This window comes from Thermobia domestica, chromosome 1 (assembly GCF_964235325.1).
Source record: "Thermobia domestica chromosome 1, izTheDome1.hap1.1, whole genome shotgun sequence".
Taxonomy (NCBI): Eukaryota; Metazoa; Arthropoda; class Insecta; order Zygentoma; family Lepismatidae; genus Thermobia; species Thermobia domestica.
Genome location: NC_137454.1, coordinates 190,162,915 through 190,235,003, shown reverse-complemented (window position 1 = coordinate 190,235,003; position 72,089 = coordinate 190,162,915). Strand labels below are relative to the sequence as shown.

General features: G+C 35.4%; 1 protein-coding gene across 1 annotated transcript; it reads left to right on the top strand.

Annotated features, from left to right (window-relative positions):
- The first annotated feature begins 40,131 nt into the window (after positions 1–40,131).
- Positions 40,132–69,682, top strand: LOC145666900 (uncharacterized). Its single transcript, XM_081734491.1, has 2 exons — positions 40,132–41,651; positions 69,221–69,682. The coding sequence occupies exons 1-2, from the start codon at positions 40,265–40,267 to the stop codon at positions 69,574–69,576; spliced, it is 1,743 nt and encodes a 580-aa protein (XP_081590617.1). The 5' UTR covers positions 40,132–40,264; the 3' UTR covers positions 69,577–69,682.
- Positions 69,683–72,089: the final 2,407 nt, after the last annotated feature.

The following is a 72,089-nucleotide window of genomic DNA, read 5'->3' as shown; positions in this document are numbered from 1 at the left end:
TACTTGAAAACGTGGTTCAAAATTGGACTGATCGAATCTGGTACTTCAAAACTAGTCGTGGTGGACATAAGCCGGAAATTATTTTCAAATGTTAAATGTCAGAAAGTTATCTTTCAAATAAAAACAAAATTGGTTTCAATCTTAATTTTTTATGTGTTTTATTTCAATTCAAAGTTCTATCAATCTAAAAGAAACTTTAAATTTGAAGTGCTAATGTGACTGTACGCGAGTTTGTTTAAGGTATAACTTCATCTATCTCAAGAATCTGTGCATTTCCATTGCATTTTTTTAAAAATAAAATATGTGTATTGTGTGTATTGATTTACGATTTTTCGTGTTGTTTTGCATGCCCTGGAGTAGAAACAATTCAATCTAATACCAGCGTTCCTATAAATAGAAATAAAATAAATAACTAGTTATTTTATTCATGTATTTAAGTCTATACAGGATCAGGTAGAAAAACTGGATTGTTTTCAAGTTGAAATTATGATCATACTGGGTGTTTTACATATGATATTTCATTTCCCAATTGAACTAAACTTAAAATGCTTTGCTTACAACAATTAGTTATAAAACATACTACCACCTTTTTGAAAATTACATTTTTGAAATGATTTCCTCAATATTCTCTGAAGTTCGAGAGGCTGCAATTTTCCTGAAGGTCTCTTCTTCACGGTGCAAGCTTTTCCCCAAACGTAAGTGCTGCAGTTTGGAACATTGTGATTCCGATGAATATTGAATTACCTGCAAAATGAATGCTGATTAGAAATCATTGACTAGTTGCCTTATTTTATTATTTTTAAGGTAGCCCCTTTGAATGATCGATGTTCGGCTGACCAACGCTTTATGACGACTGAAATGATTTGAGCTGGCTACAATGTTACAACCTCGACACTCACGTCTGTGCAAAATTGATCTACGTAGAAGAAAGGGAAAAAAGGAAAAAGCTTTCCGTTACCCCATTAGTGAATAAGATTCTCAAACATGAGAAAAAGTTTGAAGAAAAAATGATAAATGAACCGACTTAAAAAACACTCAAAAGCAGAAAATACTAAAAGCGCTCAAAGTAGAAAATAACAATAATAAAGCACTGAAAAGTAAAAAATAATTTATTACTATTATCTATAGAAATATCTGAAATTATGTCAAACTGAACAAATTAATATCTAATATAAGATTATTTTGATGGGAATTTTATGAGGCATTAATATTTTTAGCACTTTATTATTATAACTTTCTGCTTTTTAGCACTTTTCTTATTTTCTAGTTTTGAGTGCCTTTTAGTAAGTAGGTTCTTATATTTTATTTTTCTACTTTTCAGTGCGTTTTTGAAACTGGTTATTTTTCTATTAAACAATTTTTTATCTTCTTCTTTTTGTGCGTTTTTGAATTAAATTATTTTTCTTTTAAGTTTGTAATATTTTTCCACTTTGTTGTTACCCACTGGTTTAGTTAGATACCTAAACTAAAGGTAGAGCACTAACTTCCTATACAATGAGTCTCTCTACAAAACATACGTAAATAAATGCGTAGTAATTGGTTGTCAAAACTATTAAAATATTTTTTTATTATAGGAATAGGTCATTTCAGTATGAAAATCACATCAAAATATTAGGTAGACTAAACGTAGCGGGCCTTAATGTTCTAGATATTACAGTATATGATTCGCAAATGGTCCAGCTAAAGTCATTTGACAGCAGGTAGTTGAAGCTAGTAGATGTGTAGTTGTGTATAATCGGACGTAAGGTATTGCGCCATGAAGATGTGAGTTGCACTATATTTTACAATTTCATTTTAATAAAGGCGCAAGTTTTGTGCAGACCCGTGAAGAAATTTGTACTGTTTATGGGCAAGACACATTATCACAGACAAAGCCAAAAGATGGCTCATTCGCTTTCTTCCTGGAAATTTCGATGTCCAATATGCTCTCGCAGAGCACGGCCAATCACATGAAAAGTAGAGGATATTCTGGTAAGAGTTGAGCAAATCCGACATGTAAAGCAGTCATGATAACTCAAAGGACCTAAAGATCCATCACAAACAGTGTTAAATGATTTGGAAAAATGTGGCTAAAAACATACTTAAGTCCTTGGTTATATGTAAGCCACCTTGCTTTTTTCATTATCTGGTTGCCGCGTATATATTGAAACTCTATGTCCTAAAACTGATTCATGGCCACATTAAATCAAAGCCTTTTGTCTATACTAGCTGTCTCTATTCCTTCTTCCTCTTAAGGCGATCATTTCCAAATGGAGACAGTATGATTCATATTTTTCCTGGCAAACTATACTAACCTATCTTAACCTAACATAATCACACCAAACCTAACCGAACGTAAACTAAAGTAACCGAAAATAAGCATGTTTTGTGCAGTCAACCATATTGGCTCCTCTGTAACACAAAGACCCTTCCAATCTCCAATTTCCTCTCACTCTTCAGAAACAAATTACGTTTAATATAGACATGAATCACCTAAGTTACTTATTATCATTTTTTTAAAAAAAGAAGTTGTTAACACAATTCCTTGCATTCTTAAATTTGTGCAAATGGTTAATAATCATGCTAGGAAACACACAAGCTCGGCGAATGCAATTTTTTCAATATATATAAAAAATAACAGCTGCTATTACCATTACAGTGTTTTTATGCGCTGCAAAAACGCCTACGTTTTTTGTAGTTGAGTGATTTGACTTTTATATCATACCATAATTATGGGTTTTCAAGTGCAAATTTTCTTCTGTCCTTTTTCGAGTGGCACGCTTCTAGCGTTCTCATTTTCCGGAATGGTATCTGACTCGGTATAATGAATGAGGAGAGAGCACATAAAATTATACACGAGAATTTATATTTTAACGGAAAAAACATGCTGATGTGTATTTCCAAGTGACTTCGTTTTCTAACTACTATGTAATTAAATATGATAGGTTGAGGTTTCACTATTGTAATTAGTAACAAAAATCCGTGGCAAAAGAGGAAGAAAAAATGACAGGAAATAATAGTTCTCCTTAGTGGATGGAATATGTTCTGTACAACCATTAAGCCTAGTAAATCTCCATATTTTAATTGGTTTTAATCCATTTTCTTGTTAAAGTTAAAACTAATGGCTTACTATAACTCTGGCATCACACTGAGAGAGATGTAACATTTAGTTAAATAATGTTCACGGCCATATGCGTCCATATAGGGGCTAAGAGGATCAATTGCTCTCATCCTTTCACATTGGTATTTAAAAAAATTGTACTTAGAAAACAAAATGAAAGTAAAAGAGCTCGATAGAGAAACATTACTTTTTCAAATTTCAATTGCGATCAGACTGATTACTTTACATATGAACTTTTATTCCCTAATTGAACTATAACTTAAAGTATTTGACTAACAACAATTAGTTATGAAACATACTGCACTTATCTTTCTAAAATTATTGCATTATTACATTTTTAACCCACTTTTTTTTTTAAAAAAAAAAAAGTTCTCAGAATGATCTGTATGTACGTGTACGTATGTATTAAAGTAATCAGGTGCGCTATAGACGTTAAAAATGTTTTGGCCAAGGAAAAGTTTATTAATGCAATTAGGTGCCAAGGTCTGAAAATTTTAAGAGTTTTAATTTAGTTACTTGCAAGTCCTTGATGTGTCGACAACCGTCATGTGCCAAACATAAGTTCACTCTGCGTACGAACGTCTTTGTAAAACCCTTTTGTTTCAAGTATGTATGAAGACATACGTGTCACCGCTCATGTTATTGCTTGTAGTTCTTCGATTGTGTTGAAGGATTTCAGCAAACGAATTGTTTAAGAAACTACAAAGAAAGAAAATCACAAGGTGTTAGTTAGATCAGGACTAGTAGCTGCTCACTATACTTCACTTCCCATGCTTATCAAACATCTTTCAAACCTCTCTTTTAACGTTTCATTTATTGTTCTTATGTGATATGCCGAAGCCCCATCCTGTTGCTTAGATCATTATTCGGATCAAGATTAAGCGATCAAGATCAGGGAAAAGAAAATTACGCAACATATTTTGATATGCAGTTTGATTGATATGGTTTTTAAAAGAAAATCAATCCAAGTACACAATTTTCTATTAGCATATCTTAGCATATCCATACCATAATACCTCTTTGGTCAGTAAGACGCTGTACTCTTGAAAGCTGAGGGCTACTGCTCCAGAACCGATTTTATGAGACGAAAACAAGGTTCCATTAAAAAAAAGTTTGTTTCGTCAAACATTATGATTTGGTAAAGAAACACATCGGATTTTCATTTAGCTTGTTTATAAATCAGCTGCAAAAGAACATTCTTGCTTCATAATCTTCTTCCTATAATTTATATACTATCTTCATTATGTAGGCCTTAATCTTCAGTACACACAACATTCTATTTAGCGAACTTCTCGTAATGTTAAGAGAAATATTCTGACGATGAATAGATTTTTGGGATTATTGTACTCGGTGGAGATGGATGCTGGCCATCTTGCCTGTCTCCGTCGTTGAGGCACATGTTCTGTATTAACTGGTCACAAAGAGGAAGCTGTATATAGCGTATTTTTATATCTCACTGCACAAATGCCTTTCTTCTTATTTGCGTCACCTTCTTGCTGCTGACAATAATTCATTCAATTAAATCGGCACGTTATTGTTTTGATAAACTACTATTATGACATGTAATATGATTAAAAGTTCATATGGATCAAGCGAGAATAAACTATACTTTATGACGATTCTTGCTTGCACATACTCACAATATAAGAATCAAAGAATCATTGACGAACACGATGTAATTTCAACTGCAGCATCTGTGTCTGTCCAACTGGATTATTTTCTAAGATCACTTAACCAACCTTTTGATTAAAACAAAAGGAGCGTTGATGTGACCCCAATACACAAACGAATCAAGAGGGTGCTTAGAGAAACAGAAAAGATTTATGTTGAAAACTGAAGTAGGTAAACAAACGATAAGACATCACTGATCAGTGCGGAAATTATCCTTCTATCTCTTAACTTTAATGCAATACACCAGCGTTTCCCAACCTTTTTCAACTTGCGGCACACTTCAGGGTAACTTGAATTCTCGCGGCACACATATTATTATTATTATTATTATTATTATTATTATTATTATTATTATTATTATTATTATTATTTGAAAATATAAAATACTGTAGTATTTTTTTCTGATTACTGACATCCTTCTCACAGAGAAGAAAGCTAGACCACTGTTTTTTCCCCGTGGTAAATCATTATGCTTATTTTTCATTTTAATTTAAAAATAGAAAACAATTACAATCAGATATAGGGCTCAAGTTGTTAAAAATACACTTTTTTTTTTCGAAAACTGTATCCAACCTTTCATTAAGAAGGAGGATCACTAAATAACGAACGAACAAACGAATCTCTTTTACTTTTAAAACACAAATATAGGTAATTCGTATGCATGTTTACTTTGCCCGAAGGATTGAATAATATTTTAAAATTTCAAGTTACGAAATAGTCTGCAACAATAAAGAAGCAATAATGGTCATAACAATGATAACAAATACTTTTTTTTTTCAAAATTAGAAATGTACAGAAAAATGTTCTACAGAAAATTAACACAGTATGAAACTTTAAATTTTAGATTCATAGTAGTAATTTGAAATACAAATATACCTTTTTCTGTATGTCTTGCAATTTGATTGCTATAGAATTAATAATTTTGTTCCGATTTCCTCGCGGCACACCAGCGACCCATTCGCGGCACACCACTGTGCCGCGGCACACCGGTTGGGAAACGCTGCAATACACGCTACGCTATAAGGATCAAATGTTCCTATTCAAACATAGACGCAAGAACAATACAGTTAAATTTCTTCAAACTTTCTCCCCTATAAGACTCACACAAACCAACTACATTGTTCTGGTTCCCCTTTCGAAATATTTCATCAATTTGAATTTAAAATTCTGAAAAGTATTTAATCTCTTGTGTGAATGACATGTACAGTAGACATGAAATTTGTTCTCAGTATCAATAATAATAATAATAATAATAATAATAATAATAATAATAATAATAATAATAATAATAATAATAATAATAATAATAATAATAATAATAATAATAATAATAATAATAATTCTATGCAGCAGACCCCAGGGTATGGATTCGATGTCTTTTGTTACACAGAATCCAACTTTCGAAACTCCAGGACAATCCAAAATCGCTCAAGTTTTTCGCCCATAGAGAGGAATTGACACGGTCGATCCGAAATTTGGGTGCTGGGTTTCGAAATTTGGATTCTGTGTAACCAAGTACATCGAATCCATATCTTTGGGTTTGCTGCACAGAACTTTCTTTTTGTATAGCTGTGTTATGTATATCCCCCCTATCCAAAATCCCTCAAGTTTCTCTCCCATAACAAAAAACTGACACAGTTGATCGTCCTGGGGCTTCGAAATTTGGATTCTGTGTAACGAAATACATCGAATCCATCCCTTGGAGTCCGGTGTACAGAGTTATTATTATTATTATTATTATTATTATTATTATTATTATTATTATTATTATTATTATTATTATTATTATTATTATTATTATTATTATTATTATTATTATTTTGTGGCTGTGTTGTCAATCTGAAGAGATAGACATTGAGATATCTATCATTTTAAGCCTGTTACTGCTAACATTTAGACTCGCTTATGTCTAGACAGAAAAGAATTTCGTTCTGTATTTTGTAATGGCATTAACTAACATATAGTTTATCCATTTTTCAGCATCCTAATGCCATCTCTTGTGACGTTGATTTCTACACAAGATTTTTCTATCATCATCATATCAATGAACGGAGAATTCATTCATCTATGTCGGTGATCAAAACCAAGGGACACTCATCAACGAGTAGATAATGACCAATATTTTTTCTTTTCGTTGTTCAGTTTGTTTGCATATATATTTTATCTGACTCATTTAAGAATGGGTATTTCAACTTGTATGTATAGAATATACGGGGTGTTTCAAAACAACACCAACAACAACATTTGGGAGGTGATTCCTGACACCAAGATAAGAAAAAAAGTGTAGACCAACCTGGGTGCACAAATGCTTCCTTTCGGAGTTATAGGCTGCCGAAAACATGAAAAAATGAACTTTAAACGTCCATAGCTCCAAAACTATGGGCTGTACCGTAGTTGTAAGCGCCTTTTCTTTGTCATCTGAGGAAGATTCCGTTTTTCGCCGCTTTGACTTTTGTCTAAGTTTAGAGGCAAGCGAGCATCACCGCTGTAACAGTTTGAAAAGGCAGTCATATTTGCAATATTGGAAAGAACTTTCATCTTACTAGGGAAAGTCGCGAGATGTTACTCTGACTTCAAATTGATACTACGCGTATGTTCAATCGGCTCGTTTTTACATATGAAACAATTACGCAAACGGAGAAATCCTCGATCGGAAGTGTGCTGGAATTACGAGTGTTCAAAGTTTAAAATTGAACAGATTTTGCAAAAGGTTTGGAGTAAGTATTTTTTGAGATGCAAGCTTCATTTTTGGTATCAGGGGGGTTTTCTTGGCTGCCCAACACAGTGGTGAGGTCAAAAGGTACGCATTTTGCAAGATAAGAACACTTATTGTAAAGGAGATGAAGGGTAATGGTGTTTTATAACTTGCAAATTGCCTTCTGTTTGGCACACCGGGTCGATAGACTGATAAAATGTATTTGCCAACCCTATTCGACTGTATTGTCATTCAAATGACATTTTCTTCGGTGGCCAGTTTCAAATTGAACAATGACATTTGTCGCCGAAACGCTTGGCCGCGGAACTAATGTGAACGAGAATCCGAACTCAGCCTCTTTGAAAGACGTTATTTCAATATCTCATTGCTAGCATTTTATTTTATAATTTGAAAACATATTTTAATGGCGATTATTGGAAAATAGTGGCCAAACTTCAGGGAATATTTTACGATAATGGGCGATAAATGTGGCCAAAACACAAACAATCGACTAGCGACAATGTATGCAAACATCGGTTTTCTCCAGAATAAAAACCACCTTTTTCACAACTTTGAGCGCACATTCCGCTAATCATTTTCTTTTTTAAAAAAGAAAATTTCGGCCTATTTTGTCGCTGAATATCTTCAAATATTCCCTGGAGTTCGACCAATATTTTTCCATAATCGGCATTTCAATATGCTGAAAACTAAAAAAAACATGGCAAGCGATGATGCATTGAAAGAACATATTTCGCAATACATAAGCATAGCCCGGGAGGGTTCGGAGTACCGCTCAGGATAGTTCCGCAGCCGACATCTCTGGCGCTGCGCGATCTATTTGAAGCGCCAATTCCCGCGATTGACTGCAAATGAAGCTCAGGGGGTGTAAATTGGTGTTCGCATTCACTGTTAGTGCCAGCCTGTGGTAGATAATTTATTTGATCTTCAGAATAAATTTATTTTTTGTTTTTCACATGTGTTACTATGTTGTGCGCCCCAGTGCAAAATTTTTGTTGGACAGATGATCTGAGCAAAGCAACACGTTGATAACTAGCCTTTTAAGAAAAGATTGGTCTCATTCCTATCTACAGAAGGGAAAGAACATCACAATATAGATTATCATAAGATTAATTATGAATACCATGACGTTCTTCATTGAATTTTGCATGCCTGACAAAGCGTTTCGGAGACAAATGTCATTGTTCAGTTTGAAGATAACCACACAAGAAAGCAAGGGCGCCGATCATGGGATGGGGGGCGGGCCGTCTCAAAGCTCATCTGGGCCCCCATGTATTTTTATGAATTTGTATTTTTATATGTATTGTTATATGTATTTTTCTATAAATATACAAACCCACATCTGATTGCCCGCTCCCTCAAAGTTACAGAGAAATCGGCGCCCTTGCGAGAAAGTGATATTTGAATGATAATACAGTCGAATAGGGGTAGCAAATACATTTTATTAGCTTATCCATACTGTGTGTCAAATAGGAGGCAATTTGCAAGTTGTAAGATGCCATTACCTTTCACTCCCTCCCCAATAAATGCCCTTATCTTGCAAACTGCGTATGTTTTCACCTCCACTGTATTGGGTACCCACGAAACCCCCCGATACCAATAATGAAGCATTTATCTCAAAAAGTAGTAACTTCAAACTATTTGCAAAATCTATTCAATTTTGAACTTTGAACGCTCTTTACGTTACCCTACCTTTCACTTCTTCCTCACCCTTATATCACAATCTGCTATTCCATCAAAGTGCTGAATGTCATTTCACTAATCGAACCCTCGTCCCGACCATTGTTTTGTGTTGATTGTTCAAAATCCTTGGATGGATTTGTTGGCTAAAATCCACCATTTCATTGTTAGAGCTATATAGCTAACATTTTCGTACTGCACAGTTGAATTGAGGCGCCTAGTATCAAAAGCTGCCAAATCAATTTTTCACCGAAATTGAGTTATATATCGCTTGTTATATGTTTGATCTAAAGGAATTCCATGGAAACAGTATTTTGTTTAAAATCTTAATATTTCACACTAAAAAACTAGTTCAAATATGAGACTTTGTACGCGTGTATATGGAGTTTCAATGCACGTTTTGCGAGATTACTCGAAACTAAGCGAAATGGATGTGGTGGATTTTGATACTAGGTGCTTCGATTGCAATTTTCTTCGATTGAATTATTTCACATTAAGCTGTTTATCTTAGCGTTATTCCAAAGAAGATCGCAAGTGACTTGGTAGCAGACTGGGATCAAAATTTTGAGTTTGTGCAACGAAAATATTACTTTTTAGTTAGTTCAGTCTTTATACTTAATTCATTGCTCTATCAATGGAGTATTGCTCTATCTCTCAACTGAAATAGATCGCATACACTTGGCGACTTTTGATCTCTTTTAACATTGGTGATCTTAGACTCATGCTAAACATTCAACAGGTCTTTACCTATTAGTTGAATTACTTGTTATTCGAATAAATAATCTTTACATGGTGAGCTGTTAAATTTTGTGTTATTTCCACGTAAGATCACAGGTGACCTGGTAGAAGTCCGGAGTCACAGTTTACAATTCAACTAATGGTTGTGTGTCTTTTAATCAAGCTTCATATACAGGGTGTTTCAAAATAACACCGACAACGTTTGGGAGATGATTCCTAAGACCAAGATAAGACAAAAAGTATAAACCAATCTAGGTGCACAAACATGGGTGGCGATTAGGGGGAGCAAAGGGGGAGTTGCCCCCACTTTTTTCAAATGACCCAATAATGTATATAGTTTCATTTGGAAGTGTAAAGTTTTTGTATGTATTAGTGGTTCAATAAAAAAAATTGTGCCATATAATATTTGCCGTTGCGTGAGTATGTATTGATTTGTCTTCCGTGGAGTTAAGAAAGCTACAGGGATTCCGTTTTAATTGCCACGAAAAATGGTCCAAAAATTAACCTATTGGAGCACCACAATTCGAGCGTATTTTCATTTGTTCTTACGAGGACTCGATATGTTAGTCAGACGTTATGAAACTAACTGAGATTAACATTTCGCAAAAATAGAAGTCTTTCACAAGTTATTCTTTAATTGCAAAGAAATTCATAGTTTCAAAAATGTCTTTTCGTCTTTCTACTAAGGCCTGTGATAAACATCTTGGCATTTCAGCTAAACGAATAAAACACAAGCTCTGGCGCGATGTTGCCAAGTGGTAAAGGGGTGTGGCTATGGGTAAGCAGACAAACTACAGCGCGATCAGGTGGCAGGGGATAGACGTGGATGTGGGCAAAATAAACGTGGCAATACCGCTGGCCTCTCATTTGCTAGCAGCATTTAAAGGGAACTTGGAGCGTCGCCTTCAAATGCCAAGATGTTTGTCACGCCGTTTAGTAAGGAATATTTTGATTTGATTTGATTTTTTTAAGTTAAATATCCCGTTCACCAGCGAGGCTATATGAGACGTGGTACTACTGATTAATGTGGAATTCGAACCACATGAGCTCCCGCCGGGAATCGAACACCGGTCTCCCACGCCAAATGCACGTACGCAACCGCTTAGCCACGAAGGAGCTTAGTAAGGAATATTAATTAAAAACAGAGTAATAAGAAACAAGTTCTACCTTTTCCATTTCTTTGCAGTAATGTGTTTAGGGGTGTACGAGTGCATATACAATTAAATTTAGTGAATTCAACATAATTCTAGGTTTTAGGACTATTTTGTATAACTGGACTGTTGAGTGATTCTAAGTATTGTATTTTGATGTGTTCCAAGAAAGTGAAAGCTGCACCTAATAGCAACGAACATGTTTCGGGAAGCTGCAAAAGTATATCTTTAAATGTCGTAGCATTTGCTTGTAGTATTTACTGTCTTTCTAAGAGGAATGACAAACATATAATAGCATGCGTGGAATTAAAAATATAATAGTCTACGTCACCCGAATTTTTCGTGTGGCATCAGCCAATAAGCTCGCAGTGCGTTGTTACCAAACCTTCAGAGATTAATCTTATCATTCATAGTTGTCCACAAATACGAACAAAATCAATTATAAATTATTAGATTCTTTCCCGACGGTTTAGTAACAGTGCAATGCGAGCTAATTAGCTGATGCCACACGCCAATTCGGATGACGACGTTCATTAATCCCCAGTTTCAATATAACTTTTGCAAAACAAGCCTCATTATTCATTACTGTGATTAATATTATCCTTTCTATTTATTTGTTTTGCAAATTTGTTATTAAACAATCTGATCACAAAATTTTTCAGACAGAATTTTAAGATGTTCATCTGCAGAGAATCAAATATCTTCTTACACCTTCGTTTAAGAGTGCAAAGGACTAGTACCTACTTGCGTTGCTCTTGTCAATTTACTTAATAAAATATGAAATACGATATACGGTATTTTAACTGAAAAATGTAGTATCCTATTAGGTATACAATCTTTCGTCAAACAAAGGGTTAGAAGCAAGCAGGGAAATTAACATTGATACACAAATATAAACAAGATCATGTCTTGCTCCTCCCCCCCCCCCCACTTTTAACGTCCAATCGCTGTCACTGTGCACAAATATTTCCTTTCAGAGTTATAGGCTGCCCAAATCATGAAAAAAATTAGCTTTAAAGGTCCATAGCACCAAAACTATGGGACCTACTATTGTCGGGTCAAGACTTCATTTAGGAACTAGTATGTGCCCTATTCAAAAATCCTTGTTTCAGAATCCTGAGGTACTCGCGCAACAATTTTTATAGGGGTAGTTGGTGAGTACTTTAAAAATCATATACTCGTGGCCAAATTCCCTCTATAAAAATTGTTGCGTGAGTACCTCAGGATTCTGAAACAAGGATTTTTGAATAGGGCACATATTAGTTCCTCAGTGAAGTCATGACCCGACTACGATAGGCCGCATAGTTTTGGAAGTATGGACCTTTAAAGTTCTTTTTTCATGTTTTCGCCAGCCTATAACTCTGAAAGGAAGCATTTGTGCTCCCAGGATGATCTATACTTTTTGTCTTATTATGATGTCAGGAATCACCTCCCAAACTTTGTCGGTGTTGTTTTGAAACACCCTGTATAATTAATTTATCTTTCCATCAGTCGGATATCTTGGTACTTTTCAGTACCTCAAATAGGACACGAGTCGTGACTTTAACCTCATTTGATACTGCTTACTTTATTCTTAAGGGTCTTCACTACAGCGAAATTAAACTACCGCTAATTTTGGAGTTTTTCTGCAATATCTTCAAAACAAATAAAAAATATTGGAAAAGCAGAAACGTAGTGAACTAGACAATACGATTTTGCATGTGATACCATTATCACAATTCACCTATCTGTTTTTGGTATACCGCTATTTAAAGAACCCGCAAAAAATGCTAAATCTATCTTTAGTTCCAAATCGAAAACAGATAGGTGAGTTGAGATAACGGTATCACATGCAAAATCGTATTGTCTAGTTCACTACGTTTCTGCTTTTCGAATATTTTTATTTATTTTGAAGATATTACAGAAAAACTCTAAAATTAGCGGTAGTTTAATTTCGCTGCAGTGAAGACCCTTAAGCTTAGATTAATCTTCAGTAGGGCCTTCATCTGTATGCTGAATTACATATTTCTTGATTAAATTATTTTTAAAAAGCTACCTATTAAATTTTGTGTTATTCAAACAAATGTCACAGGTGACCTGTTAGAGATCAATTCAATCAACGAAAATTTTATTATTTTTAAAATTCAATCTTCATACATAAGTTATTGCTCCATCAGTCAAGTACCTGCATGTTGATACTTTTCAGTAACTAAAGGAACATAAGAAGGTTCGTGACCTTTGACTCCTCTTGAGATTGGTGATCTAATTGTTAGGATTAGACTAATCCTGGGGTGGTCCTTTATCTGTATGTTGAATTACACTTTGTTCGGTTGAATTGATTTGTTGCAGGAAAATGTTGAAATGGGAGCTGTTACAACAAAAATCACAGGCGACCTGCTAGAGGTCAAAGGTCACAGTTCCACATTCTTTACTACTACATTGTTTCACATCGCTAGTTACACAGTATTCTAAAGCGGAAAGGGGTTATTATTTTTTTTCACAAAGTATAATGCAATAAATGTATTCTGCTATGAGAAGAACAGAAGCAAAGGCTGAAATTTGCGGTCCTAGGAAGTAGGCCTAACAATTCGGGGATCTGTGACCGAAGTTCCCATCTAGCCGAAAGCTAGTTAGGCCCATATCCACGGGGGTTTGGGGGGCCGGGCTCCCCCCTAAATTTTTACTAGCTCTTCTAAAATTAGGCTTGCAAATGAGCAATAATATGGCGATGAACCATATTGTGGTTGAATCGGGCTTCCATTAGATTCTACCGCCTCCTCTGCATTTTTGGCCTGGCTACCGGCCTGAGGCTATTATATATATACACAGACTGTTCCAAAATTCGTGTGTAGCAGGGCCGTAACTTGTGAGGGCACGAGGCAACTATTTCCCTCAGGCGAGTTCCCCGCAGTTCGATGGGGGCCCATTTTAAGACAAAATTTTCTTACTCCATATACGACACGAACATGAAATTATAAATGAAGTATCAAACAGGTTCACTACATTACATAATAAAACACCACACAAAAAGTCTAAACAAAAATGAGTATTAAGTCCATTTCAGTAAAAAATGTCTACTAACGGGGCCTTAGAAATAATATTTACTCGTATGGCTTTGAGATTTGTCAATATTGTCCCTTAATTAATTTGTCATGTATGGAGCGGTCCCAGAGGCGTAACTAACGGCCCCGCAGATCCTGCCGTGAGGGAGGGCCCACAGGCTCCAGAGGCCCATAAAGAGTAAGAGAAAGATGGAAAGAGGGGGTCCAAGAATTAGGAAAACAACTTTTCTAGGTGGCCCAAATACGCATATTAATGCTTGCTCCCCAGAAAAAAATGTAAGTTACGGCACTCCTGTGTAAACTTCATTTTTGTGTTCTATAAAAATGGTAATCCCTAGGGAAGTGAAACTTAGTGAGATCATGGACCGAAATTTGTGTGACAATAAAGCAAGGTCAAGAGTATCACGGGTTAACGAGTTACAGAGTCAAAAGTTAAAATGTAATCTTTATTGGGATGCAATGTTAAATTTTCATATGACGAAAGTTTTCGAAATATCAATGTTTAACTGCACAAATTGCCATATTTGCATAATTGTATATACACAATCTTTCTCAATGAGATCAACTGAAACCCTCTAACTACCTCTTATATTTATGAGTTTTAAAAACCAATATACAAGGGTCAACCAGATAATAAAAGATCATTTAGTTATACAAAATGAAAAAAAAAACATTTATTAAAAAAAGAACAATTTACATTTTTTAAGCTTTTCTCGCTTTTCTACATAATCACCACTTGTCGTATCTGTTCACGAGCTTCAGAATTCCCATGTTATACTCTTCTGCGAACAGTTTATTAAGCCAGGTGTCACTGCATTTTTCAGGTCTTCAGCACTTCCAAAACTTTTACCGCCTAGAAACTCTTTCAGCTTGAGAAAAAGGTGGAAATCGCTAGGAGCAAAGTTCTGGACTATAGGGTGAATGATCAAAAGATTCTCATTCGAATTCATCCAGCAATTCTTGAGTTACAGCAGCAGTGTGAGGGCGGGCATTGTCATGAAGAAGCACAATTCCTCCAGAAAGCATTCCTCGCCTCCTGCTTTGGATGGATCACAGTGTCTCACAATAACGATTTGCATTAATCGTAGTTCCTTACGTATGAAATCCACGAAAAGAACACCTTTACGATCCCAAAAGACGCTTGTCATGATCTTTCACGGTGAGAGAGTCTGTTTGAATTTTCTCGTTCTTTTTTTTTGGGGGGGGGGGGTGAGGGAAGATGCCACTCAAGTAATTGGCGCTTGCTCTTTTGGTTGATGTGAGATAGCCAGGTCTCATTACCAGTTATAATTCGATCAAGAAAGGCGTCTCCATCTGCTTAATATCGTTTCAAGAACGTCAGTGCTTTGCCCATTCTCTGTGTTTTGTGTTAGTCATTCAGTTGCCGCGGAACCTATCGTGCATACATTTGGTTGTAGCCGAGATGCTGCGACATAATTTCACCAAACAAAGAACGAGAAACGTCTGGAAACACAAAGTGCAATTCATCGAGAGTTACGTGCCTGTCTTGCAAGATTCTGTTGTTCACTGTAGTCTTCAGGTCTTCTGTGATGAATGGTGGGCATCCAGGTCGAGGTTCATCGTGAACATTTGTTCGTCCAATGTTGAACATTTCACAACATTTTCTCATATTTCTTTCGTTCATTACAGTATCATCATACACTGTTTTCAGTTGATGGTTTCACCATTTGAGCGTTCAGAAATCGTATAACACTCCTTACCCTACAGTAGGCGGGATTTTCTATCACGCAGTTTATTTTGACCATTCCAATTACGGAATGGCTGCTTCTTGCAACCTTCATTCACAGCGTTGTGAGCACCGATATTACGGAAGCCAATTGACCCTGAAAAGACAAAGAGAAGTAAGCTGCGCGGTGGAAATGCGAGAGCGATCTATTTTTTGAATGCAGTGACTACCTGACTTAATGAACTGGCAGAAGAAGAGTGTAATGAGAATTCTGAATCTCGTAAATAGATAAGACAATCGTTTAAATGAAGGTGGTGATTATGTAGAAAAGCAAGGGAAGCTTCAGATATGCAACAGAATTATTTATTCCAATAAATATTGTTTTTTTATTTTGTATAACTAAACTATCTTTATTTTCCGGATGAGCCTCGTATATACTAACGCTAATAGACATTACGTATACATCAAAAGATTTCGAGATATGGTCATTCTGTAACAAAAATTGTAACCCCCACTCCGTTTTCTCCCCGCTTTATTTTCTTTCCTTTTAGGGGAAATATCAAGAAATGATTAATAGTGTGTCAAATTATTTAAAATTAGAAGTCTATATACCAAAGTTCATGCCTAACCTTCAGAGATTCGGAGACATGGATATTTTAGTAGTGTGATTTTACCCTCATCACCTTGAATTGAAAAAAAGTTTCACGATCATTTTCTTTGAAAAAAAAAAAAGTTCGTTTTCTGAATAAATTAACATGAGCGTTAGCGAAGCTTCTACTCTTCAATTCCATCATTTCTATGTCTATTTATCTGTTCCATGATAATTTTCGTAAAACTTATACAATTTTGATAAAACTTGGTTGCAAACCTAGAAGTATAAGGCACAAAATCAACCCCATGTTGCAAGAATGAGAGTGTGAATTCACACCTTCAATTTGAAAAATATGTTCTACAATAATTTTCGTTAAAAATTATTTGATTTTGAAGTAATAAATCGTACAATTTCTTTTAGGCTTTTCAATAGTCTCCTCTCCAAAGGGTTAAAATAAGTAAAAATAAAGTAATGGATTTACCCTCCTGGCAGAGTCGGCCTTAAACCGATTGGACCGATTGCTTCCAATCGGGCCCCGCGCCTAAGGGAGCCTCGCGCTAGTCCCGGGCATAAGCAAATATTTCTGTATTTAATGCTGCAGTAGTTTCTTTAATTTTTTTACGTTTACAACTTTTGTTATCTTTTCCTAGCGATAACATACATACTCTTTACGCAAATACTGCTTGTAAATGTTTCACAAATGACCTGCATAAGTCATTTTTTATCCGTAACGAATAATATACTCTTGAGAGTACGTTTTCCGGATGATATTCTCCAAAAGAATCAGAAAATTGTATTCATAGATAACATAAAAATATTTTATCAATAACCTTAGGCTATAAAGATGCCTTCATCGCTTGCAATGAAAATATTCACAAGGAGTAGTTTACTCTTGGCGATTTTTAAAGAATTTCCTTAAATACGACTCGTGCAATTTTGTTGGTAGTTCATAAACAAGTATTTCATTAACAATCCCAATAAATGAAATAAATAATATCTCGAAAAATTCGAGGAGTGAATTTTCTGCAAACGAAGTTTTCCGAAAACGTCTTATGATTTTATTCGTGTTTCATGAATAAATGTCTTAGTAATATCTGCAGCATAACTTGATTTAAATTAAGAAATTGCAGCAAGAAAGTTTAGTGCGGTCGCACCTATCTTCTACTTTCAAGCATTTTCCTACTTTTTAATGGATTTGCTTACTGGTCATTTTAGAAGACGATACCTTTCGATTATTACAATGTTCTTTTAACTCAACACACTGGATAAAGTTCCTGATATTCTAACTATTTATTTGTGTAAATTAACACTTATTGTGTAATGATTACATTATGACTTTTTGTAACTAATAGGTTATATTTTCGTAGGTTTTAAGGTTGATATGAGTCACAATTTATTCTTGTGTGACAAGAAAACAGGTAATATATTTAATGTTTTATTTGCAGAAATAGAACATTTTCTCTTCACTGAGCATGTGATCTCCTGTTGTTCTTTGCAAGCTGGTTTCACATATTTCACACTTTTTGTGCCTCCTACTCTATCGTTTTCTTTTCTTTTTTAAATTTTAATCTTATATTGGCTGCCACTTCCATCCGAAAATTAATAATGAGCGTGCAGAGACATGGTTTCACCTACTGTACTTATTCTTAATTCAATTATAATAATCAGTTTGAACCAATACTCTATTAACTTTTTACTTCTTTTAATACTATATATATATATAATTTTCAAAATTAACTTCTTTTATTTAAATGTTGCAAACTCATACAGCATAAAAATAGAAATAATAAATTTTAACAATGTGTTGTATGATTCAAGTTGAGAAACAAATGGTTGAGTGTAGCATAAAAATGTTTTATGTAACTTTTGAAAATGCAAAACTTTGTTCAGTCAAAATACCACAGTTGAAATTTCTAATATATTTTTTCAATATATGTGTTAATTCTATGTCCCAACGGAATATCATACAATAAATACAACAAAACTTACAAAATTTCAAATTTTAGTCATAAAAAATGTACGAAAAATTGTATCAGTGCACTTTAGCTATAGTAACTATAGTACCATATGAAATTATAAGAAAAAAGATTTTAGGATATAAGATTTAGATTTCTGGGTTTCGGCATCTATGGCCATTTAGCCCGTCACGTATGAGGGACGACGTTTCTTGGCAAGAACACTATCCGGAGAAAGGGAGGAAGGAAGGATGGAAGCGGCCTATAAGTTAGGTACCACCCCGGTATTTGCTTGGTGTGAATAAGGAAACCCAGGAAAAAATAATTTAGGATGGCTGGCCTGAAAAAGATTTTTACTTTTTCGACCGAATGCTCCCACCGGAAATCGAAACCGGGACCAATTATAAGAAAAAATCAACTTTGTTTACTCACCTCTTCATTACAAACTTCAACTCTAAAAAGTACAATTTATTAAATATCTATACTAAACTTAGCGAGTAATTTTCACATATTAGGGTTCATTTGGATTTTCATGCTAAGAGGCAAAATTACGTAACAAAGAGGAAGTGTTGAAGGAAATGGCGTTTGTTGTAATGTTTCTGAATAGCCCAGTTCTAAGATATACAAGTTTACGCTGACGTCTGCAAAGTCGCTTATTGGCACGCAGTGCTCAACAAAAATGACCACTACTCACAAACTGACTGCGAATAAAACTTTTAACGTATACAGTGCGTCCCACGAATAACACTAAGGCTCGTCTCCTGAAGAAACAGAGGCAGATAGAAACATGAAATATTTTAACCTTCAAGGGACATAAAAGACAACATTATCCCCCATAAGGATTTTCCAAGGGGGTTAGGGGGGGTAACTCCAAAAGTTTAAATAGCAACCTCCATTGTGTGGTATCTCATTTGAAAGCTAATCACGTGTAGAGAGCACACCGTGACCATGACCGTGATCACAACCAACTGTAAAGTAAAAGGTAGGCCTAGTTCGGAACGAACGCGCAATACACGTACCACACGTTTAGCACTGTAACAGTATTGCAAAAACAAAACATGCAAATTGAACTGAAACGGATAGAAAAGAGAGTACTATAATATTAACGAAAAAATGAACCCTTCGAGGTTCGAACCCCAGACCGTACATGTACTGAATGCACGCGTTACCACTGCTCTAACGTCGAACTGGTACCCTTGGCGTGGAGATGTAGTTCATGAACACGAGTTGCCCGTGGTAGCGCTTTGGTTTTGGATATACTTACTTGAGCAAAGTCACTCTGTTTACTCATGCACCACTATCATATGTGGTTTTCCGACCAACAGTGCGCTACATTACAACCCGGAGCAGTAGGTCTGAAGGCCATACACGTGTGTTTGTACTGTTGCTTTTGACCCTCCTACCTGCAAACATAATGTCTCTTGATCAGAGAATTGAAATTGTGTTACTCTAGGCTCTACGAATGGTTCGTACAGTGCAAAATCACGGTTGTTCAATGAACAAAGCTTGCGCAACCCGATTAGTGCTTCTACTCTACTCCATTTATTACTCAAATTCTTTAAGACAAGCAGTGTGACCAACGCCTCAAAGCTTCGAAACCCTATTGTTGCTACGGAGGAAGCACGATATAAGTGTTGCGGAGCTGGCTGTGTATCCTGAACAGATCATAACAACGGTGGCTCAAACGTGCGGTGTGTTACGCACAACGACACACAGTCTTAAAAGAAAAATATACCTTCCATACATACAAATTACGTATGGTCCAGGAGTTAAGTGAACATGATCCCGATATGCGTATCGAGCTTTGTGAGCACATGTATAAGGCATTGGGGCGTGGTACCATTGTGGTGACTAACGTGTGTTTCAGCGATGAGACTACGTTTTGCTTGAATGCCAAGGACAATAGGCGTAACTGCTGATACTGGTGTGACACAAATCCTCATGTATTTCGTGAAGGCTACTGAATGTTTGGGCGGGTATCTTCGGTAGCCACATAATCGGGCTTCTCTTCATCGGTGGAATATTAACAGGTGAGAAGTACCTGGCGATGTTGCAAGACTTGATTGTACTGTGGATTGTGCAGGGAGTGAAAGAGAATCCGTAAGAATTTGGAAATATTCCACCTGTTTTTCAGTATGACGGCTGTCTTGAACATTTTCACAGTCTTGTACGTGACTTGTACGTGACGGTATGTTTCCACGACAATGGATTGGTGACTATTTGAAAACTATGGTGTTAAGCACACAGCCAAATAGCACTGCGGAGTTGCGCCAACGCATAGAATGATGCCTGTCATTCCATACCGGTAATGACTTATACACGTGTTCGAGAGAAGTTTGTCCAACGTTCACATTACTGCCAGGAGGTGGGCGGTGCCCTGCATTAATGTGGTATATCCCAAATGGTACAATGTTTCTCTCTGCTTTCAATTTTGCAATGTTTCTTCGACCCTACTTTACGGATGGCTGCCATGTTGACTAGGGACACGCTAGCGTCATGCAGTTTCCACGATTGGTCTCTGCACGTGATTACCTTTCAAACGAGGTATAAGACAATGGGGTTATTACTTAAAATTTTGGAGTTACTCCTTTAACCCACTTGAGCCCACAATGGGGTATTCTCCTTATCAGCATAATGTTATCTTTTATGTTCCTTGAAGCTTACAAAAGATTCCATGTTTCTATCTACCTTAGTTTCTTCCAGAGACGGGCCTTAGTGTTATTCGTGGAACGCACTGTATAGTATAGTTTATATGCTGCCAATGTATATGGTATTAGTATTTAAATGAAACTACAAAAATTAAAAATAGTGAAGCAACTCTCATTGATGCTAAGTAACTTCATATAGATTGTCCAATTTTTAAAGCATTTATTCTTTTCGTACAAGTTCAGAACTGCCTAGCATACAAAATTTGGCTGCAAAATATTGTTTATTTTTAGTCAAACAAATCTATTGATGCTTTAAATACCATTATTCTGTTAGCAGACTCCCATTTTGCTAAACATGTTGAGCAAGGATATTTGTTTCATAATACACAGGGAAGTGCAAGGGCTTAGGGAGCAAAGGCAACTGGATGACATAATGTAAAGGTGTCGAACTCACACAGCTTTACAATACTTCATGACAAGTGCTTACGAGATATTAGGGTACATACAAGGGCGCCGATTTCTCTGTAAATTGGGGGGGAGGGCATTCAGATGCAGAAGGTATATATGTGAGGATTTTAAGACAAAATTGCATTCAAATTATGCAAAATATTGTATATTCATAAATACAATACGGGGGCCCACATGAGCTTTGGGGGGGCAGCTCCCCTAGGATCGGCGCCCTTGGGTACATAAGATGTGTAGAATACTTCTCTTATGGAGGTAGGTATGGAGGTCATTATTACTGTACCTTATTGTTGTAATTACAGTTTGACCGGTTGTATAAATGAGCTCCTTGCCTTGGATATTCTTTCTTTGTAAAGTAATATATTTTACCCCAATATACTTAATTGTAATCCGGACGTTCTCAATCTGAATCATTGTAAATATTTATAGTTATTAAATGATCAGGTTGTATTTTCCTGAGATTGTAGTTGAGATTTAGCTCAAAAAAATTGAGCGTAAGTTGAGAGCGCTTCTTTAGAAAGCTAGAGTTTGAATATGAGTTACCTCATTTTTACACTCTTTTCATTGAGTTTAAGCTGAGCTAAGCTCGTTTCAAAAGTGGGCGTTTACAACTCTGAGTAAAAGTTCCTGGAATTCTTACTGATTATGCATTGGATTCTACCGTGAATACCGATACGGTATGAATTTAATCCAACCTGACAAAAACAATACTGTTTCTAGCAGAAAAGCTCGACGAGACACTAAGGCAACAGTTCATCTTCCTTATCAGGCCACAACATCGACGGCAAATATCACTACAGTGCAACGTGATTCTAAAGCTAAAAAGAACAAGTGTCAGCGTATGTAAATTCATGACTTGAGCGCAAGTTGTAACGAGCGCTACGGTTCGGGAAAGAGTCGTAACCCCTGGATACAGTGCTGCTCCTGTTTACGGTGGTTTCATGAAAGGTGCCAGAATCTTAATTCAGCTTACATAACCATTTTCATGTGCAGCATATGTGCAAAGACAAATGACAGTGATACAGACGTTGACAATTAATGTAATGTGAGTACGCTACCGTATCACGAAATTAAGTACACACCCTCACGGAATAAGGTATGCTATCACGAAGTTAGATAGCTGACACATATTGTGTATTCTGTTTCTTTATATTTTTTCTTTTGTATTGTTTGCGCTTCTTTTACTACAGCAGTTGTGTTTATGTTCGATCTTCCTAATACAGAAATTATATCTTTACTGCATGCTTGTAAATGTGTATTTTTTCAGTCACTCTCCTTCATATCACGAAGTTAGGTAGGTTTACCATATATTTTTATTGACTCCTTTCCGTAACCCCTTATACTTGGGATTAATATCAGTCAAGAATGAAGAGAACTTAGCCCTCTAATATGTTAAAGATTTCTTGCAAAAATATGATCCAAAATTCTTTGTTAAAAAATTAGATTTTAATGGAATATGGCGTATATATTTTGAGGCTTCACTATCATTCTCACTATTTGGATTTAAAATCACTGCTCGGCAGTTCCCAATGTTATCAAAACACGATCTGTCGGAAGCTACAGAAGGTGAATGTGAAGGCATACAAGAAGAAACTTATCCCACAACGTACTGATAGGCAGAAGTCCGAGGCGAAGAGGTTGTGTGGTCGGCTGTATCGAAAGGCCTCCTGGATCCCCGATAACGAACCCTATTTCACGCTATCCCACTCCGCCATTAACGCCAACACCTTCCACACCTGGAACAGAGACGATACAACACCTAGGGTGAAATTCTATCCCAAGACTAAGTTTGAGAAGAAGATTCTGGTCTGTCTTGCCATCGGACCAAACAGATGGTCAGAACCGCTGATCAAGGAGTTCAATTTCGTCATCAATGTCAGGGTTTACCTGGAGGAATGCATTAAGAAACGTCTGATTCCTTACATTAGAGCACACTACGACGACAACTACGTGTTTTGGCATTGTGCAGTGCAAAGTCAGTGTGCATTATGCTAAAGTGGTGGTGGAGCACTTGGAACAAGAAGGAATCCATTGAAGACAACCCTGCAACCTTTCGGAGTCCAGATGTATTGAGGACTTTTGGGCTCTGTTGGAAGCCCGAGTCCATTCCACCATGCCCGAGTCTACTGTATGCCAATGCCTGGAGAGAAGAAACCGCTCACCAGCTCATGAATCTCATCAAGTTATGCCTGCGACAAATGGATGTCGGACGTGTACAGCGCCTGGTGGAGAGCAGTGAGAAGAGGATCGATCACATTAGGCGCAATGGTGTAGTTAAGAGTTGAATAAATGCGTGTTTCGTAGAACTTGCGTTACCCTTTCTATTGCTCCCTTTCTTTTTGTTTTATGTTATCAGCCTGCTACTGATATGTTTAGTTGCGGGCAGTCCAGATTTTGCTGCATCACCCGTTATTTATATAATGCATTGAGATCAATTCTAAGACTCCTCAACAGCCTTTTATCAAATTAATTACATATTAAAATTATAACGTATTTTTTTTACACATATCTTCTTTATATTCGTATACAATTCTCATATTATTAAAATCATTCATATTTCATCATCAAATTCCGTATAGGGTTCTAGAATTAAATTATATATATATATATATATATATATATATATATATATATATATATATAAAAACATAATCAAAATTACTAATTAATTATCGATCACTATGTTTCTATAAAACTACACATCGTAGATAGATAAATACTAACATAATTGCGACATCTTGAACTGATTTTACATATTCAGTTTTTAATCTGATTACTAACTTTTAAGTATAAACACATATACAATTTACAGTTGGTTTTAGCTTTCGGCGTTTGATCTGATGATTTAATTGTTTACGGATGTATATTTCTAAAATATATTACCAGTCAAAATCACAAAATGTATTTTAACAGTCCATCTTTTCATTTCAATAATTTGTTTACTAATTTCGATTCGAAAAAGTTTGATTTCATTTAGATTTTAAATTTTTAGGTCATCATCTTCCAAAATGTTATGTAATGCGACGGCTCAGCTATATCATAGTGCCTCATTACAAACTATGTTAAAAGTAATGAGATGAGTCAGTTATGCACTTTTACATACAGCGCTCAAGTTACACAGTATTTTTCGTTAATTTACAACATAAGTTGTGTTCCCAGTAGTCTCTTTTAAGATATAGTCGTCGGTGAGAAGGAATCAATACACAGAAATAAGTAGAATATTTTGTTATGCCAGAAAGGAACATATAGAAGCGAAAACATAGAGAATGTTAACTACTTAGCAAAGACTTCAAATAACTAAATAATAACTTGTTAGAGAGACTATTAAGAAGATCGTAATCATCAAATTAGACTTAAGAAAACATGTTTTGTAGCCTAGTTAATATGGATGGAGCGAACAAATGAAAATAAATGATATTTCTATTTTTACATACCATAGTTGTCATGTAGGCTAAAGAAGACACATGCGTATGAATAACATGGGAGAAAAATGGAAATCTCGAGAAAAATTCACGGATACGAATTATTCACCACAAATTTACACGGCACCAGAGGTAAGTGCTCCACTACTCAGCCGTCATGTTTAACATCCAAAAAATCGTTTAATACAGATAGAGGGATGTGGTCTCCAAGTTTTCAAGGGTGATAATAATGTTATGTAGGAAGAATTCTCTCGAGGAATTTGAAGCTTAAAATATATAAAACGATAATCATGCCTGTTGTATTGCATGGTTGTGAAACATGGTCGCTTACGATAAGGGAATAACGCAAACTGAAAGTATTTGAGAATAAAATCCTAAGACGAATATTCGGATCCAAGAGGAACGGGAATTTGGAATGGCGTGCAATTCATAACGAAGAACAGCATAATTTACATGGTTTACCAAATACTGTTAAAGTCATCAAGGCCAGGAAGCTCAGATGAGCAGGTCATGTAGCCAGAATGGAAGAAAGTAGAAACACTTTCAAAATTTTGACTGGAAATCCAATCGGAAAACGTCCATTAGGAAGACCTAGGTACAGATTTGAGGACAAAATTAAGATGGATCTCGCAGAAAAAGGAATAGAAAGTAGAAACTGGATGCAATTGGCTCAGGACAGAAGTCAATGGAGAGCTTTCGTGAACGCAGCATTGAACCTTCGGGTTCCATAGACATAGAGTTAGAAGAGGATAGAGATAATGGACATGAACACAAGATAAGAATACAAATGAACATGAAGAGTGGACTACAAATAGTGAAAAATGAATTGTAGGCTGACTATTTTCATACTGAGAAGATGTTAAGTAATGTTTCTGGTAGATTGTATGTACGTACATACAAATCAAGAAATTAATTTGCAGTATCGCTCTGATTAAATAAATTGTACTATTCTTCAAGATCGTGAGTAATGGCTTATGTACCGGTCAGCTGTATATATAATCATACACATTTCCACACGTAAATTTTGTCCCGTGGTGTAGCATGATAATAGGAACATAGGCCCTACATAAATCCATCGAAAGGACTGGAAAAAAATATTGTCTTACACTGAGAAAAAACAACGTAAAAACGTAAACGTTTGGGGTATGTAAAAGCGTAGGTTTCATGTGTAAATCCTGTAGTTTTTGGACTTAACGTACAGCAAACGTATAACTGAAAAAGTAGCTATATTTTATACGTACTTTCCGTATAAGGATTCAAATAAACGTACTATTCGAAAGAACGAAAGAACTGTATTTAGGCGATCAGGATCTGACATACAGATGGACGTATGTAACACGTATGTAGTATAGGTATATGTATCTAATATAGGGAAGACTGTTAGATGTCAGACATCCTGCAACGGCATGATGTAACATATGAGCGGAAAACAAGGTAGTATGTATGTTGCATATGGACAACATATGCTCCGTACTGATTTCTGTAGTAATCATGAGGATTCCGTATATTTGTGCAATATACCACTGTCTGGAGAACGGATTTTTCTCAGTGTATATGTAAAAGATATATATCGCATGAAACAATGTATTGAAGCAGACTACTTTATGTCTTATCTTAACTACAGAAAACCGGTTTTCTGTGGCGTATCGTACTTTCATTTTAGAAACATTAACTAGACAAAAAGATTAAATGCTTTCAGGGAAAAGAAAAAAATTCCGTTTAAACAAAATAATAGTATTTACCTCTTGTTTGGAAAACTCTACTGAGCATTATAGTAATAATTAAGTTTCAAGTTTAATTTTCTTTAGTTTTAATTTCTTCGAATCAAGATTACCTAATTAGTAGTTACAGATACGAAGTATATATTCATTTCATATCTGACAGCATAATATATTTTATCTTGCCACACAACTGTAAGAGTGATAACTAATCACATTATACGAGTAAACATTAAATTTTAATCATAAATCCCCGCTTTGGTAAAATATTTTTTTAAATAATAATACTATCCCTGATTGAGCTAAAATTAGTAACAATAATGTATAATGATTAATAAGTAGATCCATCATAAAACATGTCAAAGAAAAGATAATTCCACAGATATTTCACTTGTAAGGAAGCTGAGCTATAAAATTATCAATACATGTAAAATTTACAATACCCTTTACGTAAATTACATAATTTATAATATTTAATATATGCACTCACATGTATTCAACTACATTCACATATGAGGCAAAAGATGTAAACGGAAGACAGTAATCGAATTAAGAAAAGAACATTTCTTTATAGAGTGGTTGGTAGTCCAATATCTTGAGTAAAACACGACTGTTCTGAAAATACTAATCTTCTGTCGGAGGAATATACATTGACGTTAAAATCTATTCATTCATTCATTGAGTTACTGGCAAGCGAATTCGAATCAGGTCAACGAAAATAGGCTTCAGTCAGTAAAATCCTATTTTGATGATAGAAGATGTCACGTACTGATTGCTAAGCATCTAGTATACGTGCCTTCGACGTGGGAGGCCCAATTTCGATTTCCAGCCGGAACTCATGAGGTCTGGATCGCACATTAAGCTGTAGGTCCACATCTCATATAGCCTCACTGCTGAACAGGACGCAAAACTCAAAATCAAATCAAATGTATTAGAAGTAACCCCAGCTTGGTTGAGTATCTGGCACTCTTATCTCACACAACTCTACTATAAGTTTAGTGTGTGGCGGTAACCATCTTTATTTTGGAGACTGTATCGTTTCACTGAGTATTCAACACATTCTTGTAGAGCATCCAGAACACTCAGATCTTAGAGAACGTATACGATTACTTAATAATATTAGTTTTCTGTTGGTGAATAGCCCTGTTTTAAGTAGAGATGGCCAATTCCAGAATTTTTACTTTTCGGAATCCGGAATGAAAAAATACGGAATTCGGAAAAATCCAGGAATTTAGAAAATTCCAAATCTCGGAAAAATTCTGGAATTTCGAAAATTCCGGAATTCTTTAAATTTCGGATTTTACGAATTCCTGAATTTTCCGAAATCCAGAAAGTGAAATTTCCGATTTCGGAAAATTTTTAGCCATCCCTAGTTTTTAGTGACAGTAGTCTCGCATTTGTTCAAGCGATTGAGATTTTTGACGTTTCCTTTGGTATTTGCTTTTCGTGTTCTTCATTTGATTTTTGTAAAAAAAAATAAATAAATAAAAATCAATATTAGATCAAGGACAGTATATATCATATGTGATCGACGAAACTCATCCGGTTTTGACGAAACTTGGTGTGGTGATACAACTTCATAAACTTAGGACACAAATGAAATATGATGTGCACACCTTTGGCTCCTCAGTTATTGGCTATCGAATTTCTGATTTTATATTTACTTGAGCCCAGTCAATAACTGAAGAAACAGAAGCCTGAACACCACGATATTTCACATACGCATATTAAGCTTATTAAGGTATACCAACACTTTAAATTTGGTCAAATGAAGATCTTAGTTCCCGAGCTATTGATCACCAAATATCGGGCTTGTACTTAAGAAACCTGTTACGGGAAGTAAGTGAATTTATAATTAAGATTTACTAAAAATCAATCGAAAAGTTTTTTGTATAGGAAAATTTACTAGTACGCCTATTTTTTATATTTTGTTACTTATTAATATAAGTTTTTATTCCCTCTGCTTTCTCTTTAACTTTTAAAACCATATTATTTTATTTCGTATTTAATAGTTTATTTAGTATTCAGATTTAATAGTTTTATATTTACAATAGAAAAAAATATCTTTCTGATAATTGTTATTGTGATGGCAATGTCTTTTAATGAAGTTGCACGTGTCGACCATTGGCGTTTTCATGACAGGGACTAATAGTTATAGTATTGATGTCTCCATTAAAACATTGTGACCTGAGTCTCAAGTGATGCTTAAGAATTACCTTTATTGCTTGTAGAGGTCTGCACGGGCCGGAATTTTTAGCCCGGGACCGGCCCGGCTCGTGAATTTATAATGTTAGGCCCGACCCGAGTCCGAAATATGTTTTAGCATTTAGACCCGAGCTCGTGTGGTAATGAAATGAGCCCGAAATAAGTCCGAATTACAGAAATTTAATAATTAGCGCAAAATTGTATTTTTATTTACGGCAATTAGAGGTTTAACTTTGCAGTTGTGCTTTAAAAGCTCTCCAGAAAGAACGGTTCAGGAAACACGGTAATGTATCGTTGCACAGTATATTTACAAAGTTAGGCCCGAAAAGGCCCGAGAAATATGGTTGTATATTTAAAAATTTAGGGCCCGAGCCCGTGCAGACCTCTAATTGCTTGGGGCTGAAATCACTTGAGTATAAATGGATGAATTTTCCTCTCTTAAGACTAAAATATCTTTTGTTCACGGTATTATTCTTAGTTTACTTTTCTCCATCAAGCTCTGTTAACTTAAAAACATTTTCAATCTACACGATGAACTATATGTTTTGTACTATTTACGTCTAACCTTACCAAATTAAAAAAAAAGTTTAATGGTCACTACATTCTTCCTGTTACTATTGGGCACTTTTGTTTCGGAACAAGTTTCTGCCAACAAAGCAGCTCTATTTACTCAAGAAGTTTGTACTTGTTCTTGTTGCTTTCTTGCCCCGGCTTTCACCTTTGGACAGTTTATAAACGGATGATTTTGACGGTATTGGTGCACTTTATACGGTCCACTAAGATAGACTGATCTTGTTAAATATGTTCACTGAATTGTAAAAAGTATTGTTAGAGCGAAATGTTGTTCACTATTATGTATTGGGGAAGATGATAAACTACGGTGCGTATATTATGCGCTAAGATAAACGACACATTCACTGGTGTTGTGTTGTGGTACCGGTACAGAACCATGTAAAGGATATCACGATAAGCAGGTGTTAACTTACACTGAAAGATGAGATGGGGTAGACTTCCTTCTGATTCTCCACAGTAACATGAAGGAGTATTGCGGTATCCTTGCTGATATAAACGATACGGCGTTTGGGCCAGGCCCGTAGTCAGACTCCAAATTTAGGGGGGGGGCTAAATGTAAATTAGGGTGGGCACACACAGAGAGACACAGACATTATACAATATATATATATATATATATATATATATATATATATATATATATATATATATATATATATAGATAGATAGATAGATAGATAGATAGATATAGATATAGATATAATGTCTCTCTCTCTGTGTGATGATGAATAATTTCTTATGCTCTTAAAACTAAAACTACAGCGTGAAGGAATTATTATTAAAATTTTCCCCTATAACGTTAGTACAACTGTACCTGAAAGCTAGAATACTATGTGTCTCCTTTTTATTTTATTTGTTATGGCAACAAAATATTTCTTCCGTTTTCTCATCTTCAAGGAAATAAAAAAAAATATATTTGTTAAAAAAATAGTTGGCCGAACGAACCAATCATTAAAATTTCCAAAGAATTAGTACAGGAAATACGTTTTTTAATTTTTGATGACTGAAAAAATATTTGTGAAACTTGAAAACATCTAGAAAGTAATGAGATTTAATGCTATCTTCAAAGATATTCTACAGAGAAGGGTCTCAGAATCTTAAATCAATATTTTGAAATACATGTGGCCTAAACAAATATATGCATATTGGAAAAGTGAAATTAACATTTTACCTGTATTATTATTTACATCTCCTTAGATATGAAACTTTATATTTCTTTAAATATCACGCGCTTTATTTTACACTTGTACTTCTAAACATTTTTTGATCTTTTTTTTTATGGTGATGTTCGAAAGAAATAATGATATGTTTATGGGTTTTTGCTATCTACAAATTTATAAATTTCATAAGATTAGGAAACCTAAACACAACACGCATATATACACTCCTCATGTTGGCACACTATAATAGAAACAAGTTGTACATTTGAACAATCACTAACAACACTATCACAGTATAAGTCTAATTGTTTTGGATGCTGCCAATCTTAAAACAATTGTGTCCAGATCGAGGTTTCTGGTGATGTTCTTGTAACTCAGCAAAACAAGATCGGCACGGTGCAGTTAATGTACAACTCCTTTTGAAAAAATGCCCTAACAAAGAAGGAATTCCTCTCACCTGAAGTAGTTCTATATAAAGGTTGACCGGCTTCAGGGCAGAAATTTAGTAAAGAAAATATTCAAATTTACAAACGTATAATTTCTAATTGCTTTCTTTTTAGTAACTGAAAAAAATACTTTTTGCATAACAGCTGTGAGTTCCATTTTATCACAACACATTTCAATTTTTAGACGTCGTGGACCCCGTAGCCAGGTCCCGCGGACCCCTGGAGTCCGCGGACTCCAGTTTGAGAACCACTGTTCTAGACTCTTTGGAACATACTATCAACAATCATTTAGGATGATTGCTACTAAAGTCATGTTTAAGTAAAAATAATCTGTTATGATCTGGTACTCGAGCATTCAAATAAGAAATAACTCCAAAAAAGTTCCCTGTTCTAGCGCAGTTACCTTCTTCCTCGAAACGAAATTGATAAGAGAAGTAACAGTTCATTAAATTTTCTTTGTATAGTACAATTCATATCAAAGTAGACATGAAATTCTTCTTTACATTGTACAAATAAGAATTCGAGATCAGTTGCTCCCGTAGGTACTAAAATGTTTAAGTTAAGAACTAATTATTTAAAGAGCTATTTACTTATTTCTATTGAAGATATCCCTTTTTCAAAATGAAACTATATTAACAAATTGTTACTTTTGTGGGCTACCCCGTAGCCTCATGGGTACAGCGCTCGCCTTCGGCGCGTCTGGTTTCGGGTTCAAACCGTACTGGGAGTCCTCGGATTCAAACCATAGTGATTTGGATGTTACTTTAAGCTATAGGTCCCGTTTCTTTATAGCCTCCCTGCTGAAGAGAGACGCTAAACTCCCCAACGCACCCTGTTTTAAGTCAAAGGTGAAATTTCAAATTTATAAAGCATTATACATATTATCATCTAATAAGTTTCAATTTTTAATTGAACATTCTGTTTTCCCTATAAGTGCAACTACTACCTCCGTTTAGTCCGCTGCATTTTTTGTTTACATACCAGAAGATTGCAAAGTATTCATTTACAAAATAGTAACTTTGCATGTTTAGGCTTACGTCTAATGATCTGCTTGAACATTTGATTCTGGCACCAAAAATTGGCAACAATTATTGAATTATTTTAATATAAGTATCTAATTATTTACCCCTGATAAAGATTAAGTGAATCGAACTTATCTTTAGTTTAAAGATATATTATTCTAAGTTATTTAACAAATAGTCAAGTTGCTGCTACACTACAATTCTCATTCTTCGAGTGAACTTCGGTGCATCTTCAGAAACCAGCATCGACCAACTTTCAATTACAACCATGTTCAACTCACAACACACAAAAGAGTAAATACAATGCAGAAAAGGAAACTTTTCTTACTCCGTTATCACGTGACATAAAACGTAGTCAAAATCCCCCACTCCTCTCTCTCACCATGTCCAATATACACAAAACAAACCCATACACCTGTGTGATTATTAGAGCGAAGCAGTTGCGACCCCCTGTTGAGGGATGCTGTCTTTTCACTCTCTCGCATATTAACCGAAAGCCAATGACTCACAGCAAAAGGATGTTTTCAGTTGCAAATTCCAAAAAGAACAGGAAGAAATAAACTCTTCGTCCGCAGATTAAGGTAAAAGTATGTTGTTTCTGAACACAAATACATGTTTGCCGATAGAATAACCATAAATTATTTTTCTCCTGCAGCGAAGGTCGTTTGCACATGGAGCATTATATATATATATATATATATATATATATATATATATATATATATATATATATATATATATATATATATATACACATTGGCGTATTTACGATTTTGTTTCGGGAGGGGCTTTGCTAACTTTCGGGGGGGGGCTTTGCCTGGAAATGTGAAAATTCTGCAAGATATTTCATTTACTTTACTATACTAAGTAAGATTTCGGGGGGGGGGCTTAAGCCCGGAAGCCACCCCCTAAATACGCCACTGTATATATATATATATATATATATATATATATATATATATATATATATATATATATATATATATATACTGTATATATATACTGTATATATAAACAGACTCACCCTCAAATAAATATTAGCAATTCAAAGAAGCGTAGCGCATAAATAGGCCAATACTTTAAATGAGGATAATAAAAGTAAATTTGAATACATTTGGAAATACAATTTCTTCCAACATTTCAGTCAGTGTTCGAATTAAACTTTCGAACGAGAGGGGGATGCCTATGTATTGTTGCTGTAAATGTAGAAGGCGAAAATTTATGTTACTTCTGTGATACGAGCCGGACATAAATTTTTACCGAAGGGGAATTTCCCCGGCATCCTCCGTTAATTCGAACTATGATTTTAGTTAGGGGGGCTGCAAAAAATTTAGGGGGGCTGAGCCCGCCCTAGCCTCCCGTAACTACGGGCCTGGTTTGGGCTATGCCTAGATATAACCTAAAAAGTAAGCAGACGTATCTCCTCGTCCAACCTTTGGGTGAAATCCACTTTTTGGTCGTAGGACTTGGAAATATATTCCAGAAGTGTCTACCTTTGCCATGTCTTGTTTGCTCTTGGTAGCGTCTCCATTTTTCTTGTCTTTGATGCTGAAGTAAAGCGTGTAAACTCTGTGTTGGAAGAGGGATGTTGATGATATGATCTTCCCTTGTTCCGGCCTTTGCCAAGGTAGCTGAGACAATGTTGCCAGGTATGGCGAGATGTGCTGGACTGTAGAAAAAGGAGACAGATTGACCTCTTTCCCTAAGAATCGAGAGTTGTTGTTTGATATTACTATGAATCCATGATACTCGATTCGATAAAGCCGTTGTATGTAAACTTTGTAAGGCACTAAGGCTATCACTACAGATGCCGAAGCAACGATATTTATTCTGTATGGCATGTCTTAATCCTGTGCGAATAGCCCATAGTTCTGCGTGAAATATAGACATTTGATTTGGTAATCGTTGAATTACAAACTGAGCTGTGTGGGGTACGTATATGCCCACTCCTGTATATTCCAGACCTCCTTGCGTTCGTTTGGAAGCATCTGCATAGATCAGAGTGCGGAAAGGATGATAAGAAGTTTGTATCCAGTCTAGAAACGTAATTTCTGCATATGCTAAGCAGTGATGCCAACCTGTGGTAAAAAAAAATCCCATTAGATAAAGGGAATTTACGTTAAAGTTTGCACCATATATAGGATTTTTCATATGTTTATTTCGTCAACGCTAACAAATTTTGCTATGAGCGAGAAGTAGGGTAATGACCCTTCAATAAACATGAAATCAGTGCTAATTGTCAAATTTTGTTATTGAAAAGTGTATGTTAGTGTGAAAGTGATTTATGCAGGAAATTGTGAAATCGTGAATCTCAAAAAAGAGGAAAGAAAGAAAGAAAAACAATAAAAATAAAGAAATACAGAAAGAAGGAACCGAAATTGTACTCTGAAGTTTTATAAAAATCATGAACAGAATAAGGTAAATTACTAAACGAGAAACAGTAAATTTCTAAAATGTCCCACACGAAATAACTCAAGAATGAAGTTTGCCTAGTTTTATGTTCAGTAGAACATTATAGAACAAAAGCGTAATGAAAATACTAAATTCATAAACAACAGAAATAATAAATAACAAAATGTTCTTATTTCTATCAACAATTTCAATAGTCTGTTTTAATTAAGAAAAAAATGCTTATTAGTGTTATAGAAGGTCGGAATTTACGAATAATTTACTCAAATATTGAAGGAAGTAAACTCCATACAGTAGTTTTAATTTTCATATTTTATAAATTTGGAAAAATTTTAAATTAGTATAGCACGTAGAAAATTTACAGAGCAAAATGGGAATTTCTGATTTTCAAGATGGGATGTTGTAAGGTTTCAAGTTGGCATCACTGATATTAAATCTTTTGTTAAATAATGTCTGATTAAAGATCTTGAAACCCACCTTCCGACAGAATCAATCACCAGAGTATTGAAGTGGAACAAACAAGGTTCTGGTCGTCAAATAATAATAATAATACACCAATTAAGATTTTTAAAAATGTAAGGAAAGGTGGAAGAACCAAATAAGAACAAAAAATTCCAATTATAACAGATTTTCTTGGTTGCTAACAATATTTCGCTTGTATCAAGTATGTAATTTGCACACACAGAAAAAAAAAATGCATTAAGCTACGCAACGAGTGGAAAAGTATAACAATGATTTTTTTATATGTATATTTCTTATTTCAGAAGCAAAAAAGAACGAATGAAAATCATTTGTTAACATGTGCAGCACGAATACAGAACATAAGTAGAAACGCCGCTTACATAAATGTATTTTAATAGTACATGAAATTGCAGTTCCAAATATGTTCCACAGCAATAATACAGTAGTTAATAACAATTGTACGGCTAGTACGGTACTGTTAAAGACTGCCGAATTACACTTTCAGTGATTTCATTATGACATTCTTTTACACACTTGTAAAGAAATGCTTATTAAAATTAGGTTGAACCGCATTTTATAAGCGCATATTGCTTCTCAAAGAATTTAAAACAGTTGAAAAAGAATTAAAAGTAAAATTAAATGAACATATAAAATATTATTCAGGTAACAAAAGATACATGCTTAATAAGGACAGTTTCCGTGACATAGACTGACAGTTATGTTAGCTCCAGCTGTGTGGTTTGACAAATATTAATTTTTTAAAGTTTTGCAGCACTAACTGCTTCGCCATCAAAGCGAGACAAACTAGAAACAAAAATGCAAAATTTGAAATGATAATAAGGATTAGTTATACATGCTTTCTTCACTTAGATGTAGATTAGGTTTCTAGGTATTTGGGACTCGATAGAATCTATATTGTTAATTTTTGCTTAAAGCATATTCATTTTCTTTAACTTTCTTACAACATAGATCACAAGGATCCAGACAAAACTTTCTGAGACCGCATCGTCTTTTCACTTCTCATATTTTCCATGTGACGTCCCTTCTTTCCAATTAAAATAAAAAAGAAAGCCGTAATAGATTTGATTATATACTTTTAGAAAAAAAAATAATTATTTACATTATTTAGCTTTTAATATTTAAAACTGAAAGTATGGTGCCGCCTTTCTACCAGTATGGTGTATTAGTATAGTTTGAGGCGTTAGGCTAACGATCATGAGGCGAAATTCATTGGGAGGATAGAGTCCCTCTTTACTAGTATGAGTGGAATTTTAACTGTTCTCGACGTTTCTGTGTTTGTGTCCCTGTCGAGTAGTAGTCCTGAATAGTAGTAGAATGAGGAAATAAAGAGTCCGGAATAGCCGTGAGTGTGGTCGAGCGGTCTGAGGCGGCTGATGTTTGTGAGGTGAAGCCCATTGCGGTCCGAGTCCCTCTGTAGTAACGAGGCTGGAATTCTAACTGTTCTTGATGTTTCTGTGTTCGTCTCCCTGCTGAAACTAGTAGTGATTGAAAAATGAATAGAAAAGAAAAAAGATAAGTCGGGAAGAGTTCTTTCTAAAGGGTAGATTGCTCATCTTTAGTGTGAAGGGTTCCTGGTTTGATCCCAGACCGTGTAAGTTTGAGGTGGACAAAATCACGTGAATGGATTTTCTTGATGTTATTCTACCAATTACTTCATATTCGTTCATTTGTTTAATTATTCATCTCCTTTAATTTAAAAGACATTGTAGTAAAATTCTTTACCCACGTAATGCACTTTATGTATTATATATTTTATACTTTACTGTAACTCTTCACTTTTCTACATTGTCATTCATCTTAGAGTGTAATAATATTTCAGTATGCTACTTAGGATATTTTAGTAGTTTGTGGTGTCTCCTTGTGCATGAAGTCTTATTCGTGATTATCACTATTACAAACAGACAACACGAACATAACCAGCATCCCTGGAAAAGAAATACACTCAATGATGATTTTCAATTGTCATTTGATACTGACCTTCTTGAGAAACACAACATTTGTGAAGAGAGACACCCCTTTAGCCCAGTTGTTACGTTGTCACTCGACCGTAGAATCGAGAAAAGAAAAGGTTCGCTGGTTCGTTGGTATAATAATGCATTCATGTTCGATACCTATAATCAAAACATCATGTATAAATAGTAAAGAACAACATCATTACATAATAAGCATAAGGTTCGTATAGTTGTTTCATATGTCTCTAAATTTATAAAACGAAATGAAGTGAAAGCCCGTTAGACAATAAAGTAAGTATATTTTTTAGTAATATGCTTGAATTACAGTCTATAGATGAATATTTTTAAAAATATGTATACTGATTACGGAAGGCGAAATGCGATATTGCGAATCGTTGCTGAGGAGCTGCACGTGAGTAAAGATACTGTGCGATGTCAACAAAAGGTCTGTGGCTCTGTGCCCATTTCATGGCACATACTTTAAGGAATGACCAACAAAGAAACAAGGTTGACCACTCCAAAGAACTGATTACTACTGCCAATAGGAACCCCTATGGTTTATATTGTATAGATATGTTTATGTTGTAATTTGAAACACTCCCATTTATCAAATTGAGTGAGTATGTTTGATTACTAACGATTACTATATACAGTGGCGTATTTACGATTTTGTTTCGGAGGGTTTTTTTGCTAGCTTTCGGCGGGGGGGGGGCTTTGCCTGAAAATATGAAAATTCTGCAAGATATTTCATATACTTTACTATAGTAAGTAACATTTCGGGGGGGCTTAAGCCCGGAAGCCACCCCCTAAATACGCCACTGACTATATAGGTTATAAGCAAGCAAATGATAAATTCCCTATGTGATGATTTTTAAACAGGCGAGTTTCTAGAATTAAAAGCTTATCTCAGAGTAACTTGATGTTTCCTATCATCAATGTTAACGTAAAGTAACTATAAAAGGGTTGCCAAGATAAATTGTAGTATATTTATTCCCATTGTAAGTAATCAAGTTCAATATTTATTCTAGTGATCATTTGTATATATTATTTCAAATTAAATATTTTATTACATTTTATTCTTTTATTTATTTTTTACTTGTCTTATTTATATATTATTACCATAACGTTGTGCGTAATCGATGCGCTTCGCAAAATCCGTAGCATGTGTTAAGCATCAAACCATGAAATCAGATATACTAACGTACTTCTCAACCTAGCAGTTATAGGAATCCGTATTCAAGATATACGTTTTATTATAATAATATAAAGGGAGAAGAAACTACCATCCAGCTAATCAGTACTACCACTGGAACATTACCCAGCTTAAGATAGGATTTCTTTCCTGAGCAAAAATCTTGTGGAAGGCTGTTTTGACAAGCCTAACAGTCGAGCGACATTACGAATTTTGATTGAGTTGTTTATCGGGAAGAAAAGATTCCACGGACGGTAAACCTTCCGGTATTTTATCTTTCATGCTATAATGTAGTTATTAAATATTTTGTGCCACAAACTCATTTATTCACTGAAATAAGAAGTTACCTGCATACAATTGAGACTATTCAAATAGGCTACTTTATTTCTCGCAGCTTCTCGTCCCAAATCCAAACAGTTATCTTCGGATGTAGTATGGAGTTAACTTCTGTCTATATTTTTACAAACGCAAGAACGATTTCTTAATATATATTTTACAATTTTTAATAGGATTATTTATTTATGTTATTGACCAACTTTAATAAACATGGAAGATCTTATTTAGTTTTACTTCTTGCTTATCTGTGAATTATTTTGAGGCGTGGAATGATCTCAAATTGCAGTCATCTCCACTGCAGACATCTGAATCACTTTAGCAAGAATAATTTTGCGGAAATGGGTGAAGAGATGCAAACTAATGTTTTCACCTCAAATTTGAGTATATAACATAAGAATAAGTTAAAATAATCAACTTGAATATACTTTAATACAAAAGTGGATCTGTTTGTAAAACTGTTAAAAAAATCAATTTTTCACCGAAATTCACAAACTTTAGGCCATATGTACGAAATCTAAACGTACTGTTGTAATTTAAAAATACTTTTACATTATTAAACAATTAAATTCGAGTAGAGTTACATGATGTTTGTAATATTTTTTTTCAAACTTTAGGCCCTTTGCGCGAACTGAGGATAAAAAAATGGGATTTTTCAATATTTTCCATTTATTAGTATGGAAATACACAACTTTTCCGCGTATAAAATTTGATGTTCGAAAATTCGCATTTCTCTACCCATCCTAATATATACGGTAGATTAAACGGAAATGCATAACAAAATAATACAAAAATCCGAATGAAGACAAAAGATGAAAATTAAATAAATGGAAAGAAGAAATATATATATATTAGAGATTTGTCTAGAAAGGAACTAAACTTTCTAAATATAATGTTACCTACCGTTTTTGGAAGTTATTCAGATTTATCCTTCTTCAAAATAGTTTCGTCTACTATTAACGTATTGTTCCCCAGCGCGTCTTCCATTGCTGGAACGCACGTTTTGGATGAATATGGAGGCCTCGCAACAATTTTTTTTTGTTATTTCTTCAGTGAATTGGAAATGACGACCTTGGAAGATGGATTTCAACTTGTGGAGTAGAAATAATCATGCAGGTGCCAAATCAGACAAGTATAGTAGTTGGGCTATAACAGTCATATAATTTTTCGCCAAAATCTCCCTAATGAGAAGCATCAAACAGCTAGGAACATTGGTATAACGCAGTATCCATGTTCCATTTCTTTATAATTATTATTCTACCTAGGTATATTTTTTAAACACACTATCCATGATCCATCTATGATCTATGTTGAACAGAAAATTTCATATCTTTTACATTATCCTTATTACCTTTTGGTGGAAGTTAATCAACTTTTGGTTGTTCATAGCACGATATCCACGTGTCTCAAGTTAATGGAAAATGAATCCAATAAAGACGACTTGAAACTTACTATTTTAAATAGCACATCATTTGCAAGAAAATCGCTGAAGCAGTTCATTTGAAGAAAGAAATAGCTAAGAGCGGAACTAAAAATGCACACACAGAACTATATACATATTCCTTCTACATAAATGCAGAAGACACCATCCAAAGAATATTTTCTTTTACTTATAAGCACTTTTAATACTTTAATCTCAAGGCTGTTCCATTCAGACCCTTTTGACCCAGGCCTTTCTGTCCTTGCACTTTTGTCTGAACCTGTCTGACATGGAACCAATCATTTTAGTGTAATAGCTAGACCATTGTTGAGTTAAAAACTATATCCAAGCAACATGTGACAGCTGGCAACGTAAGTAGAGTTGGCCTAGTTATCTATTAGGATAAGTAATACTCAGAATTAAAACATATTTTTTATTCATCTGGAAATCAAATAAATATTAACAAATTTACGTTATAAAGCTTAACAATGCCAATAACAAAGCAAAGTAATGATGCAGAATTGAATCTTAAAGGTAAACGTCCATCTAGAAAACTTCAAACGAAATGTACTAAATTACTAAACGATTACAGAAAAGGCCGCGATGTTAAAATACCAACAACGAAGAAACTCACCAAAAAGGAATCTTATCCGCGTTTGCCTGTTGTTCCCGAAGTTTTACTGAAAGAATCAAAATTTGCAGGTCGCAAGAAGAGCGTAGAACTTCATCCTGAACTCCGAGAAGAAGGGAATCCGTTTAGCACAACTTTCAGCAATGATTTCGTGAGGATCCGAGAAGACGAAAGACATAGATTGAAGCAAATAAGAACTGTATACAACAGTGTACCTTTACCTGACAAATCCAAATATGGAAGAGTTCAGCCTGGAACCATTTTGAAAGAAACCTACATTGAACAAGGTAATTTGGAAGATGAACTTCCGGAAGGAATGACGGACTGCTACTGGGGATTTTATACTGAAATTGCTGGAAGAAATAACATTCATCCCTTCAAAATTCAGAGCTACAGAAGTCAAGTAAACTCTGTTTTTCAAACTAAACTTAACTCAGGGTTTAAGAAAGATGGTGTATTTAGGTTGATGGTAACTCAAGAGAAGGAAATGCTGTTACAGAAAAACACTGAAAAGAAATTTGCCAAACAGTGTGAAAATTATAATAAATTCCTTGATCATTCGGCAAACGAAGCAGAATCCGCCATCAAAGAATGCAAAGAGGAATGGCTATTTAATATTGCTCTAATTGGTGAAAAGATGGCTCTGTGTCAGGAAGTAGATTATCTACTCTACAACATTGGGAAACTGAATGTTCTTTATGAGAGTCAAAGGGTAGTTCAAGACTTAGTATATCGTATGATGGAGATATGCTTCCCAGAAGACGAAAAAATAAAATCAGCGATCGCTGCACGAACAACTTCAACGTCTGAACGAAAGAATTTAATAGATTTAAATGAAATAACACAGTACTATTATGAAAAGTTTGTCATCAATATTGATATTGAAGGAAAGATAATAGATCCAAACGAATACTACCAAAATCCTATAGAAATATTGAACACTTTTGACATCCTTGAGACCGACAGTATAAGATATTTAGAAAATGTAAATGAAGGTGTACGCTTGATAATCGAGATAAAAGAACTTACGGAGAAAAGTTTGACAGAAACCATTTTAGAAAGTTCTCGACTAAAGAACATTTTAGCACTACTATCTGCCGAGGTTGCTAAACAGGAAGAGCTAAATGAATACTATAAGAATACAATAGGTTTCCAACTGTATGACTTTGAAAACACTAAAAATGTGCCGACATTGGTAACAACGTATACAAAGACTTTAAAATCTATTTGGGAAACTGTGTCAGGTGAGGACTTATACATACATAAATAACTATTTAACTAAGTTTTAAGGATTACAAGTAGAACTCACGCTCAGTAGAATAAGCCGTTAGGAATTTACTATTTTCAATCAGAAGAAACTAGTGTTGCCCACGAGGCAAAACGAGACGAAAAATAAAATTTTCGAATCTCACCTCGTAAATATTGTAAAACCCTAGTCTTGTCCTGATTCTTGAAAAATTTTTTCTTATCTTGTCTGTTTCTGTAAATTTAAGAACAAACTTTCTGTCATTATTTTTTCTCAATTTTATCAAGAAGGTATCAGAATCTTCTGCTTCACAAGAAACCCACGAAGAGTGTATGTATTAACAACATTTAAATCATATTTATTATTGGAGTATATTGTGTAATGACTAGCGTATCTTTAAATGTTGACATATGCTCTTCATTGGATTTGAACAACCACTATATATATTCATGTAACAATAAAGCAATGTTCGAGATCTAAGCCTTGGATGAACTAGCCAATGAGATTTGTGGAACTTCTTGTCTCGTCCCGAATTTAAAACGCACTTCTGCTCTGGATTCTCGCGTCATGTTCTAGCGAGATCATAATATTTGTCAAAATGGAGGATAAATTACCTTAGAAGTTGTAGAATGAAGCAACCAGTGCCGTAATAGATTGTCTATTCGAACATATCGAACCGTCGTACAATGACATAATAATGATCACAAGCACTTTTCTGTATACAGAAGAGCAATAATCTCCCAATTCATCTTTACAGATACTTATCAAGAAATATTTATCAGTAAGACTAATCGCAGCCAAATACACGTTTGGCGTGAACATATAAGCTCGGGCTGTGCTATTGCAAAACCTCCGGTGAGAAATTTGTTCTCAACAGGTGAATATTACTAAATGTTGAAGCAGTTCTCTTTTCACTAGGAACATACAGTATACCAGCCAAATCGGATTACCACATCATAGCAATGGCAACGTCGCTGTAAGTGAATTGACGGATGTATAAGTAGCACTCAAGATCAGATGTTCATTTGGCTATCGCACAGAATCAATGCCATACACAAATGGGCTTTTGAACTTTACCCTTTCTTCCAACAAGATGTGATAGTTGGTTGATTGAATTGAAGTTCAGCGTCCCTTCGAGCACTGAGGCTACGTGAGACGTGAATCTGTAGCTTAATCTGGGATCCAAAGAGTTAGAAATCGAACCCAAGTCCTCCGTGTCAAAGACAAATATAGTAACCATAACCATATAGCTACGACCGAGCTCTAAGGTATGTGAAAGAAACATTTACAATATTAAGATACATACAAAAAAGAATGAAACGGAATGAACTTCGGAGCTTGAACCCCATTTAATAAATTTGCGTACGCTATAGGACTAAATATCGAGAATTATAGCTGTTAAGAATTTAGTTAATTTTTAACCGATATCAAAAGAAGGAGATTCTCAATTCAGTCTGTTTGTATGTATATTCAGAGCATGAACACTAATATCTTCGAAGTAGACGGATCGATTTCGATGATTCTGATTTCGTTTAAAGAATTTATCTTCTCGGTGGTCCCATATAAATTTCTGTACGATCTGATCATAATGCTTAAAACTAGATTATGGAACACCTCCACGGATAATGGATTAACTACATCAAAGTAACCTGCTTATATGCAAACATACATTTTTTTTAGCACGATTATGGTTGCATAACAACACAGGAGATGTACTACGAATTTCTGAACATTTTTGTAGTACACTGAACCACAAAAGTATCTCCCCCCTAAGTGCTCTAATTCCATTACTTGGGGTCCAGGTCATTTGCAGTTGTGAGAACTCCTAGACGGATGCAACTCAACTTACACGTAACTTTTCTCGGCATTAACAGCAGTGGGTAGCCCTGATCCAGGTGTATACGCAGGTAAAATTGTAAAGTAGGTTACTAACGAAACAGCTCTCCATTCTAAGATGAATCTGTATGATTTGGATCGTATTTTCCAAACAACACCATACATTTATCTCAATATTGCTGTGTATGTAATGTATTATTTCTTTATATACTGTATGTTTAGAGAAATAAAAATACTGACGACGAAATGAATTAGAAAATGCTTGAAAGTAGACGAAAATATCAAATATAGAACAACTGCAGGAAGTAAGTTTGTAAATGATTGCCTCCATTGAGAGACTTCTCCAATTCTCCTTATTCCAACATCTTTTTCTTTCTAAAGGAGAGATCTTGCTTGTCAAACTGAGTATATATTGAAATTGAAATTGAAACATTTAAAAGAGATACAACCTGGCCGGGATTCGAACTTCGGTCCGCCGAATAGAAGTTCAATACGCTAACCACTTACCTACCGCGTCAATTCACCTTTCATCTAAACTTTTAGCTACTTAAAATCGTTGCATGTAAGACTATACAAAAACTAATGCTCGGAAAATGAGACCGTTCCTTATGAGTATCACAATGACTTTCTCGAGATTTCCTTCTTTAAACCAAAACAAGTTATATAGACGTTTCGCAATCAGGAACATATCACGAAACATTCTTCAAGTTCAGGCTACGTCATCGTTTTCAGCGATGGTCTGGATTTACTGTACACTTCTTCTTTAACTTCTAGTTTCCAAAGAAGAAAATAGGGTAGAAATTAATTTAACATTCTTTGAATTATATCAACACATGTACAAATAGTGTGTGCTATGCTTATCTAACATAACTACTAGTTTATTTTCTTATCTTTGTATAAGGAATTGATGGCAAATTGTGAAAGTACAGAATTGTCGTTTCAGCGACCCGGGTTCGAATCCTGTGGTGCCTTTTATTTCTTTATTGGAAGGTATTGTTTACGTAACTGATATTGTAATTCTGTTATTCCTTTATTATTATTATTATTATTATTATTATTATTATTATTATTATTATTATTATTATTATTATTATTATTATTATTATTATTATTATTATTAATGCAAAGTCGAGATTTGGCTACATATTTTATATTGTATGAATTTTCTGATTGGATTTCAAGTCTTTTTGTTGAATAACCAACACACACCATTGCAGGGGGTTTGGAAGAGGGAAATATCATCCTGTTGCTTTCGTTTGTTTACTTACACGCTACACCAAACTTGGATAAGCCTGCTACATTTTCACCTTTCTATATCTACGGGAAGTACCCTAAAGGGTTTGATGATCATAAGAGAGTAAGTGAATAAGTGATGAGTAGGGCCCGGAAGTTGAGGAAAATTCCTCTTTTTTAGAGTGCCAGAAGACGAGGCTTAACATAATATATGTTCATTTTGGATCATTGTAGGCCAGAAAATGGTGAATTTTATTTGTCCTTTTTTGCGTTTTTCGGCTTTTTTTTGTTTATTGGTCTTTTTTAGCTTTTAATAGGTCTTAACGTCATTTTTTGCCCTTCATCTTTCGACAATAAATTTACTGGTCATTAACTCGAATCACCACCACCACCTCTTAAACATCTTTTCTTTAGTAAAGAAAATTCAAAAGACATTCTTCAACGACTGGACCGATACCAGATCTGTAACAATCACAAGTCAGGTAAGGAGGCGTAACAGTGTCCTCCAGCAAGGGGGGTAAGGATGGGGAAGTTTTCTTATTTTAGTTTGTACTTCAGTTTGTGGAAGAAGGACAGACCGTTAACCTACCAGAAGCTTGTATTTCTTGAGCGTTATATCCATTAAATACATAATTCTAATTAAATTGGGTCTTATTTTTTCCAGTTTTTAAGGTCCCTTTTTTTAAAGATATTTTAGGTTTTTTTATAGATCCTTTTTAGGCAATTTTTAGTTCTTCAACTTCCGAGACCTAGTGATAAGATTAATGAACTTTGCGTATTAACAACATTTGAAGTATCAGGTTGTCGGAAAAATCATGTTGCATTTCTGTAAAATATGATGAATGATGATTTGTGGATATACTAGGGTTATTCGGATCATGTAATAGTTATGTCATGAAAGCTAAGATCTTGAGCGTTTTGAGTATTAATATTGCTCTTTGTTTGGTTTGGTTTTACAGATTTGACCAAAGATGGCGTGGGTCAATGAAAACTTGACACACGACTCACTGACTCACCGCATAACGTGACCCACTAGGACCCACGACCCACCATGACCCCCACTCAACGTGACCCACTCGGACCCACCACTCACTATGACCCACTCGGACCCATCACCCACCATGAACCACTGACCCACCAAATCACATCGTCATCAACTCTGACACAAGATTCACGGCCTCTTCTGTACTGACTAAAGAGTGAAAAAACAAAGTTGTGAAATTTTAATCGGAGTTTGAATTTCTACGGTCAATCGCTTAAGCGCCGCTCTGTTACAATAACGGTGCATCTAAACTTTACGATATAAAATGGTAGTGTTTATTATGAGCAAAATTACGATGAATTTCACAGTGAAAAAACAGATGAAATTTGAAAGTCCCAAATCAAGGTAAGTAGACCAACGTACAGAACCTTACATTTCAAATTTTATGTCTATTTTTCTCACAACTTTATGGGTTGATTGCCCTGTGCTCTAAGCGCTTCATATAATAAACAAGGTTCATCAATTATTATAGTAGAAAGCGCATGGTAAGCATATATGGATATGTGATGCGAAGCACTGTATTTTTTGTTTCTCAATTAATATCGTAATATCGATCGTTTTCGATTATTTTTACAAACTAACCTACTATCAATTTACCATATATACAAAATGCCGCCTCTTCCCGTAAAAGAATGCTAGGACACGTTCTGTTTATTTTTAATAAAGAGTTAATATACTGAATTTCAGCTCCTTAAGTTTAACAGTTGTGAGATATTCAATTTTTTTCGCAAAATTTCGGATCCCCACTATCCCTTAGGATATTATTATAATAAAAACAATATGATAACATCCCAGTTTGGATTAAGGCCTAACTATATACCAAAAGTCATTTCATTTGACTGCAATTTGGCTGTGGTGATTAGGCACACATAGTTACATTCAATTTTTTCATATAATAATTTATATATTACACTGATTGAAAATGTACTTTTTCCATTAGTTAGCTCCTCTAAAACTCACAGGCTGTGTGTCTCGAAAGCCAAGTAATAGTATACGTCCTATTGCTATTATTACAATTTCAAATATCAAGATCCAAAAATGCCTCAAGTTCTTTTTTCACTTAAAAGATACTCATCTCAGGTAAGTAAACAGAAACAAATGAAAATGGAAAATGGAGGCCTTGAAAGTAAAACGTAGACAAATTGGCTAGTATTCAGAAGCATATTTTTAAATAACGCTCAACCCTACTCATAGAAGCTAAATACGCGGTTCTGGTTAGTTGGAGTTATCAGTTTCTCGCCACTTACCATGAATATAGCAGAAATCAAAGGGCTGTTACTGGTGGTTTTCGTCGGCGAGCGTACTAGAGCAATGAGCTAGTAATGATAATTGCTTTTGGTATGGGTTCAAACCCAGCCCAAGGAAAGATTTTATTTTTATATTTTATTCTTTAAATTTTCAAAGCACTTTTTGATTAAAATAAAATGAAAATAATAGAAGATACTATTATTACGATACGTTTGCAGTTTTCTGAGTTTAGCAATACGAATACACAGTATAAGTAGTAGTAGAAGGAGGAGGAGGAGCAGGTTAGAAGCCCCGCAGGGCTCGTTTTGTTTTACCTTGACTGTCATGATATAAATTTAACCTGAACTGCTTCTTGAATTTTCTTCATCTTCAATTCCAACAAAGTGACAATTTTCTTCTATCACTACTATAAACCACAATACATACACCAGAAGGTTTGGACAATCGCAAGCAGCAACCAATCAGAAAATGTTTGTAGTTTCTATGCCTAGCGTCGAAGGTGAAAAATTATGCTGTTCAGAAGATGCTGTCTACAATGCAGTGAGCAGAGTGGGTCTGTGGGTGAGAGTGGGTCATAGTGGGTGGCGGGTCACGTGGGTGGTGGGTTCCAGTGTCACGGTGGGTAATGAGTCGCAGTGGGTCACAAGCCCACTCCAACTCTGATTCTGACATTACATAGAAGATGAAAGACCAAAAATTGCATGTTCTCCATATTTTATTGTTTTACTTCAGTCAAAGGAAAAACGTGTGAATAGTGTTCGTTGTGATTTTTACTGTCTTCAATGTTTCTGTGTTTTTGCCCCTGTTCTTAAAGAGTTACAAGAAGAAACTGTAAATGTGAGTAAAACGCGTAAAAATAGGAAACAAGGTATTGAGGAAGGTTCGTTCAATTAGTTAACTTTTTATAAAACTAATCCAGTGCCCTGAAACAACAGATTCCAATCAATATGAATATCTGTCCAATGCCGTGCCGTAAAAAATCAGGGCCCGAGGTGAGAGCATACGGCAGAGCCTCCATACATTTGAGTTGTTAATTTAAAGTTGAATTCTCTGGACTATTCTTTCTGCATAATACTTTACTATTTTATCATAACTGAAATCAGAAAGTTTCAGCATTATTACACTGGAATCGTAAAAGTGTGTAATTACTGAATTCACTGCATATCCAGTTTTTTCCTTCTTCCAGAACAGTGGTGTCTTAGAGTAGTGGTCTAATCGTTAGTTTCATAATGTTGAGGTTGCGGGTTCGATTCCGGCTGTGGCAATTGATGAAACTTTTATAATTTGCAATATTGATACTTCTAATGTATACTAACATGAAAAATATTCAACTTCTCTGGGTCTAAGAGTTAATATGGCTTCCTCACAGGTGAAATGCCAAGAACACAAAATTACGTATCAACCTTCATTCGTAACTGTCTGGGAACGTAACGTGTTTGGACAAGAATCGATAAATACATAAGGGCTAAACACGTCCTTACTGCTGTAGTATGGGCCAAAAATGGGTTCCAAGAAATTGTACCTAGCTGTGCGCAAATTGCAAATAGTGATCGAACTTACAACTCTAGTCACGAGAGTTATCCTATTTATGATGTCACCTCGCCTTTCTACTAAGTAGAAGGGCGAAACAAATATTTATATCAGCTAACAAATATTTATATTCCATTTCTTGTTGTCATAAAATGAGAATTCTCTGTAAATCCATAAACATAATAATATTATTGCGTTCATGTATAAACCTAAGAAACATCTGACATACTGTGTATCTTTTCTGTTCCTATGAATATCTTCGACTTTGTCACGTTTTCTTTCCTTCTGTGGAAATAATAATAATAATAATAATAATAATAATAATAATAATAATAATAATAATAATAATAATAATAATAATAATAATAATAATAATAATAATAATAATGAAATAATAATAATAATAATAATAATAATAATAATAATAATAATAATAATAATAATAATAATAATAATAATAATAAAGGAATAACATAATACAATAGAATTTCATCAACATTACCTGCCCATACAGAAAAATTAATAATTGTCACAACGGGATTTGAAACTAGGTAGCTGCAATGGGAGTTTCGTTTCACATGTTTTTAAACAAATCGCCCCAACCGGAGTATTATTCGCCACTGGCACCTCATGTCCTTTCGACGTATTCCAAACACTACAGGGACACGAACATAGAAATACTGAGGACAGTTAAAATTCTGACCTTGCTGTTTAGAGGAATTCGAACTCCTAGTGGATTGCGCCTCGTGATCAGAAGCCGAACGAACGAGATTAGTCGGTTAGTGCCACCGGCTAAATTCGCCACAAATTCCTCATATATTCATAAACTATAAGAAAATAAACTAGTAGTTATGGAACATAAACATAGAACTGTCTATTTCTAGACGTGTCGATACAATTCAAAGAATGTGAAAACAATTTCTGTCGTCTTCTTTGGAAATTAGAAGTTATGGTAAAGAAGAAATGTAATGTAAATCAGGACCATTCCTGAAACCGATGACGTAGCCTCAACTTGAAGAACGTTTCGTGATATTTTCCTCATTGAGTAACGTCAATATAACTTTCTTTTGAATTAAACAAGGAAATCTCGAAGCAATAAGACAGTCACACAAGCATTAGTACCTTGTTTATATTTTTCCATGAAACGATTTTAACTAGGTATTAGTTTGGGTGGAAGATGAAGTGGCGCGTTAGGCACAGTTCGCTCGCACTTTCGAGTAGGTCACATCGCTGATTCGTGTGTTCTGGCTGAGTGAAGCTACAGCTACTTCTACATTCATCGACGTGCGTTGTGGTTTATTTCTATCGTTTATAACTTTCAGTTTTCTGGTGCGTAGCACTTTGAGTTCTCAGTGTTATCAGTTTATTCAGTTGCTATTTGAGCGGAGATTTCGTAGTTCTAGGCCAAATCCTAGCCAGATATATCTCTGGTTAGCCGACCAGTTTCCTGGTATTTTTGAAAATCTAAGTTCACTGCAATTACATGCGGAGTCATATTGTATTTTTATTAAGTTTAAAAATCAATGTGCTTATGAACAGTTTGCATCAACCGCTCCGGTTTCTGTTGCATTTCACTATTCGGACGGCAGGATCGTCGTAGCAGTCGGGGGTTCAGTGACATTAATACGTGTGTACGATTACCCTTTAGAATGTCCTCTCTCGATCCTTGAAGAACATTTTCGTCAGTATGGGCTGGTTCGTAAAGTTGAGCCCCAATTATGGAGTGCGTCTTTTTCCTCTGGTATAGACAGGGAGTGCGAGTTATGCATATGTAACTCCAGAAACATATTTCGCCCCGTATTATAGTGCAGGAGTGTCGAGTCAGTGTTTCGTATGAAGGACAGCCAATCACCTGTTTCCAACGCCAATCAAATTTACATACCATCTCCAATTGCCCTCTGAAGAAAGGAAAATCTACTCCCGCTCTCGCTAAAGAGACCCCACTTTGTGTGACCGAGATTTAAAAAGTACACGGTCGTGGATCCAGCCGGGCCCTCGACGTCCACTTTCAACTCCAACTCAGGCCCCTTTCAGGTACCTGTAATATCTGATACACGTTTGTTTCCTGCTTTGCCGACGTTACAATCTACTACTAAGTTATGCAATGACTCATCGAAAGTTCCAGGTGTTCACGACTCACATCCAGCATCTGTACCTTCCCAGAATAATACCCAGATGGAAGTTCTACCTATTGCTTCATTTAATCTTTCCTCCCAGGAAGTTTCAATGTATTGAGTGGTTCCCCTATTGAGAATAACGAAGCTTTAGTAACCTCTCAAGAAGAACAAACATCAGGGTCAATTACATCTGACTCGAATTATAAGCAAAAACGAAGGAAAGTGACTCTTACTTCTATAAAAAACATAAAAACACAGCTTTGTTTCTGAAGATGCCCCGAGACAGAGCGAAGGGAAACAAGAGAGCTCCGTTCCCAGGTTCGTTCTACCTCTGACTCAGAACTGCCGTGACGAATGGTGTTTACATTCTGTGCAGCTGCCTATTGTACTTGAACTTCAGTATGCATCAAGCAGTGTGTGTTTTGCTAGCATGTGTTATAGTATTTTTCTTTTTTTGGAGTCCCAAGTGTATTCTTTTCCGGGCATGTTCTTTTCACAATGTGTGTGGTGTTTATAGTTTTGACGGGTCATGTATTCTTTCATTTTAGTAAGTATTTATATTATTCTTTTAACCTTTCGGCAGTCGCGCTGTTGTAAAAAGTACAACAGTGTTGTTGTTTTTGTTGTAAGTCACTAACTGACTGAACTGAGTGAATTGCAACTGACCGAATTTATTGCATGTGTCGTTTGTATTTTTATTTATTTTTACTATTTTAAATGTGACAATGGGATCACAATGTGAATATAAGTCAATAACATCTTTACTGTTAAGTGTTGTAAAAAGTACAACGCGCGACTCCCCGTGTTACATAAACAGACGCGACTACCGAAAGGTTAATATTTGTATGGTATATAATGCCTTCAGCGAAATCTTTTCAGGTGCTTTCGATTAGTATACACAGAATTAGTTCATAGCATAATAAGACTCTACTAAAACACTTTATTGACAATCGACGTCCAGACGTCTGTTGTATTCAAGAACTACCTTCCAGTGATTAGATTTTCTCAGTGACTATGATTCAATTGTAAATATAGAACGCTCCACTGGGGTTGCGCTTCTGATTCGTAAGGGACTTCACTATGACAGAGTGGTACTGTCTCCCGATGGCCGAGCCATTCGTTGTTATATTCTGAATGTATGTTTTCTAAACTTGTACAGCTCTTCTGGCTTTGTAAGTACTCAGGAAAGGGAGGAATTTTACGCATCTACGATCCCATCACTATTACGCCCAGGTATTTCGCATAGTGTCTTGGTCGGTGATTTTAATGTTATATCCTGCTCCGCCATGTACTTCGTTGGTTGAGCTTGTCCGAGTTTTGAAATTGAGAAGTCGCGTTATTCGTGCCTGTCTGAGCATTTTTTCATATTGCTCTGTAACTACTAAAAGTCGTATCGATAGGGCATATCAGTGGCGGCGTTTGGACGTTAAAAGTGGGGGGGCAAAGATAAGATCTGAATATGTGTATATCAATGTTAGTGTTCCTAGTTGTTTCTAACACTTTGTTTGACGAAAGGTTGTATAACTAATAGGATACTATCTTTTTTCAGTTAAAATACCGTACATCGTATTTCATATTTAATTAAGTAAATTGACAAGAGCAATGCACATAGGTACTAACCCTTGATTCCTTGTTCATGAACATCTTAAAATTCTGTCTGGGAAATTGTGTGATCAGATTATTTAATAACATATTTATAAAACAAATAAACAGAAAGGATATTATTAATCATATTAATGAATAATGAGGCTTATTTTGTAGAAGTTATATTGAAACTGGGGATTAATGAACAACTTACATTTTTAATTCCACACTTGCCATTAAATGTATGTTATTACTCTTAGAAAATGAAAGACAGTAAATACTACAAGATATGTTACGACACAATTGTAATATTAATTCCTTTGAATTGCAATTAAAACGCAATTCCTGTAGCTGTCTTAACCCCATGAGAAGACATATAACCAATATACACTTACGCAACGACAAATATTATATGGTCCATTTTTTTCTATGAACCAGTAATATATGCAAAAAACTTTACATTTCCAAATGGAACTATATACATTATCCTTTTTAAGTTACGACTTTTTAAAGGTAAATTATTGAATTTCAGTCAGTCAACTACAGCATCATCCCGATTTATCCTAGGATCATGGTTAGTACCTCATTCTTTTCAGAATAGAACAACCTTTCATACGGTTCCATATTCCTATCATGTTCCTAAGGAGGGAAATTTTGAGGGAAATTTAGACTTTTTCTGATTTTTTCAAACTTTGATCCCCTCTGGACCCCCTTTGTTAACGCACATATCTCCAAAATCAACTGAAAAATACGAAGGGGTGTACTAAATGTGTATAAAAAATTTCAAACTTCTATCTTGAAAACTAAGTGCGGGAAAATGTTTACCAATGAGCTAAGAACATTCCCACAATGCCCCAGATGACCCGGATATAATATAAAATTTTCCTGAGACATCCCTATTTATCCTATGATCATTGCTCGTACATCATTTCCTTCAGAATAGAAGATACTTTCAAACGGTTTCACTCACATGTCTCTATCATGTACCTGAGTTGTGAAAATCATGAAAAAATGGATTATTTGTTTAAAAAATATTCCTTCTTTGTACTTTCTTGCCCCTCTGTACCCCCCTCTTTTAACGTAGAGATCTGAAAAATACTAAGGGGTGTACTAAATATGTACAAAATTTCAATCTTCTAGGTGCAAAAATAAGCCCGCCAAAAACATCTCTACAATACTCCAGATTCCCTTATAAAAAGGCATCTCAGGTAAAAATTCCCTGAGACATCCCTATTTACACTAGGATCATGGTTCGTACATCATTCATTTTAGAACAGAACACCCTTTCAAACGGTACCATTCACATATCTCCATCATGTATCTGAGGAGGTAAAATCGCGAAAAAAAGGGATCTTTGTTAAAAATATATCATTTTTTTTCTTTTTGCCCCTCTGGACCCCCCTATTTTATCGCACAAATCTGAAAAGAATCTGGAATATATTATGGGGTGCACTGAATGTGTGTGCAAAATTTCAATCTTCTAGGTGCAAAAGTAAGCCCTGCAAAAATAATAAAAAAGTCATAACAAAAAATAGTTTAAGTATGACGTCATCACACTACGTCTCGACACAGAAAGGCGTGAAAGCATATGTAACGTGTTCTACAATGCCTCCAGGCTTGAGTAAAAAACAGAAGTAAAAAGCTTTTTTGGTACTTTTTTAAAATCGAATAGTGAAGATTCTATTCTATCACCGAAAAATAGATGATATAATTTAAAAGAGTTAAGTGGCCACTTCAAAAAAGTGGGGGGGCAACTGCCCCCTCTTGTTCCCCCTAATCGCCGCCCATGGGGCATATATTACTGATATCCTCTGTACTGTAGTCCTACAAGTTTTTAAAATTCCAATAGTCTTTTCCGATCATGCCGCAATTGAAATTAGTTTTAAATTACCTTTTTGTTGCCACCTTCTAGAGGCCCTTCTTATTGGAAGATAAACCATGAGTTAATGTTACGAGACGAGGTACGGGAAGCATTTTCTCGTTTCCTCTACTGGTGTCGCATGCAGAGATATTACCCAACTGTAAGCTAATCGTGGAACCTTTACCGCAAACCGAAAATTCATCTTTTTTCAGTGGAGCGGCCAAATTGCGCGAGCTGATGATCAACATTTACATGAATTCTTGTATCGAGCACTTCGCGAGTTTTGGCTAGCCCCTCCTTCGCTTGCCAATGTTGCGCGTATCAAAAGTATCAACAGCGTTTAAAAACGATTTATTGCCATGATTCCCTCCAAGCCTATTTGTCAGATGATTTTTATCACTGTTTCCCCAATGAAAGTACTACTAGTTACCAAGTCAATTTACTTTTACGACAGAGACGTACTTTGGCTGTTAATTCTCTGGGAGACGGTATGTCCACCACGGACGCTACACAAATATTAAGTAAATTTACACGCTATTATACGGATTTCACGACCGAGCGTCCCGTGGATGCTACACAAACCCCGGATTTTCTGTCTATAATATCTCATCCACTTTCAGAGCACAATAGCCAGACTCTTATGCAACCGATTACTGCGAATGAAATTTTCGCTGCCTTTCGCCGGGTGCGGGATCGTAGCTTCCCTGGAGAAGACGGCTTGACACTTCAGTTCTACAATCAATATTAGACATACCTCAGCACTCATCTCACGCCTTTATATGCTTACTTATCTGATGAAGCCTTTTGTCGAAACACGGCTATTATGGTCCTCATCCCCAAATTCACTTCTGCGAAAGTGGTTCAGGACTTTAGGCCCATTTCCTTATTACCCGCTGATATTAAATTATTCATGAAAAATCTTAAAGATCGTTCACGCCCTCTTATGCCTCACTATATCAGTTCGTTTCAAGCTGCACTTCACACATAATCTTACGTATACCCTTCGCTCTTTGCGGGATCTGTTTTCCTACTTCGATTTTAGACAAGTTCCGGCCGGTGCTCTAGCCGTAGATTTAGAAAAGGCATACGACCGTCTCGACCACAGTTTTCTTATGCAGATTCTCGAAGCTTGGCAATTTACCATAGCCTTCCGCGCAGTCATTGCGAATTTATACTCTACGGCCACTATCAGAATTCAAATTAACGGACATCTTTCTCCTGTTATCCCGATGAAACGGGGTCTTAGGAAAGGCTATAGTTTATCTACTACCCTTTTCGCTCTCACACTAGACCTTTGCTAAGGAAATTGGCAATATTACATCCTCCCGGACTTCTCGTTTTCTAAATCAGAACATTTTCGCGTTTGCTGATTACATCAATACTACCGGTGTTGTTCCCACTCAGGTGGCGAGTGTCTTCGATGTGTTACAGCGCTATGCCTATAGGATTACATTACAATCCAGGAAAAACCCAGCTACTCCAATTCAATGATTTTCGTTTACCCACCCCCGACACCAGGACTACACAAATGCCACATGTCTCCTTTTTGCGGATCTTAGGTGTCTTTTTACTTCAAACCCTACCCCTTTGTATGACGAAGTTTGGTCACGACTCTTAACCGTAATCCGTCACCTGTTGTTTTCTCAGCGATTTCGCCGTCTCCATTTATTGCATCGAATCCAATTTGTTAATATTTATGTGGTTTCTAAACTGTAGTACAGAACGCGCATTTACCCATTACCGGAAATCTACGCGAAATGGTTTGAATCTTTATTTCTGTGGAATATTTGGCGCGGTTTCTTCTTTCGTCTCCCACGTCCGGCCCTTTACCTTCCCCGTTCTATGGGAAGTTTAGGACTGGTCAATATAGTATTAAATGGCGTACCTTGTTTATGTTTGACTTCTATACAGCCGTCTATAACGCCGAGTCCTTTACACACCAGTGGATCCGTTGTTTTTGGCCGAGTTATGAGTTCCCTCTCAACCCTCCGTTCATTCAATTCTATAACTGTTGCCCGTCTTACGTTTTTCATTAATACAGTATTGGACGTATGCAGGTGTGGCACTATGCCCTGAAGGCCATACTTCACGTACCTTGTACCATTTACTTGCGTCTTACACTTACGATTCGACTCTCTTACGTATCCCCCAGCGTTTTCCACAGATTCGTTGGTCGCAAGTTTGGGCTAACATCTCTGCTCCCGTTTTGCCTTCCTATTTCCAGATGACCTGGTTTCAAGTGGTTCATAAGTTAATACCCACCCGTGCTCGTCTCTTTGAGCTGTATCGTCTCCCTGACGCTCAGTGCATCAGATGTACTCAGGAAGACACGCTGTCCCACCGTTACACTTGTTGCGTCAGTGCTCCAATTATTTGGAATTGCCTCACGACTTTATTAGGAAGAATTTGTCGACGACCCCCCATCAGTTCACTGTGTCTTACATTTTGTTTCCAAATCTCCGTTTTCTCCCACCTACAAAACATCACGCCGTTCTTTTTCTAGTCACATGCACCATCGTTTATATTCACGGCTATGCCCCATTGATGGATGCTCCCACTTATTACGACTTTCTTAATCGCACTCGTTACAAGCGTTTATCTTCTGCGTTGCACAAGCGGTATTTTAGTAGATTTCTGGAAATAGTACTTTCGTGAGTTTCTCCCTTTCCTGTTCGTTACTGCTAGCTTCCCTTCGGAAGTGCTCTCAATTGTTATGTTAGTCTTAATATATATGTTTGTGTCTCAGAACTTGTTATAGTGTTTTGTTACGAAGCCAACCGTATTCTACAAAATTTCTGTAAAGTCTTGTACAGTTCCGTACATGTATAATAAAAACTCAGTAGGTAAGTGGTTAGAGCATTGAACTTCTATTCGGTAGACCCGGGTTTGAATCCCGGCAAGGCTGAAACTTTTTCAAGTGTTTCTGTTTCAATTTCAATTTCAATGCATACTCAGTGTGACAAGCAAGATCTTCTCTTCCCTAGAAAGAAAAAATATATTGAAATAAGGAGAATTAGAGAAGGTCTGTCAATGGAGACAGTCATTTACAAACTTATTTCCTTCAAGCATTTTCTAATTCATGTGTGATTAGTGTTTTTATTTCTTTGAATATACAGTACATAATGAAATAATACATTACATACAGAGCAATAATAAGATTAACATATGATGTTCATTGGACAACACGCTCTGAACCAGAGATTCATCTCAGAATGGAGAACTGTTTCGTTAGTCACTTATGTTACAATTTTCCCTGAGTATACACCTGGATCAGGGCTACCAACTGATGTCAGTGCCGAGAAAAGTTATGTGTAAGTTGGGTTGCATCTGTCCAGGCGCTCTCACAACTGCAAATGACCTGGACCCCAAGTAATGTAATTAGAGCATTTAGGGGGGATACTTTTGTGGCTCAGTGTACACTAGCCTCAATTACCCACTTCTCTTGGTGAAAATGAGAAAAACTAGTTGAGGGGCTGAATTTGGATTTAGACGGCATCATATGTGTCAATATTCATCTCAGTGACCCCAAAAATTATGGATTCTGCACTAATATCGGTCGTTTTTGATCATTTGTATCTGACAAGTAAACCTTACGTTTGGGTGAATCGAGTTGCTGACTGAGACACATATGAGAAAGTAGTACTAAATGTGGTCAGTACTTCAGTGAAGTTATAGGTGCGAAGCTCCAGGGGTTTAGGAGATATAGCTACCAGAATATCACATGGAAGTACAGAAGTCTTCATACAGTTGGAAGTAAAAGCTCTGTAAGACCTCTTGTAGCGACAAAAGGTGAATAAAAAATATATGGGTACATATTAGGACTAGGGGGAAGTAATATAGTAAGGATATACCTGACGGCGGTCATCTTGAAATCCGTCATTTTGAATTAAGGTCAAGTTCTTAAAATAGGAATAGGGTCATGTGATACGTGATTTAAGGCGCAAATTTAATCAGAAGAACAATGGTGAAGTTAATTTTGATTTATGTGCAATTGGTAAAAAGTTACAGGGAAATTAAATATTGTTGTAGCATGTCTATTAGTCCTTTACCACACCTTGTAAATTTTGTGTTAATGATAATAATTAAATAAAAACCAGGTGGATAAATATTAGATCTATGGTAAGAGTTGCCTTGATGGCGGCCATCTTCAAATCCGCCATTTTGAATCAGACAAAAGTTTTAAACAAAACGCATAACATTGACACCTTATTAATAGCAATTTTTATCATAACTCCAACGGTATAACCATTTTTGCTTTATCATTAACCAGCACAAAATTGAATGGATCGCTCCTTACGACTACTGCTTTGACGGAAATGTTAACGACAAATGTGTCAAGTGTAACTCGATTGCCTTTGTCAGGTGTGCTCACTGTGAGCAGAGCATTTGTGCAAGTCATGCACCCTTTTCTGAACTACATATTGATTGTACTAATTGAGGATTTTTCTGGAAGAAAGACCCAAGTTCAATTATGACTCAATTCCACTTTGGTCATTTTTCCTTAAATTAGCAACTTGTTTATATGATAAAAAATGCTGGTTAATGATAAAGCAAAAATTGTTATACAGTTGGATTTATGGTAAAATTTGCTATTAATAAGGTGTCAATGTTATGCGTTTTGTTTAAAACTTTTGTCTGATTCAAAATATCGGATTTGAAGATGGCCACCATCAAAGCAACTCTTACCATAGACCTAATATTTATCCACCTGGTTTTTATTTAATTATTATCATTAACACAAAATTTACAAGGTGTGGTAAAGGACTAATACACATGCTACAACAATATTTAAATTCCCTGTAACTTTTTACCAATTGCGCGTAAATCAAAATTAACGTCACCATTGTTCTTCTGATTAAATTTGCGCCTTAAATCATGTATCACATGACCCTATTCCTATTTTAAAAATTTAACCTTAATTCAAAATGACAGATTTCAAGATGGCCGCCGTCAGGTATATCCTTACTATATGACTTCCCTCTAGTCCTAATATGTACCCATATATTTTTTATTCACCTTTTGTCGTTACAAGAGGTCTTACAGAGCTTTTACCTCCAACTTTATGAAGACTATTCTGTACTTCCATGTGATGTTCTGGTAGCTATATCTCCTAAACCCCTGGAGCTTCGCACCTATAACTTCACTGAAGTACTGACCACATTTAGTACTACTTTCTCATATGTGTCTCAGTCAGCAACTCGATTCACCCAAACGTAAGGTTTACTTGTGAGTTTGTTATATTTGTAAGCTCTCAAATAACGTTTTGGATGTTACAATTGTAAACTTCAATGTATCGGGAAAAATACTGTGGGTAAAATGGGCATAAATGGATATTTGGAGAATTTCGTAACGAATTTGCCCTCCATTGGATCCAGTAACAAGACCCAGTGCCTGCTACTGGATAGCATTCTCTCTTTCAGGCTCAACTCGGCACGGTTCCTGTTACTGGATCCAATATGGAGAACATATTCTTTACAAAATTCTCCAAATGGCCATTTACACATATTTTACCCACTGTATTGGTTCCGGCAAATTGAAGTTTACAATTGTGACATCCAAAACGTTATTGGAGATCTCACAAATATAACAAACTCAGTTTTCAGCTCGTTTGGAGCATTCCGAACATATTTTGTCCGCAAAATTGTATAAGCCATTCTGAACTTTTCACTTTTGACATCATCGCTATCAGCGTCCTCGAAAAACTACGAGTACATAAACTCATGTTAATTGCATGCTGTTTTCATATTTTGACTAGGTTGTTAGGATTCGAACCCATTGAGCAGCGTTGCCATCTTTTACAGGCCTTACTTCTCAGCTTTAACAATATAAAGAATATCTCTGTCAGTAGTTGACTTATCGATCTCATATAACCACGGTGTTGCTTCTCATGCTCTACCGCCTTGCATTATAGGTTTTAAACCATACAGCGTAGTGACCTTTTTCGAGTTATTCTATCTTTTCCAAACTCAACTTTTCTCTTCTGTTGATGGCAACACTGTTCAGCGGACTCTTCTGAACTTGAAGTCGGCGTAAACAGTTCTTGTCAATATTTAAGTTCTACAAAACGTTAGTACCTAACTTCCTGTGTGTGTCACGGCACTTGCATGTAACACGGCGCTTGCATGGATCCAGTAACTGATTTCGCGAAAAGTTTGCAACATTGATCTGCGTTTACCATCTCTTTTGTCTTTATTTTCATTGTTATTTCCAATGATTACATCCAGTTTAGGTCATTTTATTTACAACTTTACCTTGGGTTGTCAATACTGTTCATCCGGTGTTGTTTGTCAATACACGGGCAGATGTCCTATTTTCTCTAGTTGCTTCGTGCTAAGTTTCGTTTCTCTGCCTCTTTTAGTTTCTCCGTTATCACGGTTGGATATTCTAAATTATATTATAATGTTGAAACGTCATTTCATGACTTTGATGCCAAGTCGCACAGTGCGTCGACCAGTGGACAAAAATGAGAAAATTAACAATGTTCTTCGGACTTGGAAACCACACGGAATGAATCACAAATGATTCACAAGACAGATATCCATAGCCACAAACTGACTATACCTCGTTAGCCTACAGAGGGCGTGCGCGAAGTTCCCACATTAGACTAACCCGAGTCGAGATGACACTTTTGCAGGTAACAATCCGCATGCACAACTATTATATTAGACTGACCTGAGTCTTTATTTTCACAGCGCTCACACTGGTGTTCGAGCCAAAGCAAAGGGCGAGACTTCTTGTCTCTAGTGGGCAGTTAGAGCACAGGTACGTTCTTTCCTTTACGAAATATCTTCCTTTAATGATTTCCTTTGGATTCAGCAATAGTGTGTGTGCAAGTGTCCGCAATTGTGACTGTAATTACTGAAATTGGAGAAGAAGACACCATGAAAAACAAAGACATTTTTGAAAGGTGGATAGCAACTACCAGTGCTAGTCGGAAGAAAGCGGAAATTCTGAAGGCTATTTGTAGTGGTTATAAACTTGAAGACGCCACAGAAGATGTGTATAGCAGTTTAGAGAAATTTAGTAAGTTATTATTACATGTGACCTTGAGCAAAAAGTGGCGAATGTCACACAGAGTTCGTTCGGTTTTCCTAGCTAAAAATAAAGAGTGGCTTGATCGTACGTGTTCGCTTCCGGACTATGCATCAACAGTGATAACTGCTCGGTATCACAGCAACGTGAAGACCAATGGAGCTTGCTCTACTCGCGGTAGACCCAGTAAACAGTTCTCAGAGTGTTCCGTAAAAACAAAGAAAAGGCGCGTAGATCCTCTTGTAGCAACTAAATCGGCAGAGGAGCTTGCCTTTGCTGCTAAACAAGCAGCAGCAAAAGAAAATACATCAAGAAGTGACGAACAATCCAAAAGCCTATCAGTTATGCAGGCCTTATCCTTATTTGTAGATCTCGATCTTTCCGAAAGACAATATAACACGTTGCGGTCGGTTGTCAACAGCATTCACGAAAACTGTTTCCCTAGCCTATATAGTGTTAGGAAAGCAAAGAAAGAACTATTGCCACAATCTATTACAGTTACCGAAACATCTGCACAGGTAGACCTACAAGAACTTTTGTATAAAACTGTTGAAAGCATTTCCAAATCGTTGATGTTAGAAGAGGATGTAACGGCAAAATTAATCTGTAAATGGGGGTTTGATGGTAGTGGAGGTCACAATATTTACAAGCAGAAATTTAACGATCATGATGTCAAATATACAGATGAATACATGTTTTTGATTGCCTTTGTCCCTCTTCAATTGATTGATGTTATATCCGGAACAGTTCTGTGGTTTAACGATCGTCCAGGATCAACATCCTATTGTAGACCTATTAGATTTATTTTCTCTAAAGAATCGCCAGAGTTGGTTTTACGAGAAGAAGCTGACATGAAGACTCGTATCGAGAAGCTTGTGAACTGTACCTTGTCCCTTGGTGATTGTACATTAGATGTCACCTTTGATTTACATTTAACGATGGTAGATGGCAGCGTGTGTAACATTCTAAGTGGAACGAACGCAACTTCAAATTGTTTCATTTGTGGTTCGAAACCAACCGAAATGAATTCAACCTCAAATTGTAGTAAGGCTGCAAACGAAGCTCTCTTTTCATTTGGTCTATCCCCCCTTCACGTCATGATAAGAACTTTCGAATGTTTATTTCATATCGCGTACCGTCTACCCTTCAAATCGTGGCAGGTGAGGGGTCCAGCAAACAAGGCAGTTTTTGAGAAAGAAAAAAGGAGAATTCAAACTGAGTTTCAAGAGAAAATGGGCCTGATTGTGGATAAACCCAAGCAAGGCTTTGGCTCTTCAAATGATGGTAATACAGCTAGAAGGTTTTTTGCTGAACCCAAGCAGGCTTCTGAAATAACACGCATTGATGAAACCCTTATTCGAAACTTATCAGTGATTTTACGGTTAGTTGCTAGTGGCAGAGTCATCGATCAAGACAAGTTTAAACTTCTTATTTGTGATACCAAGGACTTATACTTACGGTTATACAAGTGGTATTACATGCCCAGCAGTTTGCACAAGTTACTAGTCCATGGAGTCGATATATTACAGTCTTTTGAGTTACCCGTAGGACAGTTTTCGGAAGAAGCTTTAGAAGCTCTCCACAAAGTCTTCCGTCAAACTAGGCTACATCATACACGGAAAACGTCTCGCTCCAATACTTGTTTAGACCTGATGACGCATATGCTTATTATATCTGACCCTATTGTCTCCTCCAAGATACAAATTTACGCAAAGAAAAGGAGGACAGATACGGATCTGGAAAGTTATTTCAAAACTGATGCTACTGATGCTGTCCAGCTCCATAATTCTGTCGCGATCGAATTTGATAACTTAGACAGTGATGGTGATGACTGATCTGCAGAAACTCTGGGACTTTTGCAATCATTTCATGCATTGCTTTCCGTTATATTTTAGTGTTATATAAGTTTGAGTCGTTTGGGTTCGTGTTTATGAGTGCCGTCAACAGTGATTTTCTAACATAATTTTTTTAACGTTCCTGGACGGGATATTACTTTCTGTATAAGTACAGTTGTCAAGTTCAACAACTTCAAGTACGTTTGCTTCATTCTAAGTGGCCAAAGAGTGCCTTGTGACACAATAAACATGTGATTAAAGCTTCATTATGATTTGTTTTAATTTTGTCCATTACTCCCATATGCTCGACGCACTGTGAGTCGGTACGGTTTAACGTTGTCGTAAGGAGCTGCAATTTCACTAATGTGTTTTTACCGTTACATAGGATACATTTACCGGGTTGCACTCTAATATATATATATATATATATATATATATATATATATATATATATATATATATATATATATATATATATATATATATATATATATATATATATATTCCCTCCCCTAAGTTGCACCGTCAAAGTGAAATAATAAAAGCCATGGCAGGACGAAACCTCATCCATGTTGAAAATTTGATTGAGATTGGTCGGGTGGGTCAAGAGTTATTAAGTCAGAAACATAGTCACTTTCATTTTTATATATATAGAAGATAAAAGATTATTTAAAGAATAGTTTCTTAGTTTTAATTCTAAAGTTATGTTCTTAGGCTAAAGAAGATGGATAAATGGAAGTGAATGATTATGAAATTCAATTTTTAGTGCCCTCCCACTGGGATCGAATCCGGTACTGCGTGCACTAAAGGAGCACGCGCTAGCCACTAGACCAGCGGGGAAAGTGTCAAGTCGGTTAAGATATTGTGATAAAAAGGTGTTATAATTATTGAAATATTTGTAGATTGGCTCTTATGGCTACAAGAACTTAGATGAGTAATACGAAAACTACTCAAGAGAACTGTTATGATATCAACGATAAAATATAAATAAAGACTCCTAATATTGTTCTTCGATCCTAGAATGGGAAGTTTTTTCAGCCAGCGAACTCAGTATATGCAGTCTAACATTAAATTAACATGACCTAAACTTTTCGGCTTCCACAGCAGAAATTGAAACATTTCGTGATGTTTCCTCAGATTCAGTGGTTATCTTTTATAAGGCAACTGCAGCTATATATGTAAGCCAGTGCAGCTAATACGCCAAGTGTTCAGTCCTGGCACGTTTCCGACGAAATCTGCTAAAACGCACCTCCAATATGTGCCACGGTCTTGGAGAAGTCCGATTTGACGAGTACGCCGGGATACAGCGCTGAGACCGCTGCGGCGATGTTTGCTTCGGAAAAGTTACGTGGAAGGACATTATTTCAATAGAGGTAAGAATTCGTTATTAGTACCGTGCTAACTCAGAACATTGCCGATTGTTTACAGCAATGCACGTCTAGTAACACTGTTTTGTAAGTGTAATTTTAGTATTCGTGATTCCATGGCTACTAAATCAATACCAAGCATGGTGTAGCGAAATACGCCAGGGCTTGTGCAGGACTGACTGCAGATGACAAAGATGTTTTCATTTGTCCCACATGTTCCATGTAATATCGATGTAGTTTTTTAAGTGACACTGCAGTGACGCTATTAGTTTATCTTCTTATGAACTAAAACTTTTAAGTTTGGAACTTCATTTCGAATTTGGAAGTTACCGTTGTTACATTTTATCTTTTCATCTTCATCTTGTACTTGGCTATTCTCTATTTTGCTTCAGCCATGTTGTGCAGTAATATTTGAGTTCGTATAATACAGACGATGTAAGCAGGTTGCAAGATTTATTACAGATTTCTAGTAGTATCCTATTTGGCATAATTACCTGCACAAGTTGGTAAATACGCCACTTTGTAACTCTTTTTTTGTTTTACCTTGGGTACAATATAGAAGTGAGTCGCATCATTGCCACATTTTTTCTACACGCGGAAAAAGTGCCCTGGAACGCACATGCTGTTTATTGTGTTTCATGAAAATTAAGGCCATAAAAAATCCAACGCCCTTAACATGGTGTATTTTCCTGCACCTATCTTATTTACCTTTGAGATCACAACAGCCTTATTACGTTGTTTTATCCCTATTGATTTCATTATTAAATAGTTATAGGCCACAATCTCTAAATTTTAACTTAAAATCAAAACAGCTATAGTCTAAATTCTAAATATCTTGAAATCAAAGGTACAAACCATCCTGCGAAACTTTATCGCTTTCATTTCTTAAGTGGAATCGTGTCATGATGCAGTTATTACGGAACTATTTAAAAATAAAATACATATCACTGTTAGGACATGTGTGAGAATGTAAGAGCTATAAGTGTCACTGTTAGGAGAAGCCAAACAGCAATAGATATAACTCCACCAGTTTGGCAACAAGTTGCATACTTTTTAACGCCATAAAAGCTCGTTTGTCTTGAATTTCTCATAAACCAGATCTCATAATTATAATTTAAGCCCAAGCATGTAATTTTGGTCGTTTCGATACAATATATAGATTGGTACATGTCCTAACTTTGTGCTATTATTTAGTTAAGTAAAAATTAAAATTTAATAGTTAATAATCACAATTTTGAGCTATATCTCAATTACTATACTATGTACTATCATCGTGCATGTACTCTTGCAATGCAACACTCGGTTAGCGTATACTTAAATATCAGTTTCATTTTAATTGGTGGCGTGGTAATCATAATCTAATTTTAGCTTTAGAACCATTCCTCCATTTTCTCGAAAATCTTAAAAACTATGCATAAGAATTTACACTCACTTGTATCATATCATTAGGTTCAATAAGATTATTAATTTGTGTATATTTCATCTTTGGATATTCTTTTTCTTCAAAAGCCAATAATTTAATAGCATTTATAATATATGAACAAAATCACTTAAGTTGTTTTTAAGAATCTTCCGGGAAAAAATATCCCAAAAGTAAACTCTCTGTGTGTAAGTTTATATGAGAAATGTCTTATGGCATACTGTACCATTTATTTATTTATTTATTGATACCATCAATGAACCATTTATTTATTGAAATACTTGTATGGACAAAATCACCTAAGTTGTTTTTGAAAAGAATTGTCTGAAAATAACTTACCCTCGAGAGTAAGCTATAGGATTACTGGAATTTCTCTACAAAAGTACTGATTATACCTTGTAATAAAAATATTGATTTGTGCAATATGATCGAAATCGTTAGAGCATTTACCAACAAATTCAAATCTTTTAAAAAAAAAAAAAAAAAAACACCCTCCAGTAAATTGATCTTTTCTAAGTAGAAAGAAAATTTGACCTCTTTCCCTCTGGAGAAACTTGTTAAAAACTTAAGTTTATTTTTTTTATTTTTTATTTTTTAGTTTTGATACATGTACGTTAAAGTTTTTAGGTGAGTGCGCAACCACTAGCAAAAGTATTTCGTCCTTGACTGCTATGACTTCATTAGAATGGGTCTAATACTTTTGCTGGTATCTCAAACGCCTAGACAGATGCAACCCAACTTACACGTAACATCTCAAGTAGTCGGTAACAGTTAGTAAGCCTATGAAAGATTTTTGTTGTGCAGTTGATGCACAAAAAATTTGTCCATTTTGATATTTATCTGTATTGTTTAGAGTGCGTTGTCCAATGAGTGCCATATATCAAAGATACTATAACTTGTTGTGTGTATAAAGCATTATTTCACTACATACTGAATATGAGGAGAAAGAAAGTAATGATAAGTAAGTTAGAAAATAATTGAAATAAACTGCAAATATCAAATCTTTATCAATTGAAGTAAGTTTGTTAATCTTTGTCTTCGTTCAAGGTTCTTCTCGGCAATCGAACATCTCCCTCCCTCTCCACAGTGAAGATCTTACTTATCACACTGAATACGTATTGAAATTGAAATTGAGCCATGTTAAAAAGTTCAGTACCCAGATCTCTTGTGTGGAAATTCAATGCAGTAATCATTTTCCTACGTGAATCAATTCCTTGAGATTGCACAAAACTGTTGGCTAGCTAAAAACTTTTCATAGAAAGAGACGATCATTAGTTAATTAATTTTCTTCATCAAATTTTCTTATTTAGGTCACTTTCACTGGATTCTTATTCTTATTCTTCTTATTATTATTATTAACGATCATTCCAACTTTCATCATTTCAGAAAATCAAATCTTTCAGTTTTACGTCGAACGGTTAGACTAAAGAAGACGGTGATGATGAGAAATGAATTCAAGGACGAAATGAATAAAGTGTGAGGAAACGGGAGAACCCCGAGAACACGCACGCACACGGTGTTTGTCCACCACTAAGTTCACTTGGCGCGAGCTGGGATAGAAGCATGAACACAGACATTACCTTGAAAACCTAGACCATAAATTGATTTGTATTAGGCCGAATCGATGTGATAATTTTAGATTTTCATATGGTTGCATAATATTAGAATAAATATGTAACAATTTCAGTTTGGAAATTTAAAATGTCATAAATCCATGGTTAAAAGCTTTTTATGTATGATATATTTTGTGTTACACAGTATAGCCGGAAAACACACAAAATCTTTATGAATTGGTTGTTGCACTATATTACGGGATCAGGTGATGAAGTAAATGAATTCTCTCCTTGCCTTGTAGCTAGTAATGAATATTATAATTGGTTAGTTGAGTTTTGGAGTTTAAACCCATTTTTAGCACAGAACCTATATAAGATAAGGACATACAGCGGGCATATGCCTCGACGTGTGATTTGAGCCACATGGGCTGTCCTCAAGATCTAACACCGACGAGGAAATTCTAACCTAGATGAAGCCTTCTACTGTTTGATAAGGACAATTTTCGTTGTGGAAGAAGAATAAAATTCGGAAAATTATCATTTTTTGCTGACATATTTTCTCCTCCCAAACTCGGATTTTTTCAATCTAATTGTTCCCGGCGGAGCTCGTGTGGTTCGGATTGCACGTTAATCAGTAGTTCACGTATCATATAGCATCGCTGCTGAAAGGGACGTTGAACTCAAAATCGAAAACTCAAAATCTGTAGATTCTGAATACTTCGAGAATAGAAATTTAGACACATAATATGCTATGAAAAGTATTATAAAAAGCCGATTGGATATGAATTTACTTAAATATTTCAGCAATTAGGGGAAATATAGAACAAACGAAAGAAGAAGTCAAATTAGAATTATAGAGTAGGAAAAATAATACATTTAATACATAAGTAATGTTACTATTAAGAATAGAGATTTTTCGGGGGAAATGCTGAAATCACTGAAAGAAAGGCGGAAACAACAGCAGTTTGTTCAAAATTAGTAAACTACAATATGTTTTAATTCCTAATACAATACAATGCAAAACCATGCTATGTATTTTACTGTGTAAATATTCGTATTATTTAAAATAAATCAAATAGCATAAGTATACCAAAGTATTTACCTAGGTAAATACAAATGTTTAAAGAGACCTATACCTACTTTGTACAGTTTAATCTTGAAATTTGATGGTTTGAGAGCTATATCCTACTTACACAACGAAAATGACAGTATTCCTTCTGGTACAAAGTGGGTAGGGAAATAATCCACCGAAAAATATCTATTGTTACTATCTAACACTAGTTGAAATACCATTCTTCACCCTCTTTAAGATATGAAAATAATGGAACAAACATGATAAAACTCGACTCAAGCATGTTCTGAAATTCATTTTAAACTGTTCAGATGTTTATCCGTGTTGATGAGACAGATAACGTCGAAACTATTACAGAAATTGCTCCCTTTCCTCCTTATAAACGGTATTTCAAAAACGCTGAAGCATCTTTCCACTTGTTTTTAATATTTTTTTTCTTTATTGATATATCAAGTTTTATCTTTCTAACATTAGGCATGAGTAGCTAGTGAGGTACTCTATTTTTGGAATCAATTTTAAACCTTCTTCTTTAGGATATGCATTTCGTTCAAAAGTTACAAACTCAATTTAATGTAGGAACTAACAATCTTCAAAACTTCATTTCAAACGGTTCAGCTCGTGATTTCATTGTAAACAACGATATTTGTTGTTTTTTATTAAGAGAAAACATTTAATCCTCCTCATTCTTAAAATTCTCAGGTATTTTTCTCCATGTATTTATCTATATACCACAGAGAGAGAAAGAGATATAGGTAGGCAGATATAGATATTTACAGTTGTTTTAATCAGGATATGAGATCTGGAATAAAGTTAATTCTTCAATAATTACTTTAATAGGCAAAAAATCTAAGATGCATCCAGCAAAACGGTTCCTGATACAGTTACAAAATATGTTCATCGACCTCACAGAAGACATCACATCCTACCCTGAAGAGTTTGTGACATTAGCATGGTCGACGTTGAAAAAGCAGAAAAAGGTGGAAGCTGAGGAGGAAAAGAAACGAAAAGTCTTCCGAAGGTGGGTTTTGAATTATTTTGACATTCTAAACAAAGCTGCTCAACCGCCATTCAAACCAGAAGGGAGACGTCAAATGACACGTTCAAAGCCAGAAAAGCAAATTGTAATAGTTGAAAATCGTATTACAGAAGAAGAACTGCGAAAACAACAGGAATTCGAATATTTTTTCACGTAAAAAATGTCTAAAAATGTTTCCTATTGCATTGTTTACAAATCATATATATAAAAATTAACGAATCATGTGAATAAAAACAAAAAAAAATGTATATACAAGTATGTATGTAGGTGAATAAAGATGATGTATGTAGTTGTTGAACTTCACATTAAATTGTACACGATACTTTATCTAGCTTTAGTGATACCCAAAGACGTGAAACCAGCTCAGCAGTCAAGCTCCTAGTAAATAAGACCTATATCTGCTTAGTACTTTTGCTCGAACTGATGTGACCAATATTCTCATATACGTTAGTAACCTATTCTTTAAGTTTTCAGTGTTGAGACCATGACAGTGACAGCCAGCAAAATCAACGCCTTCGTTGCGACCGCCATTACGTTGACGGCGAGTGGTTATACGGTAGAAAGCTGGCTTCAGTGAAAAGGTTAATACGTATTTAGGTAAGGAACCTTTAATTATGGATGCGCATGAGAAGAGACGAGCTTTTGTCGAATTCGAAACGAGACAAAACAAATGTAAATTTGATCCAGAATTCTCGAGTCGAGGTGATGCGGATCGTGAAATATCTCGTCTTGTTTCGAATATTTCGAAAAATCTCAATCTCATTTTTAAAATTACTTTGAAAGAAATATTCACTCAGGAAGAGCTATCTAAACTTAATAACTAACCTTTCCAAGTCAATTTTTATTAATTACTAGCAGAAGTGCCCGACTTCGCACGGGAAGAATAATTTTTATGTGAATTACTTGAAAATAAAACTGACTAGAATAAATAATGACGAGTAATCCGTCAGAAATTAAGAAACTAAGTAAAATACATAACGATAAGCAACGCCAAAGGTGTTGCTCCTCTAAGAAGATAAATATCGAAAAGTAACCACTCTGACGTTGCTGATGTCAGAAAATACATAATGACAAACAACGTCTTCAGCGTTGTTCCAATCAGTTCCCTGCCCAGGTGATATGCGCGTTCTTAACTAAACTTGGGCTTAAATATCATCGGTGATGTCACCAATCAGCTTAGAGATTCTGAAAACTATGGATGAGACACTGAGTATTTTTGAACATTTTATTTTTTATCCCTTCTCACCTCTCTCCCATCGCGATGGGAATTGAACTTGGCTTTAGGCAGCATCTTGGAGTCACTATTCATCTCAGCGACCCCTAAAACTACGGATTTAACACTTATATTGGTAGTTTCTCGATTATTTTTACACGTCACTCCCTTTCGACCACATAGGGATGCTAAAGATTTCTATCCCACAGTACTCTTTTTCTGATAGTAAGTAGTATATGTCTGTCCCCTGGTTATTAAAAGTGAGTTTAAATAACGAATTTAATCTTCCTGACATCGTCAACAAAATGAACAAATGCTCAGATATATGTTTATTTTCTTTTTGTTTATTCAAATCACCACAACTGTTGACGAGTTGGGGGGAGTACATAACATTTATCTCCATATTTCCACTTGATTGCTGTTACGTTTTGCCCTCTAACGGAGATCACCTTCAACTTTTAAGTTCCTTAAGTTGCACAGCTTCTACTTAGAGACACAAAGAATACATTACCGATAGCAAGCTGATTATCTGTAGAAGCGTGAGTAAAAGTGAACTGGATGTAAGATCTTTTCTTTGTAGACTTTCACTTTTGTTCGTAGTTTTATACTCATTTTCGATTTCGTTGAATTGAAATTGATCATAAAGTAAAACATATATATTGTACTAAAAATGAAAATATTGTGTTACGTATAATTCATTCTTTCAATTGTGTTTTACGTATATATTTTTGCGTAGATAAGATTTTATATATATATGGAGAGAGAAAGGGAGAGAGAGAGAGAGACGGAATTTCACGAATAAATTTTTAGCGACTTTTCACCCAAAATTAGAGTTATTTCACTTGCCATTTAGCGACATTTTGTGTCAGCTTGTTGGCAACACTATACGGACGTTTTATAAATACTGCAAAGTTTGGCTTATTGTGATGCGTAACAATATATTGTTGTTTTAATATAAGTAAACAATAGTCCGATTAAAACTGTCTTAACCTACCAAAGTCTTATTTCGTTTTCCCTGTCTGTCCAATGTTTTTCCATCACTGATTACATGAAACAGCCCTGAATGTGAATCACGTGAAAATAAATCATACGATATATAAAGTAGCTACATTCTTTTTTCTCGCACCGAATGTCCTGTTGAAAGAAGTTCTACTCATGGTTACCAAACGTAACGCTTCGGTAAGCGCTCAAAACATCAAGAAAGAAAAATTTATAGAAGGCACTGTTTCACGCACGCAGTTACCAAACGAAAGAGACGTACAGTATTTCGTCGTGTGCATACAAACAAAAACTGTAAAAGCAAAATGATAGCACACTATTTTACAGAAATAAAAGAAACTATAGAAGATGCTTGAATGAAATTATTCCACAGCGCTTGTATATCATAAGATAAATTTGTTAAATTTTAATTTACGAAAGACATTATTAGCTTCCTAAAGATTTAGGATAATTATGTA

Excerpts from the sequence above, each read along its gene's own strand:
- LOC145666900 (XM_081734491.1), top strand. The coding sequence starts at position 40,265 with ATGCCAATAACAAAGCAAAGTAATGATGCAGAATTGAATCTTAAAGGT. Across the intron at positions 41,652-69,220 it reads TATTTGGGAAACTGTGTCAG|GCAAAAAATCTAAGATGCAT; the intron begins GTGAGGACTTAT and ends TTACTTTAATAG.